We start from the raw sequence: 72,089 nt of genomic DNA, 5'->3' as shown, positions 1-72,089 counted from the left end.
GCTGGATGATTGTGCTGATATTAATGGTACATATGAAACAAATTTAAACTGTGATTGCAAAAGAAACTGTGAAGCTGGGAGCCACATTGCCTCATAATCTACCACTGAGAAAAACAAAAAACAGAATGAGTCTAATACATGGGAAGGTTAATATGAAAACAGCAGGAAATGAGCATCATTCCCAAATTGCAAAACAAGACCAGAACTTAGCCCAAGAATCAGCCAGGGAGATACTTGCTCCCCACGCAGGGAATCAGGGCTGTGTCTTCCAGGTTCCTGAAGTCTGGCAGCCTGGCCACCTCTGGAGTCTGCACGGTGAGCGAGAGGACCGTGTGTGCACATCTTGCGTGGAGAAGCAGCAGTAAAATAAGAAGCAGCAGAAGATCCTGCGTTTCCGTACCCCTTCTCACGTTCCCATCAAGAGACTCATGGCAAGGGCACTCCTTTTGCCGCATTTTCCCCACACGTTGGCACATACTATTTACAGATGACTAAAACCGTGGTGAAGCCTTTCAGAAAATCTGGACACATTGCTGGGATGAAGTTTATGAGTTATTTAACTTAGTGTCTCGATCTGCTGGTCACATCTGGTAGCCTCTTATAAAGCTGAAACCTCATACCCGGAAATAACTTCCTAAATAGGATAATAAGTTCATAATCCTTATAATTTCTGGGGAACAGTGGTACTAGAGAGTGGGACACTGAAAAAATATATATGGTATTAAAAACTAGTTCTTAGTTACTCTTGGATGATAAAGAAAGGAGAGGAAAATTCCCCCCATTTCTAGGTACTTTCATATATATATATAATTCCCACCCACTAAACACTGCACTGCTTCGAAAAATATTTCACACCCTCTTAAAAATGTATAATTTAAGAAGGTAATTATGCTTGCAACAGACGGTCCTTCAGTAATCCAAGAGGCTTCTTCATTTATACATTCTATCTCAAGGCTTTTTAGCATTAGCACACAGTCGTTGCTTCTCGTTGAATTGTATTCAAGGTAGAAATGATCCTGTGAAAAAGATACATGAGTGAGCGCCTACCATCACCTCCTGTAAGCACTAGTGTTATCTAATAGAACCTTTCATATATGCAATAGAAAATAGTTCCACGTTAAAATTAGGTGGTCCATTTAGTGTTTAGAAACCCCGTAGTTCATTGGTTCATCACCTATGTACTGTGCTCCTGTGCGTGCTGGGTACAGTGTTAGGTACTGTGGAATCCAGTGTAAACCAGAGACAGCCCCAGACTCTGGAGCTGAGAATCTATTAGGAAACCTGTGTAGACATCTTGATGTATTTGAACTTTTAAAACAAAACAAAACCTGCAATCTTTTTCTGCTTGAAAAAAAAAAAACCACAACGGATGATTTCTTAACTATCTTTCTTTTGAAACTTACTTCCCTTCTTTTCTGACCAATCAGGTAAGGGATGAAGTCTTCCTTGGATAATTACTTTTCTTCAGTGCTTCAAAGTTATTTGTTTTCTCTCCTTGCTTTCTTATCTTCCAGTTTTTCCCCATTTCTTTTCTTGGAAGAGGCTTTAATATGGTCAGTCTTCCTCATATGAGTACCTTTCCGTGAGAACATCAGGTACACATGGCTTTTGCTTCAGAGATTTAACATGACTTTCTTGATCTCCTCACAAGTGCTCAAACTCATCCTCTGGTAACCCGATACCTTTGCAGAATGAATTGTAACTGGTTGTTTGTAAGTTACATTTAAAAAATTTTTTTTAAGGTTTATTTATTGTTGAGAGAGAGAAAAAGAGAGAGCATGAGTTGGGGAGCGGAGAAGGAGACATTGAGCAGGTTTCAGGCTCTGAGCTGTCAGCACAGAGCCCGACATGGGGCTTGAACTCACAAACTGCAAAATCATGTCCTGAGCTGCAGTCAGACACTTAACCGACTGAGCCACTCAGGTGCCCCGCTTATAAGTTATGTTTTAAACAAATAAACAAACCTGCATTTTCATGCAGCTTTGGGAAACCAGGACAAAATACTCCAGTGAGCCTGTGTTATTCCTTTGAAAAAAGCACATGATTAAAGCGGTACATTTGCGAAATCACCAGTGTGTCTCACCCAGAGCCTATTAGGATGTGAGTGAAATGCAGAAGAGTTAACCCTTCAGTCACCGTGACAGTCACATTCTCATTGGCCTTTTGACATTTCTGTTGGCAAAAATTGGCCAAAGTTGTAATGCATCGTTTGCTTTCAGACTTCCACGTTTGCTCATTTAGCATTTGTTCCTTGAGATGGACAATCCAGAAAAATGTAAGAGCATTGTTTTGGAGGATAGCTAGCAAACTGGACATGCTAAGCCAATTAAAGACATGGCAATGCCAAACATGTTTGAGGTTGCCATGGGCAAGGGTCGTGCAATAGCGAACAACGTCGTGGCCTGCTCTGAAGACCCAGACATCTGTTGTGTTGTTCAAGCCTTTTGTGTTTGTTTGTTTTTTTCTTGTTAAAAAATTGTGATGTGAGAAATTCGTTTTAGGTGATTTTACTATATGCCAATGCTTTGGAACTATAAAGATGTCACTTTTCAACATATTTACCTTTTTTTTTTTTTTTAAACACTCAGTATAAATCAGGAAAGGTTGAACAACAACCTAGCACTAGCACTCAAAATCCCTTTTTCATTGTCTTCTAAGGGATTAGGAGCAACAACAAAAGCTTCTTCTATCACCTGCTAGACTTTAAGCACCTGCTTAACTTCGAATGTGTCCCTGATACTTGGTATATATATTCAACAACTAAAGAAAAATATAATGTGCATCCCAAGTTTGCCTTCCCCATTATGATTTTGCAATTGAACTGTATGACAAGACTAGAGGGTCCTGGCCTATGTTAAGTTCAAATTAATGTAACACAAACCAACAAAAAAGGGAACTATTTCTATGTAAGTAACGCGTTTGATTATAATATCTAGGCTTCAGTTATCCTTCAGATGCACACTTATACCTGTTACCTAATTGTTTATAATAAACAGTACTGTACCTATATGTTTTTGGCTCATTTTTCCCTACAAACATCAGGAAAGGATCACTGTGTGTGGATCCTTAAGATGATCTTAAACCATCTTATTTTGAAAATGAGATGCTTTTAAAATATAACATTTAAAAAAATTTTTTAACGTTTTATTTATTTCTGAGAGAGAGAGAGCGCACGTGAGCAGGGGAGGGTCAGAGAGAGGGAGACACAGAATCAGAAGCAGGCTTCAGGCTCTGAGCTAGCTGTCAGCACAGAGTCTGACGCGGGGCTTGAACCCACGAACCGTGATATCATGACCTGAGCCGAAGTCGGATGCTTAACCAACTGAGTCACCCAGGCGCCCCTACAATACAACATGTTATAAGAGAAATTAGGTAATGGTTTTGAATTAAATATCTTGGGCTAATTGGCATAACATGTAGAATCTTGAAGATCCTTTGTAGTAACTTCAGAGAGGATATGCATAAAAGGTTTCTTTTTTCTGGATCGTGGCAAATTTTAAGTGATATTACAGTATATAGGAAAGAGCTTTATTATAGAACATCTGTTCGTTGATCAAGAGGGTGCTCAAGATGGATAGTGAATAAAAACGAAGATAAAATCCAGGAGGAAATTCTCAACTCCATTTTCTCCCAGTCTGAAAATGGAGGGGAGAAAATATATAAACCTTTCAAGAAAGCTTAGCCTTCTTATTGACTTGATCAAGGTTTTCCTTTTTTAATTTTTTTTTTAGAAATGCCCTCTTTATTCAGAAGAGATATTTGTGGATTTCCAAACTATAAACAAGTGAAAGGAGGACTATTCTGGGTCAGATGTAAGTGGGGCTTATGAGGCCTCCAGTTTAAGCCGTGAGTTTATGGAAAACAGTGATTGTATCTTGTCTGCTTTTGCATCTTCATGTTCTTGACCCTGTCCCTGAATCTGATATTTGGTAGGGACATTTCAAACACTAACTAGTACAGACTTTTTAAATGTATCATGGCATAGACGTATAAGACTGTCTTTAAACATTAGCCCGTCTTAGAGGAAAAATATTTTCATCATCTGAAAGACCTCTACATACTTATTTACCAGATTATTCTAGGTGTCAGCCACCATAGATGTACAGCAGGCACTGTAGACGCAATGACAAACAACACAGTTTCTGCCTTTAAAGGAATTTAGCAATTTGTGGAGGAAGATGAACAAGTACATCAATAAAGGTCAGTGCACTATTCAGTTGTGGCAGGCTCCTGGGGGACCAAGCAGTGACATCTCCATCAGGCCCTAGGTGGGTACCTGGGAAGGCTTCTGGGACAATCCAACTTGCCTGCCTTCCCACCGGTTCTAAGGGAACTGTGCAAGTCATCCGAGACCTTCCCAAGCTGGGTTGGGCGTCTCTTCTCTGTGTAATAGTTACTTATTTTGAGAGAGAGAGAGAGAAAGCGTGCATATGCGCACATGTGCAAGATGGGGAGAGGCAGAGAGAAAGGGGGAGACACAGGATCTGAAACAGGCTCTGTGATGACATCAGCGAGCCCAATGCAGGGTTTGAACTCACGAACCGCAAGATCATGACTTGAGCTGAAGTCGGATGCTTAACCCACCGAGCCACCCAGGCGCTTCTCCACTTCTTTTAAAAAATCAGCAAGTGGGGTGTCTGGGTGGCTCAGTCGGATGAGCATCCGACTTCAGCTCAGGTCACGATCTCACAGTTCATGGGTTCGAGCCCCGCGTCGGGCTGTGTGCTGCCAGCTCAGAGCCTGGAGCCTGCTTCAGATTCTGTGTCTCCCTCTCTCTCTGACCCTCCCCTGCTTGTGCTCTCTGTCTCTCTCTCTCAAATAAGTACATTAAAAAATTTTTTAAAAAATCAGCAAGTATTTCATTCCTCCTCTTCTTTGAAGTATTTGCAAGCCTCCTACTGCGTGTCCAGTGACCGTGTTGCAGCTGGTGAGGATGCGAGAAGCATGCTTATGATTTGGTTTGGAAACAGATACTCAGCCGCAGAGCAGTAGCAAAGAAAAAAAGGTAGTTTCGACAGTTAAACAGTTATAATTGTTTTTATCTCAAGCATTTATTTTTAAAATGTGAGTTTCAGTAAAAATTCAGTAAAGATGGGAAAGAAGCATAAGGAATTCTGATGTTGCAGCCAAGAGTTGCACCTGCTCAACTCTGCCATTGCAGTGCACAGGCGGCTGTAAACAGAATGTCAATGATGCGCGTGGCTAGGCGCCAATAAAACTTTATGGACACTGAAATTTGAACTTCAGTACTTTTCACATGTCATGAAGCTTTTTCCTTTTGATTTTTCAACCATTTAAAAATTTTTTTAATGTTTTTTTATTTATTTCTAGGAGAAAGAGAGAGAGACAGCGTGAGCAGAGGAGGGCGTCACAACTGAAACAGGCTCCAGGCTCTGAGCTGGCAGTCAGCACAGAGCCTGACGCGGGGCTCGAACCCACGAACCGCGAGATCATGACCTAAGCGAAAGTCGGACGCTTAACCGACTAAGCCACCCAGGCGCCCCTGATTTTTCAACCATTTAAAAATGTAAAAACTACTCTTAGCCTGCAGCGGCGGTACGGAAACAGGCTGTGGGGAGGACTTCGCCTGGGGCAGGGTGGCAGTTTGCCCGTTGCTCCTTGGAAGACTGAAAGACCACCCTGAGTGCTGCAGTCACAGCTTTGCTCCCATCCAAATGCAGCCCCATGAGACGCCCCAAACCCGACCACTGGAGCCCCTCACTGAGCTCAGTCAACCCGCAGTGTGTGAGCAGCGACAATAAAAAGGTGGTTGATTTAATCCATTGTGCTTTGGGGTGGCGTGTTGGATAACCAAAGTGGTAGTCACAACCATCGTTCTTTTTTTTTTTTTTTTTAATTTTTTTATGTCTTTATTTTGAGAGATAGAGACAAAAGCGAATGGGGGAGGGTTAGAGAGAGAGGGAGACAGAATCCAAAGCAGGCTCCAGGCTCTGAGCTGGCAGCACAGAGCCTGACACGGGGCTCGAACATCACAGACTGTAGGATCATGACCTGAGCCGAAGTCGGACATTTAACCAACTGAGCCACCCAGGCGCCCCATAACCATCGTTCTTACATTCGCAATGTTGATGAAACTTCGTCCGGGATTCATCAGGAGGCTTCAGGTGAGAGCAGCTCCTCACAAAGTGCGGGCATGCCTGTTTCAAAGCACCTGCAATTTATTATTGAGTAGTTGCTACTCTGGTTCTGATGAGTATCCTGGCTCAAGTTGCTTTGACAGCACATCAGCTATTTAAGAGATCTCTGTTCAAAGTACTTGCTTCGCTCCTAGACTACATGAAAAGACTTGCTATTTTGGTTGCTAGAAATAGAACAACCAATTGCTGCCTCCAATTATTAATAGCAGAGGTGAGCCATGACATTTCCCTGCAAGGGTACAGTGTAGACAGTCAAGCAGCCCTGGCTTCTGAGGACAGTGCTGTTCCTGCCGCTGCTGTGTTGGTGCAGTCACTGTGCTGATCCCAGCGTCTGACCTTCACTTTGCATCTAGGAGAGTTCAGGTAAGGCCTGGTGCTTGGTGGTCGGAAAGCATCCGCCTTCCTCCCCACAATGAGCACCTGAGGGTTTCCCCCATGTGTGTCAGGTTTAAGTTCTCGTACTCATTCAGAAGGGCGATGCCTGGCCTGGGCAGGGGCTGTAGTCGTTTTCCAATTGCAGAGAAAGCTGGAAGTGTTCAAGAAATGAGATGGACTTTATGCTGTATTTACAGGTAGCAAATGTCTGGGACTAGTGAGTCACAGGCAATTTTGATTGTTGCTGGCACAAAAGAGGTAAACGAGAAAAGGAAGAGACATAGGAAACATGGTAACATATCATTCCGACGTAAGGAAGAGAAAAAGGTACCTCAATATGAGAGGAATGCTTGGCTTTTCTCAGGCACATACTTGGATACAGGGGCCCAGGCATTAGCACAAAAGACAGGGTGTCCATGCCATGAAGGCTCCTTTGGAAAGAAAAAGCCAGCTTTACAAGTTTAGTCCAGGAACCTGGAAACAAGGGTTCTCTGAGCGCTGACCTGTGAGAAGCAAACTTGAGTTTTTACAGACAACTTTCGGTGATCTTTTAGAAAGATAGTAATTTCTCTAAAACTCAGCTTCCCTCACTTTCTGAAGGAAATAATGCTATCACAGTTATGCTCACAGTCCCTGCCACAGACAATTTTTTTTAGTGTTTATTTATTTTGACAGAAAGAGAGGAGGGCAGAGAGAGGGAGAGAGAGAATCCCAAGGAGGATCCACGCTGTCAGTGCAGAGCCCAATGCAGGGCTCGATCCCATAAACCGTGAGATCATGACCTCAGCCAAAATCAAGAGTCTAAGCCACGCAGGCACCCCAAACCACTCAGATGATTATTATCAACATGATGGGAGAGTTCAGGTATGAATGTGTATTTTTATATAATTATAATAAATAGTAATACATTTTGTGCAAATGTTTAGTATCAATGTAATATTATTAATATACTCTGCTCTTAGACTTTCAAAGGCAACTTATATAAAATCTTATTAGTGTTGACTTTGGTCTCCAGCTTGAGGACAGTAAATGATATAAGGTGCAACTGTAAGAGAGGAAAATAGAAAATCTCACTAGTCATAACTTCTTTTTTGGTGTTTTTCAACCAGAAAAGTCTGCATGCAATTCTGTGTCATTAGGGTAAACTTATGAAGAGGAAAGATTTGTTTATTTGCTGCAGTATATGATAGCAAAAACTGTTCGTCTCCAATGCTTACAAATGATTATGTGGGCGGGAAGTAATATATGTTAGGATGACAGGGGAAAAAGCCTGTGTCCTGATTAGGAGATGAGATCAACTCATCTAACTGTAAACAGTTCGAAGACCTTCACTGAAATAGTTTAAAAAATTTGTTAACTTTCAACTTAATAAAAACAAAATTTTAATCAGATTTTTATTCTATAATGAGGCAGTTCAACCCATTTAAAATAAATTGCTGTCTGAACATAGACAATGTGTGTGCCATTCAACGGCATCTGTTGCCATGATAATATTCATTTTCAAAGCTAAAGAAAATGAGAAGCTGAAGGAGTCACGACGATTATAGAAGGAATACTAAAATGTCCTTGTCAATTAGTTACACAAAATAAATTAGGACTATTTGGAAAAACTTGTATTAATTATGTTTTCTAATTCTAGAAAAACAAATAGGAAATTATAAATCAACAGTCATTTGACAGATCCCAAATTGGATCTTTTAAACCAACATTGGAGACCTAAAAGCCACAAAACAAATGTCAGACATGTTGAAATATACAAAAAACTAAAAGCTTGTATGGCAAAAATTACCATTAAAGAAGTAAATAAGCATATTTTAGATTTGGGGAAAAATGAATAAAAATGACAAGGTTAATTTTTATAATATTCACCAGAGTTTTACACTGGTGAATTGAGTAGAAAAAAGGAGCCTAATGAAAATTAGACAAAAGATATCACGAGGCAATTCATGGAAAAGCAAGTCTAAATAACCAACAAGCATATATGAAAAAGTACTCAAATTTTCCACTATTCAGGGAAATGCTAATAAATGTAATAATTACCTATACATATATTTTCAGAAAGAGTTTTAAAAGAATAATTTCTTTTTTTTTTAATTTTTAACTTTTTTTTTTTAATGTTTTATTTATTTCTAGGAGAGAGAGAGACAGCGTGAGCAGGGGAGGGTCAGAGAGAGAGGGAGTGACAGACTCTGAAACAGGCTCCAGGCTCTGAGCTGGCAGTCAGCACAGAGCCCGAAGCGGGGCTCGAACCCACGAACCGCGAGATCATGACCTAAGTGAAAGTCAGACACTTAACCGACTAAGCCACCCAGGCACCCCTAAAAGAATAATTTCTGTAGGCAAATACGAGAAGAAAAGAATTTCTCCCTTGTTTCTGGTAGACATTTGCAGTAATAGAGCCTTTGGGGGGGTGATATAATAATATCTAAAGAAAACACCTATCTGTATATATATATCCCTCCGTCTGATGATCCCATTCATGAGAATCTATTCCAAGGCCATTGAGCCACCAGTACGTAAGGATACATGACAGGGTTACAGCATTGTTCATAGTGACAGCAAGTGAACGCCATAGGCAGTGGAATGATTGAATGTGATGATACATTGCTATCATGAGATGCCCTGCAGCTAAAGGAATGAATCAGAGCTAGAGAAGTGACTCAGGGGGACTTCTATCTACACAGTACTGAGCATAAAAAGTAATATACAGATGTGTATAATATGCCCACACTTTAATGTAACTGATGGTTACTGTAGGTGTACAAATGTGTGTTTAAAATGTATAAAACACTGAAAAAAGAAGAATATATGCTAAGCTGGCATAGTTTACGTGGACGTTGGGCAATACATGGAAGACAGAGTGGGGATCCAAGCCATGGAACAAAAGGGAAACCCTAAGCCCCAAATCCTCAGGATACACAATATGACTACCTTGATGTATTTATATAAAATATGTATGTGTGTGCATACAGAAATGTAAAAATTAGCATATACTGAAGTGCCTACCTTGTTTGAAACTAGACACTTAGAAGTGTTAGCTCCTACTTTAGCAACAACATTCTACTGTGGACAGAGCATCATTTTTGAAGACAAGATGTATTTTTTAATTAATTAATTAATGTTTTATTTATTTTTGAGAGAGAGACAGCGTGAACAGGGGAGGGTCAGAGAGAGAGGGAGACACAGAATCCGAAGACAGGCTCCAGGCTCTGAGCTGTCAGCACAGAGCCCGACGTGGGGCTTGAACTCAGGAACTGTGAGATCATGCCCTGAGCCAAAGTTGGATGCTTAACCGACTGAGCCGCCCAGGCGCACCAAGGAGACAAGATTTAAGTTCACATCTTGGCTCTGCATCCAACAGTTAAACTTTTATAAGTCACTTAACTTCTCCTGAGTTCTTTCCACATCCAAAAACAGGGACAGTACTTGCCATGTTTTGAGGTTCCAAAGAATAACACATGGAAGTACTTTCTAAAAGTAATATAATTAGGGTGTACATAATTTGTTTTTTAACAGTTTCTAAAAGTCAAGGGTTACTGTACAAAGGCTCTATTTATTTATGATCGTGCACCCATTGTCAAATGTAAAGTCCGTGTTCCAACAGCACTGGCCTCACCATGATTACATACGTGGCTCACGCTACTTACAATTGCGTTTAGTAAGAAACTTGGAATCAAAAGACCTGGATTTAACTCCTGCAGTTGTGCAATCTTAGGTAAGTGACGACCTCTGCAAGCTTGCTTCCTCGTCTATAAAATAACCGCTGTGAGTACACTGCAGGATTATTGTGTAAGGACCAAGTAAGTAGGCAGAATTGTTTTTGGAACTTAGAAAATGCTAGAGAATTGGTATCATTCTGACATGCAGTCTTCAGGTTATAATCTACTTTCTTCAAGCGCCTCCAGGAGGGAAGTTTAGATCTGGGCCTCAGAATGGATGTTAGGAAACTGCACTGTAAATAAGTGCTATGTATATGGAAATGAAGATTTATTAGTAAAAATGTTCTTCCTATAAACTGAAATAGAAAGCAAAGGAAAAAGCATTTTCATTTCAGTTTGTAGTAAGAAAAACATTTTTGGAATACCTGGGTGGCTTCATCCATTTGAGCGTCCAACTCTTGATTTTGGCTCAGGTCATGCTCTCACAGTGGTGGGATGGAGCCCCACATCAGGCTCTGTGCTGAACATGGAGCCTGCTTAAGATTCTCTTTCTCTCTCTCTCTCTCTCTGTCTCTCTGTCCCTTGCCCTGCTCGCATTCTAAAAAAAAATAAAACATTTTTGAATAGGTCATACATGCACTGGTAAAAATTCAAAGCAGTACAAATGATTGTTTTGATAAACGATGGTCTCCTAACTACTGGGCCTCCCATTCTGCTACTACTCCACACCATAGCGCCCCAGTTTTCCTTGATGGAAGCGACTCCCAGTTTTGTATACAAGCTTGTATGTGTGTATGAATATATCTCTATATCGATATAATTTTTGGTAAGATGTTAGAACACTTTCATATTTGCCTATTCATAATAAAGTCTTTTGACTATAGACCACTTTATAATTAAAAAAAAATAATGTTCATTTGTGAGAGACAGAGAGAGTGCAAGTGGGGGAGGAGCAGAGAGAGAGATACACAGAGTCAAAGCAGATTCAGGCTCTGAGCTGTCAGTACAGAGCCCGACACGGGGCTCAGACTCATAGACTGCGAGATCATGACCTGAGCCCAGGTCGGACACTTAACCAACTGAGCCACTAGATGTCTCTTACAATTTTTGACCAATATTACCTTTGGCCGTTCTTTTGAGGGCCATCTGGTTGGTTGCCTTCTTTTTCTCCACAGTAGTTCGGGTAAACTACTTCTGAAGCAAGACATCTATTTATTTTCCAGTTTTCTTTTTTCTTTTATGATCCCTTTTTGGCAAGTTTTTGCAATACGCTAGAGCTGCTGGTTGATGAGCTGAAGTAAATCACTCTGTTTCTCCCTGGAGTGAGCCCTCCTGGAGGGATATTTGTCATTGAATCCTACAGGCTTGTTTATCCATCCCTCCGAATCACACTCCTCTGGTGGAAGCCTGGGAACCGTCTCAGAGCTGAGGATTTCAAAGAGCTTGCTTTACTGAAACGTGTGTTGTTACTGAGCCTAACAGCATTGGGGCTGTCACTAATCCGTCGTGACGAGTGCTGCTCATTTCCTAGCTTTCATATCTCGTGCTCTCATTCTTCTGACACGGCTCTGCAGCCCCCCAGAAAACCCCGTTCCCTGTTGGCCTCATTTCTCTGCTCAGCCTGAACTCCATCTTGTTACTGAAAGCACTCTCCCCAAAGTCCCTTAACTTCCCTGTCCTCCTCTTCCACTAAATGAATCTGTGATCAAGCCTGTAATACATCTTTTTCCTACTGTGACAGCTGGTTGAGCCCCATGAAAGTGTCACGTCTGCCACGTAACTGCAGAATGCTGTTACAGATCTCTGGTTTCCAGTATTCCAAATCTTTATTCAGTGATCCTTGTACCTAGAGTAGTATTTAGGATATGGTTTGGCTGGATGTAATGGAGACATCATAATAATCATGGCAGGCACAGGATATTCCATTTCTCTTTCACATAGTCATCCAAAAACAAGGGTTTTTATTTTTTCTTATTTAACTATTTATTTATTTATTTATTTTTTTGAGAGAGAGAGAGAGAGAGAGAGAGAGAGACATAGTGTGAGCAGAGAAGGGTCAGAGAAAGACGGAGACACAGAAGCCAAAGCAGGCTCCAGGCTCTGAGCTGTCAGCACAGAGCCCAATGTGGGGCTCGAACCCACGCACTTTGAGATCATGACCTGATGTGAAGTTGGACATTTAACCAACTGAGCCGCCCAGGTTCCCCCCAAAACAAAGGGTTTTAGGCCAGGATGGTGGCTCTGCTCCCCGAGGCCATCTAAGGACACAGGGTCCTTCTGTCCTGTCCCTTCATCCCCAGTAAGTTACCCTCATTTGGCCAACAGGTGACCTGCTGCTTTATCCACATGTAAAGCAGCAAGATGGAGGGGGTAAAGTGGGCTCCCAATTTCTTTTTCAGGGCACTAGCTGGACGTTGCACACATCATTCTGCTACAACTTTATTGGCCGTAACTTACTCACATGGTCACACTCGGCTGCAAGGGCAGCTGATAAAGTCTTAAAAAAAAACGCTTAAAAATTGAAATACAATATACTGAAAAACATAAAAATCATGTGTATATGATGTATGTATATAAAATGTATAGCTTGCTGAACTTTCATTAACAGAACACACAGAACACACTCGCATGCCCGGCGTCTGGGTAGGAAGACTCCCAGAACCCCAGCAGCCTCTTCCTGCCTCCTCCTGGGCTCTGCCCCTCCCAAGGCGACCCACACCTGAATTCTAAGAGCAAGCTTCACCTACGTTCATACTTTATATAAGTGGAATCATCCACACACCATTTATGTCTGGATCCTTTGGCAGGGTATCACGAGAGAATCAGCTATCTTGTGTGGCGATGTTCCCAACGCGAAATTCTATTACTGTGGAAGAAGGGAAAAACATGATCAGGGGATTATTAGCAAGTGACTAGCTATTAGCCATCTCTCATTGACTTCAATGTATCTTCCCAACTTTTCCCTTTGTCCTAAAGTTTTTTATCAACGCCTCCACTCCATCTTAGCAGTTGGCCTCTAACTTTGTTGGAAAACGGAAGCTGGAAGCTGTGAATTCCTTTATGCTATTATTACAATAAATATACTCATTGTGTCTTCTTTCCTCCAGCCTCAAACTAGTACAGCATTACTTCTGCCATATTCTGTTAAAGTGGGTACAGGGTCTGCCCAAATTCAAGGGGGTAGCGAAATAAAATCCAAGTTTTTTAAGAAAATGTTTATTTTGAGAGACAGGGAGTGCACATGCCATGCGTATGTGTACATGCAAGCAGGGTAGCGGTGGGAGCGGGGGAGAGAATCCCAAACAGGCTCCGCACCGTCAAAGCCTGACACGAGGCTTGATCTTAGGAACTATGAAATCATGACCTGAGCCAAAATCAATAGTTGGACACTTAACCAACTGAGCCACCTAGACACTCCTAACACCCAGTTTGTGATGGGCCACATCACATAAGAGCATGTGGGTTGGGAGACGTTGTGGTCATCTCTGGAAAGTACAGCCTGCCATACCTCGCTTCAAAGTATTTGTACAGCTACTTAAAACTATAGTAATCATACACACACTGAAAGATAATAAATTGTTTTACATCACTAAATTTGGAGGTGATCTGTTACGCAGCAGTAACTATACAGCTAGGTGTTATCAGTTACCTCCTCTCAAGAATGCTGTGTAACAAATCACCCCAAAACACTGTGGCTTACAATCAGAAACATTTATTATTGTTCACAACTCTATAGGTCAGCTGGGTGGCTCTGCAGCTCTGGGCTAGGTTCGGCTGATTGGGGTTGGGCAGCTGGCAGGCTGCCTGGGGGGTAGCTAGTCTAGCACAGCCTCACTCACACGCCTGGCTGTTTACTAGTTACTGGTGACTGAGGCGCCTAGGCCACCATGTCTCCTTGCCCAGCAAAGGAGGCTGGGCTTGGCTTATTACCCAGGCAGCTGAATAGGGTTCTAAAAGAACAAGGGCAAGTATTCAAAAATCTTTGGAACTCTACTCAAAGCTGGCATAATATTATTTCTTATGCAGGCTCTTAGCTAGAAAAAGTCATAAAGCCAGTCCTTCAGATTGAAGGGGTTGGTAAACAATGTCAACTTCCTGGTGAGAGCAGCTGCAAAGCCATATTGTAAAAGCTATGAGTCCATGGAGGGATAAACAAATAGTGACACATGCAATAAATCTATCCCCAAATAAGTAAAAATCTTATCGCCTTAGTGATTTATCTGTAAGTATATGTTGAGATAGATACTTATATATACATAAATTCAATCTCTTTTTTATTTTAATTCAGCACTCCTTGGCCGAATACTTTTGCTATTTTTGTATCCTATTTCCTAACCTATTTGAAGGATAAGCTGATTTTTTTTTCACCATAAAAGTTTATTGACATTGTAGGGATCCAGTAAAGCTCCAACACCGTAAGTAAGAGAACTAACCGTTAATAACAAGTGTAAATGAGTTCCTCTGCATCCAGAGTGAAAAAACTGAAGAATAAATGACTCAAACAACTCAAAAGGTCAACAAGTGGGCTTTAATGGATCATTTTGGTAAAATCTGTGTTTTTGCACAGATAAGTAAAAAACACACATAAAAAATAAACAAAAATACTCTTTCTCTTCGTAAATACTTCTTAGAACAGCCGTGACTACGTTTAACTTGATATATATTTCGGGGCTTAAAACCCAAGAAATGATCACATTTTTGCATAAACTTAAGACATAAATTTATTATCTAACGTTGGAAATCCTCTCTTGACATTTGATTTGTTACTCTTATTGGTAGGTTTGCCTTTTAAAAATCTGCCTAGGAGAATATACAAGAAAAAATTTATCTACCCAGTTACCCATCATTCTGTGAACATTACTTTAGGATTAACACGATCTTAAATTAGCTCAGTTTCAGAAAACACTGACAAAATGTTGGGAGTGCTATTTTTACTTTCAGAATCTCTTTTTGAAAAGGAAATGAGTATTAATTTTTTTTTTTGTCCTGACATTGGTGGAATGAGATGCATCTATACTGTTCACATATTCAACACCTAAGTCTGCTTAAGAGATCAACACTAATAGGTAACTGGGAGTGAGAAGCCAACTTGAGGAGGCACTTTCATTCCAGTGTACTTAGATAACCCTTCTCCTAAGTTTCACCAGCACATTTCTGAAAAGAAATGAACATTCTAATTTCACAGACAGTAACAATGATCACTTTCCTTACACATTTAAAATATGCTTACCTCTTTGACAGCTCTAGTCTTAACTGCAAAGAAAAGGTTATTTATTACACGAACTCAATTCTAGGTGCTCTGACTACATTTCATCGTCACAAGTGGTATCACAACTCTCAGTGTTTCTTGAGAGAAGGACATTATGGGTAAGTTAATTATTAGTCAGGAAAGGCCATTCCAGATACTGTAGAACATTTAGCATTCCTGACCCATTCACTAAAAACTAATAGGAGTTTTCAAGGTCTCTGTGACAACCAAAAACATACCCATACATTTCCAGCTGACCCTTGATAAGAATCACTGAGCTAAATGACCAAAGATTAGGATCTATTAACTTTATGACTTCCACAGAAAGTGACTGTTCCATTAACTTCAGTAATGATGACTGAAGAGGAACACTTTGTTTAAAAAAACAACTATAATTAAATGTTATTTTGGAATGATAAGCTGTTTCTTCAAATTCACGGAAATCTGAAAGAATCAGATGCACAAAGTGCAATACTTATTTATCCCCAAACGCACACATACATTTACAGGAAAATGATGGCTTATGTTTCACCGGCATGTTGTACCCCATTTATCTTAGTATAAAAATATGTCCATCTGCTGCAACAAAATAAAAAGCACATAGATCTTGATAGAGTCTTTCACACTGATGTTCCTGGAAACTGCTGCTGTCTTTGCTCCAAAACTTGCTGATTTAATAGTTGTTGCTGTTTCTGTAAAAACTGCACCACTTCTGGACTTCTTAGTAATGACTTAAAAAGAAAAAAATATATTTATTCACATTATTATTATGGGATTGTCTTCACATGCTATAAAATTACTGTTAGGTTCCTACACAAGGCACAACATGCTTATAAAACATGGCTTTGCATTCACTCTTGCATCGGATGCACTGCAATTAAACTGCAAACTAATAATAATAAAATTTGATGTCATACATCAAAATACTAAAATAATGGGTGAAGCCTGGTCTTATTGGTGACTTTGAACACATAGGAAATGCTTTATTGATGTGCCAGCATATATACTGTCTATGAAACATAAGAGCAATAGCCAAGAATAGCACTGGCCTAGGATGATAGCAAGAAAAACGACGACAGATACAGAAAGGAACCACATGTGAAAGTGGCAGATGCCACTGTGGAAATCCACTTAAGGATCCAATTTCTCCCACTAGCCTCTTAAGTCTTTCTGAAGAAATTAAAGCGTGTGTGTGTGTATGTGTATGGATGTGTAGGTATTAATAAAAGTAGTATTAGCACATTACCAAAATTTCAGAAAAGACAGAATATGACTGATCTAAAAAAACAAAAAATACAGTTTTGTACAACTATCATCTTTAAATAGAGTTAACGTCATATAACTATAATAGACTATAGTTAGTATGCTTTTACTATAATAAAATACTTACACAAATTGAGGAGGAAAAAAAAATTTGGTTCCAAAACATTGAAAAAGATAAAAGCAAGTTGGAAATAATATCATTGAATACTGATTTTAAAACTTAACCTTAGAGGGGCACCTGAGTGGCTCAGTCAGTTAAATGTCTGACTTTGGCTCAGGTTATGATTTCGCGGTTCATGGGTTCAAGCCCCATGTCAGGTTCTCTGCTGTCAACACAGAGACCAGTTCAAATCCTCTGTCCCCACCCCAGACCGCTCTCTGTCTCTCTCAAAATAATAAACTTAAAAAAAAAAAAGAAAGAAAAAGAAAACCTTAACATTGGAGCACAGCACATTTTCTAGTTATACGTTTTGTTTAAAACTTATTTGTAGTCAACTATACTTGAATCAAAACATTCATTTGTAAAGATAGTCTAAAATTCTGTTAAGTAAATGTACAATAGTCTACTCAGTTAATTATGAGACTGTTGAACATTTAGGTTGTTTAAACTACAATTTTACCAATTGTGATAATTACATTTCTAGCAAAATTTTTTATGCTTAACTTTATCCGTATGTAGAATTTATTCCCTGCAAATATCTCCACAGTAAGTATGACTATTGAGCTAAAGGAATGACTGTTTTGGAGACTGCTGACACGTAGTGCCAAACTGCTTTCTAGAAGTCTGATCATACCGAAATAGGATACCATCAAAAGAACGAAGTGTCTGTTTCATGGAACCTTCAACATCACTGTGTGTTATCATTTACATAATTTTCATTTGTTGTACTGTTTGTTGTGTGATTTTTACTGACACTGAGTACCTTTTCAAATCATTAAATGGTGGCATTTCTGCTGCTTTCTCCCCTGTTCAGATTTTTTGCAATGTATTAAAGCCCCATTTTTTTCCTCATCAACTTATATGCTTTGTAAACTAAAAATGCCAACCATATTAATCATAGTCTCTTATATTTGTTGCAAAGATTTTTCCTATGTGTTATTTTGAAGTTTGCATTTTTACCACCATTTATGACAACAGTATTCATTTCTTTGTAATTTTGTCTATTTCTTTTAAGCTAGAAAAAGATTTTTGACATAAAGTTTCAATTCCATTTTTTAAAAAATCTTGATTAGGAATTTGACATATAGTGACATGATGAGCTAAAATCTTTTTTGTCCTCAAATCAGTAACCAATTATTTCTGTTTTATTGAATAATCTCGTTTTCTGACTGAATTCTGATGCCTTCTACCACATTTATAATAGAGATCTTTATTAAATGGTAGTCTAATTATACTTCCATACCACTAAAGCATTATTCCATAACTCACAGAATCCAGTACAGAGAAAGTCTGTTTTAAAACCCCATCTTGCTCAGATTTTCAAGGTTTAGTCAATGAAGATATAGGAATAAAGGTGTTTCAGCTCACAGAGTTTTGGGAGAGCATTATGACATTCTAGTATGTAGTGGAAGAACAGTTCAATCCTGAGGACTGTTTAACAATTTTAAAATCACAAAAACTACATAATTCTATTTATAACAACTTTTGATAATAATTGTAAGTACTTTACAAACAGATATTTACCAGTCTTTTTTGATTTAACACTTGTTCTAAAAGAGTAGGTCTTGCAGGACGATCCCCAAAGGTTCCTGTTCTTTGTTTAACAATGGAGAGTATGTTATCTGTACTTTCCTGGGATAAATGATAAAAATGCAAACAGGATTAACAGTTAACATAATAATCCATGACTGTAGGCTTTCAGTGATGTAATCAATGGGTCTCCCCTTCTTTTCCTTCTTACCTAGTCCCTACTAGTTACCTAGTGAAACTTTGGGGAAATCCCTCTTTAAGTCACAGGTAAAGTGTTGGCAGTTAATTTTATAGAACGCCTTTCACTCCCTCACCTTCCACGATTTCCAACTTGGTATTGCTAGTCTCTTGAAGGTCTCAAAATCAATAGTGGGGCAGAGATGGAAGAAGCAAAGTTACTCGTTAGCTATTTTCAATATTACAAAAAAATGCCAAGTGGAAATTAAACACTCTTTTCAGATAAAGCCATCCAGGCCAAAACAAAGTTTGCACGCCTTTGGCTGGAATATGTGAACTCAAAGGCAATTTACATATAGCTAATAAGACACCCTGATAGTTTTTTGCCCATGTAACAACAATTAAATGGGAAATGGAAGGGGCAGTAAAATATTTAAAGAAGCAACTGAAAGACCAGGCTTTCAAACATTGGAAGTCACTAGGAAAAAAGTGACAAACTGGCTTCAAAAAGACTAGAAAGCCCTGGTATAAATAATCTCCTGCTATTGGTATAGCCAGAATAGTTAAGTCCTAAGATGAAAACAACAGTCTGAGACAAACTTTAAAAATCAGCAGCACTAACTACCAAATATGCATCCTTGCAGAATCTTAAATACTCAGTATTTTCCTGGCATAACTAAATATTGTTGTAGTTAACTAAGATATTCTGGCTCTTAGAAAACCTGATACAATACTGACCGCATCCAAAAATTCTAACTAGGCAAACAGAGAACAACAAATGTTTTGCCATTAAGCCACACCATACTGTAAATTTACTCTCCTCTCTTTGCTCTTCAGTTAGGTGGTTACTGAGGCTGTTTTCTTCTCCTGACATTCTCTTTCCCTTCTGTCTCTAGGTTCTCTGTTAGAATATCCACTTTCTCTCTTTCATGATGGTAAGTTTATCAACTGGATGTGGCAAAAGTGTTCTATCCCCAAACTTTTTAGGCCAAAAAAATGTAAAAAAGAAAAACAAAAAAACCCTCAAAACAAATAAAAAACACTCTAAAAAGAACATTCGGATGCCAGAGAAAACAAAAATAACTTCTTCCTCCCTCTCTCCCCACAGGATTAGCTACCTGTGGCTCTATTTCATTTTTGTGTGCACAAGGAACAGAATAATGAAATTGACTTGATGGTGTTACTCTTACAACCCCAGAAGCACTATGTAGATTCACAATGTTAATGTCACAAAAACACAGAAACCTGTAATAGAAATAACTGAGTCAGCTAGTCCAAACTTCTACAATGTAGGGATTCCCTTTTCAAAAATTTTCAACACCTTTTGCCCTAAGGAGTTTACCAACTTTTGAGGCATCCCATTTAGTTTTAGATAACTCCAACATCTATGTAGCTTTTATTTAGGTCGAGCTGAAATATACATCTCTTGTGCTTTTCACCTAAGCTTCCTAGTTACTTAGAACTATGCAAAATAAACCTACTGCTTCTTCTAAATGATAGCTATTTAGATATTTAAAGATAATGATCAAACCAGTAAGTCAATTATTTTATACCTAGTTCCTTTTATGTGTCTCTCATATAGCACATTTTTAGATGAATGGACTAAAATATTATATACTTTTGTTCCTTATTTAATCTGATTTATGTAAATGATATTAAAAACCTTAATTTCTAATTTGGTTTTCACACTACAGAAGACTCCTAACACTGCCCATCAGTCCTACTATAATGATCTCCTAAAGTCTCTAAATCTATAGGCCTTGACTTTAAACCATTCCATTAGATGGGGTGCTTGGGTGGCTCAGTCTGTTAAGCGTCCGATTTTGGCTCAGGTCGCGATTTCACGGTTTGTGGGTTCGAGCCCCGCGTCGGGCTCTGTGCTGACTGCCAGCTCAGAGCTTTGAGCCTGTTTCAGATTCTGTGTCTCCCTCTCTCTGACTCTCCCCTGCTCACACTGTCTCTCTCTCTCTCTCAGAAGTAAGTAAAACATTTAAAAAAATTTAAAAAATAAAAATTAAACCATCCCATTAGAGTAGAGCTCCTGTTATTTCCTAATTAGAAGCTTCATTTGAAGACTCCAAACCTAAATCCCATAACCTGGCATTCAATACCATACATAAACTGGCTTCCAATTCTCTTTCCAAATTTATTTTTCATGAATTTTCCACATACACATTCCACTTTAGCTAGAGTGGTCCCGTTTCTTCCCAAAAATGTCTTATGTATTCCCACACCCCTCCCTTTTTCTTTAAACGAAGATGAGCTTTCCTTTCTTTTAGTTACCAAAATTCGAGGGAAGGAGTATAATGTAAGGATACACTATGTGAGTGAAGGATCTAGAATCAGACTGCTTGGGATTGAGTATTTGCTGGCTGTAAGACCTAGACCAAGTTACTTAACCTCTCTGTGCCTTAGTTTCCATGCATGTAAAATATAGCACCTATCTAGCATTGCTAAAGGGTGTGATACTCCATGTAGAGCTTCACACAGTGCCTGGCATATAAGACTCCAAGATGATTAAGCATAAACTATTAGTCACCCTTTCTGCCTTATGCTGAGTTAGATTTTCTGCGCAAAGCCTTTCTAGAGTATCTCAGTCTATAATGATCTATCCTCCTTTCCACTACTAAAGAGGTACTAGTTGGCCCTTATATCCTGATGGTCAATGTTAGTTTTCTTTACACTCAGTCCAACAAAGATGAAGACTTACAACTCTTGAAGTCTCCTCAGAACTGGTAAAGTGTCCCATAATATAAGACAAATGATATAGCAGGGTATTGATAGTTGCTTATACCAATTACTTCTCTTTCCTAAAAAATCATGCAAATTATTTTATAATAGGAAAATTATTAAGATTCTTTTTGTGGGAGGTAGAGGAGGAGACTTAATTCAGTATCTATTTGCCTTTTATACATTTTCCTCAAACTGTAGATGTAAAAGCTGGACAGTTACAAGAAAAAAGTAGCTATAGGTAAAATACTTTTTTCTTGAAAAGACGTATATTCTCTCTGTCAAGAATTCTTCAGTGAATTTGAAACACAGGAGTAACTTTGGAACATATAGGGGGCAAAAAAAATTACCCTTACTTTTCATTCTATAATAAGTGAAATGCTTATTTCCATAATTCCTTGTAATCTAAGATTTGGTAAAATACATTTTTTTTAGGGATGTGGATACAGGTCCAGGTCCACAGGGGTCCTGAACTCTATAATGTGTATGCAAATCAAATACCTATATGTATATATTTTTTTCTGGAAAAAGGGTTCATTAGATTTTATCAAATTCTCAAATGAATCCTTTTACCCTAAACAGATTAAGACTCAGTAAGATAAAAGGGAAAGAGAAGTCACTAAGGCCCTAATCAGTGTAAATTAAGTGTGACATGCTGAGGACTAGAGATTTTAAAAATACTTAGAACATTACATTTGTAAATAATTCCAGAGTCTAAAATTTTAGCAATGAGGTGGTTGTTCAAGTCCAGCATAAACTAAGAAATGTAAAGACTTTTAGAATACATCCTAGGGGGGGCGCCTGGGTGGCTTAGTCGGTTAAGCGTCCGACTTTCGCTTGGGTCATGATCTCACGGTTCATGGCTTCGAGCCCCACGTCCGGCTCTGTGCTGACTGCCAGCTCAGAGCCTGGAGCCTGTTTCAGTGTCTGTGACTCCCTCTCTCTCTGACCCTCCCCTGCTCACGCTGTCTCTCTCTCTCTCTCTCTCCTAGAAATAAATAAAAAACATTAAAAAAAAAAAAAAGAATACATCCTAGGGCTGCTTTCAGTTTACATTTTTTTCTGGATCATTTTTAACAGAATTCAACTTTTCAATGTACCGAGGGACCATACCTTTTATATTAAAAGGAGGAAGACACACAGGATGAAATATCTGCTTATCTGTAACAACTTCCACGTATAGCATTAACAAATGACAGTAATGGTGGCTAAGGTTTATTGACTTTATCTGCTAGACACTGTGTGAACACTCCATATGGACTATTTCACACAGTCACTGCAACACTACGAACCGGGTACCACTTTAATATCCACTTTATAGATGAAGAAGCTGACGCTTCTAAGAGTTTAATAACCTGTTCAAGGCCACACAGCCAGCAAATGATGATGGAATGGAGATCTGCAGCCCAAAGTCCAACACCAGAGTACTGGCTTTAACCTTCAATACAATTCAAATCAAAAACTCCGAAAATCTTGTGAGACTTACATGCCATTATTATTCCATTGTCTTTTCTAGGGGCATTAAGAAAAGGGATAGATAGAACAGGGTACTAAGCACAAGGGTACTGAGAACAGGGTTAAGTACAGGGTACTAAGCACAGGGGTACTGATGGTAGGTCTGTTAAGTGTAAGGCTGAGAAGAGAGTTACTGAGAACAGAGTACAAAGAATGATTAACAGAGACGGGACACTAAGAACAGAGTACTAAGCAAAGGGGTACTGAGAGCAGGGTACTAAACAGGGATACTGTAACAGGACGCTGTGAATAGACAGGGTAACGGAATCAGGAAGACACTGCCCTCTCTAAAGTACAATTTCATCTAGTTTCCGAAGTCTCTTTGCCTGCTCCTTTAGCGATGAACCAGATCACGCACTCACCACCTGCCCTTCCAGCCCGTATCCCAGAGCTGTCAGATACCAGATGTGCGGATGTGTCACTAAATTTCCCCTGACATGTATTCATCTCTCACAGGCTGCAACGGGACGGCTGAGGCTCTGCACACGCGTGTATCAACTTTAACTTGGGACAAGCACTCCCTAAGTCTCTGCCCCAAGTCCAGCCACGGCGGCCTGGCCCAGGTGAGAGTGGAGAGTCTCGGAAGCCCCCCCCGCGCCCCGAGACCCCGGCTGAGGTCCGATACCTCCAGTCTGACGTTCCCCGCGCTGCCAGGCTGGGCGGCCCCGCTGCAGTTCAGGGCCTGGTCACTTTTCTTCTTTTTGTACTTGTCCTTGTACATCTTGTTGCGGTGTTTCTTGCACATCCAAGGCTTGCGCTGCTTGGCCACCTGGCTCGTGGTCTCGCTGCAGCCCTCGAAGGTGCAGGTCTTGCTCATGCTGCCCCCGCCGCTGCCCCGTCTCCGGGCCCCCCCGCCGCCGCCCTCGCCCCCCGAGGGCGTCTCCTCGTCCTCCAGATCCTCCAAACTAGCCGTGCTCTCGCCTCCCCCCGGGGCGTCCGAAGTGTCCAGCAGGTCGGCTTCGTCCTCCCCCGCCTCCTCCTCGCCGGCCCCCGCCACTTCGCACAGGTACCTGACGGACCTGTCCGTCCCGGCGCCGTCCCCCAGGGCCGCAGCCGGCCTGAGCACGCCCTCCGCCGCCGCCTCGTCCTGCCCTCCGCAGGGGTGCATCACCAGCAGGGTGAACTGCGAGGCCGGCGCCGCTACGGGGGCTGCAGCCATGGCCTGGCCCAGAGCAGGCGCGGGGGCGCCGGGGAGGCGCGCGCCGCTGGCAGCGCCCGGCCCCGCACCCTCGACGACGCCCTGCACCTCCGTGCTGCTGACACCTCGCGGGGGTCCACGACCCCAGCCTTTCAGCACCTGCGGGGCACAGCGGCACTTCGCAACCCGCAGACCCCGGACCCGGGACGGGAAAGGCCTCCGGCTCGGCGAGGGGGCCCTGACTGCGCCTGCGCGGCCGCATCTCGCGCGTGAGCGTTTCTACGCCTGGTGCCTTTCTGGGAACCTCGCCTCTCGGAGGGGCGGGGCTGAGCGGCCCGCGAAGGAAGCGACTGCGCAAGTGCGGCCCCGGCGCTGGCGGGGGGGCGGGGCCTTGCGTTTCGCTGCGCCTGCGCCGCCGCTGCTGTGGAGGCTCTGTGTGCAGCCGAAGCCTCTGCGCGCTCGGTAAGGCGGCGCTTTTTTGCTGAAACCTACTGTGTCTACAAAGTTTCAAAACATTTTTTGACTGGAACTCCACAGTGTAAATTAAGATTGTTCCCAGGCGATTTTATGGCTTACGGCGTTCGTACGCTAATTATCGTATGATTTTATCCCAAACTGCCTTGAAATGGGAGATGTGAAGCGGGCGTGTGGTGATGTCACAGCCTGGCACCACTGGTTGGCAGTCAGGGAGGGCAGAGGCGGCCTGTTTGAAAATAATATAGTGGAGAAGGAGTGGGCCAGACTTGGGGCCAAAGCTGTGTTGCGAGCTACGTGATTTGTTCTGATACATTTTTTTTCCTCTCTTGGAAGCTTAACTTGATTTTTAATATTTGTCCTTTGCCATGACCTCTAAGATGAGTCTCTAATAACGTTTTCATTAAATACAGTGAGAATGTGTAAAAAGCAACACTGAATGACAAACGTTAAAAAAAATAAATGATCTCATATTTTTACATTAAAAAATAAATGATCTATTATTTTTACGTTAAAAAAAATAAATGATCTATTATTTTTACCAGCTGTTGCACAAGTGCTTGTCGCTAAATCTTAATTTGGCCATATCTCAGGAGGGAATCGACCCTGTCGTGTTCTGAACGAAAGTGTCCGGTAGCAGTTCTCTTTCCATTTATGCCTTCCTCCTTGCCTGGTTGGGTTTTGCATTCCACCTGTTGGGAAGGAGAGCAAGGACTATCCAACAAATGATAAATCCACTCACATTAAGGTGTGTGGGTGTTGATGTGTTAGTAGATCACCAGCTCTGTACGTTTCAAAGGGAGGTACAAAGAGAAGGTTTGGAATTAGATAGACCTGGGTGGCACTGTCCTGTGTGACCAGGCCTGGTTAGTAACAGCCTCTCGGAGCTTCAGCTTTCTCATTAGTAAAAGGGGCGGTCCATTTATTCCATTTATTTATTGTGTGCTAGACTAGGTTGATGAGACCCGTTGTTAAAATATCAGCTATTTAATGAGCTGGAAGTTAAACACTGTTATTATTAAAAATCAAATTACACAAACTTCCGTTTAAATTATTTTAAAAACAAAAGTTAAAAACTCAAAACTCATCACTTCCTAATCGTTTTACAGTGTTTTACTATTAGCAGGGCTTATAAGATTATTTATGTCTATCGTATCTGTATGTGGCAGTGCTAGTTAGTGGCGTGATACTGCACTCTCTTCTCAACCCTGCATTCAGTGATGTCACATTGGTGGCTTGAAACCAACCATGGTGAGAATATTTACACTATGGGAATTGTCAAATGATACAGAGCAGAGCTTGACTCACTGATGATTGTCTTCAGATTTAAAGTGATAGTAAAAATGTTAATAAAGATTAAACTTAAAATGTTTGATGGCTGTGGCCGTCACATAGTCAATAGCCTCCCAAAATTGAGGGAATATTCTTTCAGATTTGAAAATGATCATGATTTCAGCAAAGAAGTTGCTTACATCATTGAAGAATAAGAGAAGTTCTGGCATACATCTTCATTGTTTCACTTGTGTCTTACTCATTAATAGAAACAAAAATATCAGCCAACATTCATATCAGAACTACACTCTGTTATGAATGTGAGCAACTTCTTCGCTGAATTGGATGAAAATCAAGAATTTATTTATAGTTTGAATTTGTGACACTGATGTTGGTGAAATAATTATAAAAACTGATAGTGGATTTTGCAAGAAATAGCAAGTCACACTGAAGTGTGGGTGTATGAAATTACAATAAATAGTCTTGTGATTTTTATTATTTGTAAGTCATGTGCTCAACATTTTTTCTACCAGTTAACTGGTTTTTAAAATTTTACCAGCATATCACTGGGGGCAGTGCTGTTTAAACCCTAGTACAAATTCTTGTTATGCTATTCAGTAAATGACAGCAGGTATATTTTTTTTAAATTGAGATATAATTTGTATGCTATAAAACCCACCCATGGTATGTATACAACTTAATGATATAGGCCAGCAGGGGCCAATAGAGTCTTGTACTATTCCTGTAATTGTCCCTTCTCAGTGTATTTTAATTCTGACTTAGGCTTCTTCCTTTGCTCAAGAAAATGATATATAGTTAATTTTTATGTAATTATTAATTCAAATAAAATTATTTTAAACCTAGAACCAGAGTTCCACACCTGTTTTCCTCTATTTCAAGCTCTAGAGATTAGTTTGCCTTCTCTATAGTTAATTTTTTTCTTCCTTTCTTGCTGTTAGACAACTGTTTTATGCTTCCTTGAGAAGTAACATATGCTCTGCGTGAGGAAAGGAGCCCTTCTGGTTTCCTTTTATCAGTCTTCTTGAGTGTTCTTTCAAACTATGAAACTTGGTGTTAACAAAGTACCAATTTTACCAGAACAGAATTTTACCATTGTGATTACAGCATAGTAGAGTTGTCTTAAAACTAATTATAACCCTCATTTTTATCTAGGAATACTTGTACGAAAATACATCTTTAGGTCTTGGATTTTATTTTATTATTTCAGAAGAAAATAAAGTATTCTATATATCATGTTTGTGATACTGATTGAATATTATCATTACTGCAAAATGATAACTTTAAACTTTTTTCACTTCCTCTATATTTATGAGTTGGCATTTTTACTGTAAGGAAGAGCTGTCCCTTTTAGTTTATATATTTACTTATTTATTGTTTATATACTATCAGTATGGACTCGTGAGTTTCTGTTTTATGTAATGGATTGTGGTTTCTTACTTAACCTCATCAGTGTTGCTACTCAGATTGTCTGGATTTGCCTGGACCTTCTAGATTTGGCTGGTAGTAGTCCTTCGAGCTGGCTCCTGTATCCTTTTGAGCACTCCCTCGGTTTCTGGCATAAGAAGATATTCCAGACTTGTCTTGTATCTTTCTAGCTCCAGTCCATTTCTCCTTTCTCCTAGGGTCTCTGGTTCCTTTCCATGGAGGATAATACCTAGAAACTCAGATCTGGGTGCTAGATGTGCTCATTGCTACTAGGCACTTTTAGCAGATAAAAGGAAAAAGTCCAGCTATGTGTGTATCTATAAATGTATATATCTGTATCTCATCATGAATTCATACTGATTACTCCTGTCCTGATCCTACCCCCCAGTAGCATTCCTTGACCTCTCATTCCACATTAGAATCTTCTTTCTTCCCAGTGAGAATTCTGGTTCTAACATGAGAAATTTATTCATGGCAGTCTATATTACATCTTATATTTTATATCAATATTTTATTTAAAAATTTTTAAATGTTTATTATTTATTTTAAGAGGAAGCTAGAGAGAGGGAGGGAGAGAATCTCAAGCAGTCTCCATGCTCAGCCCGGAACTGACACGGAGCTCGATCCCACCACTGTGAGATTACTACCTGAGCCAATATCAAAAGTTGGCTACTGAGTCAGCTCAGCCATCCAGGCTCCCCTTAATCAGTTTTTTAAAATTATTTTTTACTTCCAGAAAAGGAAAAGCCATATTAAAAAAATAAAAATGAACACAGACTTCATTTTTGAGCTCTTATTTGTATTTCTTGTTTCCATAGAAATATATATGTTATCTATAGATAAATGCATGACTGTAGCAAAAACCAGACTATGCTGACTTTCAGATATATTGTTGACATTTTGTTAAGGAGAGCCGAGAGATAACCTCCTTTGAAAGAGGGCTTCACAGAGTTGCTAGGTACATGATACTTTAATATTTATGTTATCACTATAAGAATAGAGGACTTTTAGGGAAAGGAATATTCCTGGGTATTAGTGACAGACGTTTTGACTTTAGTCACAGGTTAAGTGCCTGTGTATTTGATCTTTCATGTCCCAAATCATCCTTGAATTTAGCCTAACACAGATGTCACAAAATGTATTGACAAAATGTTAATAAAATACAGAAAAGTGGAGAAATATCTATAAGATGACCTCCTCTGTTCTTTTACAGGGAGAGTTTTCTATCCCTATGTAATATGTATTCATAACACTCATGTTATCTAATACCCACGCTACCAATCTGAGTCCCCATTTGAACATAAGTGGGGAAATATTTTTAAAACCATTTCTAAGTAATTCAGATGAGTTTGGTTCCAGGCAAGTAATATGATTGGAAGAATGATGAGAAGCAGGATTTGATCTATATGAAGATCTATATGATCTATATTTATATTTGATCTATATGAAGAGTGGCAACTGGATCCATCTGCTATGTCAGTGAAAGTCTGGGTTCCATTGAGAAACAGGTTATCATATCATCCTTCTTGAGCTATGTGTGGAGACAGGGAGGACATGAGAAATTCCAGGAGGCTTCATGATTTAGTTTAAGTTATACAACTAAATTGTTTTTCTAATTAGTATTTTTTGTTTTAAGATTAACTGAAATAAGGCATTGTACCCCACCAATTTATAGCAACATTACTTTTTCCAGAGATGAGAGATCTTCAGAAATGTGGGTAGGTTACTTAATCGAAGATCCATTCTACTAGATAATTATTAGACAAAACAAACAAACAAACAAACAACATTCTAATGGCAGATTAAAGAGGCTAACTCTGGTAGCACAATGAATGAAGTAATGTTTGTTCTGAGACACTTCAGTCTGATGACCTTAAGCTCTATTTTGGCATCGCTCTTAGCATGACAGCTTCATGAGGGGAGTCAGATTATTTTGTTTTGTTGTATATTATTTTATTTTGTTTTATTTTATTTAAGTTTATTTATTCTGAGAGAGAGATGTATGAGCAGGGAGGGGCAGAGAGAGAGAAAGAGAATCCTAAGCAGACTCCATGCTGTCAGCCTAGAGCCCAATGTGGGGCTCAATCCCATGAACCATAAGACCATGACTGAGCTGAAATCAAGAGTTGGATGCTTAACCAACTGAGCTACCCAAGCACCCCAGAGATGATTTTAAAGGACACATGATATAGAGTAGGGAACTGAGGAAAGACACACAATCATATGATACATAAAACCTGCATTTGGGGGCCTCTGGGTAGCTCAGTTGGTTAAGCATCCAAGTCTTGATTTTGGCTCAGGTCATGATCTCATAATAGGTGAGATCGAGCCCCACCTCAGGCTCTTTGCTGACAGTGTGGAGTCCACTTGGGATTCTCTCTCTTCCTCTCTGTCTCTGCCCCTCCCCTGCTCACACTTTCTTTCTCTTTCTCTCTCTCAGAATAAATAAAAACTTAAAATACACACACATACACGCAGGGGCACCTGGGTGGCTCAGTTGGTTAAGCAGCCAACTTTGGCTCAGGTCATGATCTCATCATTCATGGGTTTGAGCCCCATGTTGGGCTCTGTGCTGACAGCTACCTTCCTCCATCATGGGCAGGAGACTGGCTGGCTCCTGTGGCTCCCACCTTTTCACTGGAATGTGAAAATGGCCTCAGCCATTTTTAAGGAAGATTCAAGCAACAATCCCTGTTATCCCCTGAACTCTAGTGTATTTGTGTGCAGTTTCTCTGAAGTGTTCTTTCTGTGCTCAACACATTTATCTTAAAAGATACAAGAAGGAAAACACACAGTTCATCTGTACTCCCTTCAAAAAAAAGTCTTCAATATTTTTCATTCTTGTCACATTCTCAACTTGTCTTATATTTAGAGGGCGAGGGGTTACAGTGGGGAATGGATTTCAGGTTATGGAGCCAGTTTGGAACCACACTGGTGTCCTGGCACCTATGTGTGGGCACTTATCACCTGTTTTTCTCATCTTTGGGGGTTCACTGGGAACTGTAAGATAGCAGGAAGGGAAGTAGTTATAATTCAGAAGTTGTAGCTGTGCCACTTAAATTGCCCATATATTTTTTTTCTTGGTGTACTGTTATTTTCTTATTCATCCCTGCCATTTTTCGTTCAGGTGGGCTCTAATGCTGTCACTCCTCCATCAACCCAGTCTGTGTACCATTCACCACCACCAAGCCCACACTCCCTTCGGTTGGCGTTACTCTCACTGTTATCACCAAATATGTGCAGACAACTTTGTATGATTTGCACTAGAGGAGGGAGGTAATAGTTTGAGGCAATACTGAATTTGAATATAATAAAAATATCATAAAAATAATTTAGGCTTCTCATTGCCACCAGAGTCCTATCTTCCTGAGCCTAGAAACCATACCACAAGAACACTAATTTCTCCATTTGTTATATATTAGAGGACTTTAGGAAAAAGACCTTCCTCCCTGAGGAAGAAGATACTACCTTTTAGGAAGATCTGCTGTGACACAAAAGCAGCAGGCAATGACTACAATGATTCCAAGAGGAAAGCTTAGAATATGAAGCTAGATTGTAGACACAGCTAGAACAAATTAAACTGGGAATAGGGACCTTCTGACTGAAAATAATGGACTCCATATGGAGGTCACATGGCCAAGGAAAAGTTTGAAATGTAATATTCCAAAGGCTCCCAGGAAGTCTGGGCACTAGAGGATAATCTTGTATAGATGAAGGTGATTAAAGATCAATTACAGAAATATGTCAGAGCGCTGAAAACAAACAAATGGTGACTTGGAAAATATGTAACACACATAATTGTTACTCTGGAAGATCGGGCTTGACTGAATGGAATCAAGCTATTGAGAAAAATAGCTTTCTGGAGAGTGCATTGAAGAGGAGAGGCTTCTGGAATCCATCTAATATATAAAAGGAATTGGTCCTGCAGCACCCAAGCCAAAACACTGACTTCATGTCACCCATGGACCTGATTCTAATCTAAGTGCAATTCTGATGTTCCTGTGAGGTATGGGAAACTCCTTTCTCCTGTGGATCAGAGGGCCTGCCTTCAAAATTACAGGGGACTTGCTGTGAAAAGTAGGGCCCTAGAAACCAATCTTGCATTCTTTAGAAAATTATATGGGGTCAGTCTTCAAGCCAAGCAAATGTCACAGCCTCCTGGAGAGGGAGCAAGGACAGGTGACAGACAAAAGCTAGGCAGTACTAGTCTGGTTTTGGATGACAAATGGTTGGTAAGTACCTACTTGGGATTCTCTCACTCTCTCTCTGCCCCTCTCCTTCACTTGCACCCCCCTTAAAAAAAGGAAAGAAAAAGAAAGAAAGGAAAAATGAGTTGGCAGAGTAGGCATATTGGTGACTGTTCATTTGTACAAAAAGCTGTAAAACTCAATTTCAAATATTTAGCTGAATATTTGCCCACATTTTAAATTTATGTTTGACATTTGAAATAAGATCCAAATAAGGAAATTTGTACATTTACTTAGAATCACTACGATTCTACAGCTACAAATGCAGACTAATCCAGTTGTGTTATTTTGATGACTCAAATACATTGCTTCCATTGAGGGCCTGACTTTCTGAAACGGGAACAACTTGGTAAAGTTCTGAACAGACACCAGGTACATTATTTCCTCAATTTATATGATAGTTATTTTCCTATGATCTCAGTATATAACAGCATACAATCATAGTTTTGGTGATCTATAAGCCAGAGTTTGACTCTCAACTCAGGTAGTTCTAAATATGTTTTTCACCTACATGAAAGTGAAATGGAAGACTCAAAAAGTGGACATGATACCTTTTCTTTTTCTTTCTTTATTCTTTTTTTTTTTTTTTTAATAGAGGCCTGTCTGCATGTTGAAAGGTGTTTAGCATCCCTGGCCCAGTCCACTGTATGTTTATAGTGCTCTTCCAGCCCCCAGTCTTTCAATAACCAAAAATGCCCCTTATATTTTCAAAATGCCTCCTAGGGGGCTATATCACAACTTTTGAGAACCGCTGGCTTAAAATGTAAGGTGGCAAATATTTAAGAAAAATAAAATGTTGTAGGTGGTATGAATACATGAGTATTTCTATCTTAATGAGTCAAGAAGAGCTTCATAGAAGTGTTACTTAAATTGAATCTTGCAAAATCCACACAGGCTAGGATGAATGGGACTATCAGACAGAAGGACCATGTGATGAAGTTAATAATGCTCAGAGGCCTGCAAATAGTTTGGTACAACTAGAGCCCAGGATGCAGGGTTGGGATCTATCAAGAAACAATTCTGGAAAGCACATAGAAACCAGGTATCGGAACGGCTTGCCTTCCAAGCTAATTAGTGTGTATGTGTGTGTGTGTGTGTGTGTGTGTGTGTGTGTGTGTGTAGTTTGAAGTAAGGACTAACACTATTAGATTTTCTTCTTAGAAATAAATGGATCAGAGGGATATAGTTTGGGAGGCAAGAAAATCAATTGCTTTTATCATAGGCTCTCTATTAGCAATTTTGAGTCTACCTTTTAAGCAGTGCCTGGGTGGCTCAGTTGGTTAAGCATCTGATTCTTGATTTCAGCTCAGGTCGTAATCTCATAGTCCTAAAATTGAGCTCCGTGTTGGGCTCTGTGCTGAGTGTGGAGCCTGCTTGGGTTCTCTCTCTGGAGCCTCTCTCTCTCTCTCTCTCTGCTCCTTCTGTGTGTTTCCCCCCACCCGTGAAAAATAAATTTTAAAAATTAAGAAATAAAAATAAATAATTGAAAAAATGGAAACTACCTTTTAATAGTTTCCTGTACGCTAGCTCTCTCAAGAGTGTTCTTTTTGGGGTGCTTTTTTTTTCTCTTTCAGGTTGTGTATTAGTCTGCTAGAGCTGCCATAACAAAATATCACAGGTTGGTTGGTTTTACAAGAAAAGTTAATTTTTTAAAGTTTTAGAGACTGAGAAGTCCAATGTCAAGATGCCACCGAGGCAGATTTCATTCTAAGGCCTTTTCTCTTGGCTTGTAGGCCGCCATCATCTTGCCCTTTGTTCACATAGGCTATTGTTTGTGCACACGCTGAGAGAGAGAACAGGAGGCCGTGAGTTCTCAGGTGTCTCTTCTCACTGGGTCCTCACATGGCCTTCTCTCTGTGCCCATCTGCCTGGTATCGCTTCCTCTTCTTATAAGGACACTAGTCCTGTTGGATCAGTGACCTCTCTTATAACCTCTTTGAACCTTAATGATCTCTTTAAAGACTTTTTCTCTCCGTATAGTCACATCGAAGGTTTGGGCTTTAACATTTACATTTTAGGGGGACACGGTTCTTTCCATTACAGACTTTCTAGGATAATTTTGAAACTTTGGGATTCATTGTTTTTGATCTACTAATAACTAAACATTCTCCTTATATCTGGTATCTTCTTTAATACCAGTTAGACCTTATTGCATTTTCCTTTCTCTTTTATATCTGAAGGCTATTGAAATCTCCTTTTCAGTTTAATTTCTCTTTAATATGTTATGTAAGAATCAACCTTACTCTAAGGTAGTATTTTCTCTCGAGCTTAACCTGTCTTTTCCTTTTCTTTGTTTAAGATTTTTTATGTTTATTTATTATTGAGAAAGAGTGAGGGAGAGCAAGTAGGGAAGGGGCAGAGAGAGAGGGAGACACAGAATCCAAAGCAGGCTCCAGGCTCCAGGCTCCAAGCTGCCAGCTCACAGCCCAACGCAGAGCTTGAACGTACAAACCACAATCGTGACCTGAGCTGAAGTCAGACACTTAACCAATTGAGCCGCCAAGGTGTTCCGCTTCCTTTTCTTTATTTTAATTTCTCCTCTCCTTTCTTGTGGTATTTGAGCAATTGTATTCCCTAGAGACAGTATTAAAACTATCAGCATTTTTATTTTCTTTGGGTCAGCTATAATTTCGTAAATTTTTCCTCTAATGTAATCTAAGAAGAGGGCATATTTTTCAATAATGATGCCCATTTGTTTCAATTGTTTTATTAATAAAATTTATCACCCTTCTTATGTTTGAGTCTATGATGTTAGTGTGCAGTCTAAAGCCTGGATTTAAACTCATGGAATTAACAAATTTGGGGCCAACTTGAGTTAGCATAGTTGGGGTGACTCAAGTCTATTGACAAGCCACCTGAATTTAAGATTAATCTCTCTAAAGTATCCCCCTTTGCTCTGAATGTATCATAGAATTTGGTAAGTAAGATCTGGTCCTACCTATTTGAGCCTGACATTAACAATTTGAAGCTGGGATCTCATCTTCCATTGCTTTGTGAAACACATGGAACTTGACTATCTTTGCTAACTTGGGTGGAAAACTATAGTAGAAGCAGAGAAGTAATGCAGCTGGGCCTCTGCCTCTTTCAAGGAAAGACTTTCCTGGGACTCTAAAGGTTCTCTTCTGGTAATAAATAATATCTCCTCTGGTTTTGCTTTTTTGATTTATACCCTGACTGATACAGGAGATATAATAACTCTAATATGCTTTTAAAAAAGCAATCAATTTGGAAAAATGGTTCATTATAGTCCAAGAAAATTCTAAATTGATTCTAAATATCCAAAGTAGACATGCCTTGTTCAGAAAAAATGAAAAACTTAAGAATATTTGTGAAATCCTGCAAATATCCAACCAGGGAGGAGGAAAAGCAGCTTTCCATAAAAGAGACCAAAATTAAGTTGTTTTCTTCAGACTTCTTTGCAATACTGAGTTCCTAAGATAATGGAAAATTTGTAAGTATTTTAAGAGGAGGAAATGTAATTAAGAATTTCATTTTCAGCCTCAGTATCTTGTTGTGCAAAAGCAAAGACCTAGAAAATAAACCGCTTGCAGATACCTTACTGAGTGGGGGGATTCAGAATTAAGAACTGAAGAGCAGAAAAACCTAACTAAGGAAGTTCAGAGACTTAGGCGTAAATTACTGTGAACATAATCACAAAATTCTGTATAAAACAAAGCTATTGAAAATAGGGAAACCCAGAGTTATGAGACTCAATCACTAACCGTTTGAAACCTGGCAAGTAGGGGAAGAAAGGAATGGAAGTAAAGGCAGATCAAATTCAGCTTCTTGTACCAGGCAGGATAAAAATTCCAGCATCTACGCTGAGGCCTGAAAGAACAGTAGGAGTTGGCCAGGAGAATGGTGGCTTCTCTGGTGACAGCAGCAGAAGCCCATTCTGGCTGAGATTACAGAAAGCAGTATGGGAAGGATGTTGGGATTTCACAGAAGCAGTCAAAGGGCAGGAGTGCCAGATTCAGAAAGAGAAACACACAACACTCTCCGCACCCGCACTCACCTGCTGTGACCAGAACCCCCACAAGCAGTTGTGTATGCCAGACTCAGGTTGTAATAAAGCCCTCGGAGCCTTGAAAGAATCATTTTATTTCTCCTCTAACAAGTGTTCTCTTGGAAGGAGTAGGAGGCATTAACAATCAAGGCAGGAATTGTCAGGTGCTAGAAGCATCTCTACCTCTCAAAAAAATTGATTGCCTATTGCAAGTTCCTGATTTTTAAAACCATTTCATATTGGAACATCTAGATGCCTTAAATTATTGTGACAATTTGCTTCCTGTAGTGCAAACCCATAATTTTATTGAGTATGACTGACCCACAGAAAGCTGTATACATTTAATACATACAACGTGATGAGTTTGGACATAAGTATACACCCTTGAAACCATCTCCTTAACCTATGCCTTAAACATCAATCACTTCCATGCTATTTACTATTAGTATGTTTCATATGTGTATATATGAACACTTAAGATCAACCCTCTTAGCAAATTTTTATGTATACAATACAGTGTTGTTAACTAGAGGCACTGTGTTGTATGGTAGATCTCTAGGACTCACTTATCTTGTATAACTGTAATTTTGTACCATGTGAGTAATACCTCCCTAAGTCTCTCCCCTCCCTTAACCTATGGCAGCCACCATTCTATTCTCTGCTTCTGAGTTTGACAATTTCATATATTCCTTCCGAGGTAATTTTTCAAGTTAAAATATGTAACTATAAAGATTTGCAGATCATTAGTCAAGTGCTATGCTAACGCTGTAATATCAAAATACTGTGTTGCATTATTTAAAACATTCAAACTAAATACTTTAAAAGGGAGTAAAAAAAAATGGAAGTGGCCACTGTGGAAAACAGGTTGGTGGTTCCTCATACCCAGAAGGTTGCTGTGACAATTGAGTGAATTGATAAAAGTATAATGGATATAATAATACATACTTATGAAGCAAACACTCAATACATGTGAGCAATCATTTAAATTTAAATAAATGCAAATCCTATGTAAGTTGCTTTAAGAGTAATGTCTGTGTATGCTGTTATCTGTGCACTTTATTTTTCCTTCATCCTTTACCATCCTATATTAATGATTTCATACATAAAGGTGTTTTTAAAGACATTTACATTTTCTGACAGGTTTTTTTTTTGGGGGGGGTGTCTGTGTTTTTACACTCAAGATTCACAAGTATGAATAAGGAGTGCTCTAAGCAATTCAGATAAAATGCCTTTCTTGGACTGGAATAGGTATTCCTTTGCGATTTTTTTAATGAGGTTGGCTTTTACTCACAAGTGTGAAAACTTGATGCAATTCAAAAATTATTCATGTATTCAGATTTTTAGAGTTGGAAGGGACTTTACAATGGTATGAGGGGTTTTAGGATAGCAACACATGAAAAAATTCAGCTCTCACAATGACATTTATATGGTTACCATCAAAAGTTCTTTGAGGCTAAGGATATATGAGTTTCTTATCTCTATGGGAAATTTTCTATTTATTTTATGATTCAAAAAATAAAGTTGTTTGGCTCTTGCCTGATTTAGGCCCTTTACTAGGAAAAAAGAATAAGTATTTGTGACTTGTGATTTCAGCTTGCTAAATACTGCTGAGCAGACTGCTGGCCTACTTTACCTGAGAAGAAATTCTGAGACTCTTTATATGGAGCCATGGTTTTAAGTCTTTCTATATCTGTTATAAGTAGTAAAAGCATAAGGAAAGTATCAGCTTTAATATGTGTAGGGAGTGTTCTGTCTTCTGTGAATATCCAAACAATTTAAATAGACCTTTATTCCTCTATTTACCATATTCTACTGTAAGGGTATTATAATTTCAAAAGCACTTTAACACATGTCTTTTAATTGTCATAAAATCCTTCTGAACTACATATTATTATCTCCATTGGATAAATGAGAAAATTGAAGTAATCAGGTTAGGTATCTTGTCTCAAACCGTAAAATTACTAAATGGAATAGGTAGGGCTCACACCCAGCCTTTCTTACTCCATCTCCAAGGCTCTGTTTCCCCATTGCCTCTCATCTGTCTTTGTCCCTTTACGTTAAGGACATTTTGATATGTTCCCTTCAGCATTGAGCTCAGCGCACTGCCCAGACAAAAAATACCCAATGGATCTGAAAGTATGCGTGAAGGAAGGGGGATGGTGGATGACTGTTAAGGACTCTGGAAGAAAGGGGCTTGATGAGAAGAAGAACATGGGACTCTTAAGAGTAGTGAGAACTCTTTCTTGAACCTTGTTTCACTAACATATGAAAAATTTGGAATGAAGGAACAAAGCTTGTACCTCCTCCTCTGATGACATCTCCCCATGTAGAGCATCCCGTCAGGAATCCACTGACCTCCCCCTCTCCGTCTCCACCCCTGTCAACTACTGTTCCTTGGCTTCTGGGCATCAAGATGAGATGGATACCTGATATAACTTCTATGGATTTCAAAGAAGCCATGTTGGCAAATGAAAATCAGTTTTATGAAAAAGTGTCATGATAGTGATTCAAGGAGGAAAAAAGTAACTCTGAGGGAATAGAAAGGATGTACAAGTGCTGAGATGAACTTTGGGTCTCTATGTATACTATTCTTGACTTAACTATTGTAGGGACAAAACTCTCAATTGCTAAACCTCACTTCTAACCATTTTCTCTCAGGGTTAGAAGCCAGGCATCTAGGAGCGGCACACCATCCCTCCCACCCCATTCAAATCCAGTAATCATGAGGGATGTCAGGTCCACTTGGACACCCAAACAGCCTGCATTGAGAGGTTGAAGCCAGCCAGTTCCATCCCCGCTTCCTGTCAAGTTCTTCCACATCTCATCCCCGTCACTATCCGCTCTTGTATACGTACCCACCGCTCTTCAGCTCAGCACCATATCCCCTGGACTCTCACACTTTAATGGATCACAGTCTTTTAACTTGGTGCTGGGGAATCATGTTCTGTTACAAGGAAGACTCTCTGTTTCTTTGACATCTTCATAGAACATTCTTCTCACCATATCTTGTTCAGCTCCAGTGGGAGGACTTATTCTCCCACACCCAAGAAATTTCAGGCTTGCTGCTAGTGGTGGAGGGTAGGATTGTCCGGCACTAACTGGGCTCCCCATTTACTGATTCCCATTATTTTACCTCTCCTCTCATGTCACTGCCTGTCCTCTTTCTACACTTAGGCAAAGTGACCACACTACTCCCTGTCCCTTCCTCTTTATTCTTTTAGTAGGTGGGCCAGTTATCTGCAATATCCACTGGAGACTGCAATTTGTTCATCCACTCCCAGCTACACAAACAGACATCTTAGGATATTTCAACAACGCATGTGGTTGGTTGTTCTGTGATCTTAACTGTTGATTGTATTTTCTTTCCATTCTGGTGCCCTGCTCCTTACGCACCTCCCTCCCCACTAGATTTTATCATCATTTTAATTTTCCATTTTAAATTTCTTAAACTCTTAACATTCTGGACACTGAATTTGCCCTCAGTAAGTTTCTCAACAACTTCTTAATTACTGAATTCAAAGGATTCTTTTCAGCGCAGAGCAGTCCTTTATGCTGACTGTGATTTTCTTCTTCTCAAAACTCCCTTTTTCCTTATACTACTTAGTTGCTTTTTTTGTCTGTCTCTTTGGCCTCACTATATCATTTCTGCTATGGGCCCTTCCATGATATTCCCTGTCTTACACTGTGACCTTCCTCTCTTCTCACATCGTGTACTCTCTGGGTGCTCTCCTTCACTCTTTTTTTTTTTTTTAATTTTTAATTTTATTTATTTTTGAGAGAGAGAGATAGAGACAGCATGAGCAGGGGAGGATCAGAGAGAGAGGGAGGCACAGAATCTGAAACCGGCTCCAGGCTCTGAGCTGTCAGCACAGAGCCCGATGCGGGGCTCGAACCCACGAACCGTGAGACCTTGACCTGAGCCGAAGTCGGACGCTCAACCGACTAAGCCACCCAGGCGCCCCTCTCCTTCACTCTTATAGGTCTAGTAGACACATGGGTCCTGGTGACTCCTAAATATCTCCAGCTCAGGTAGACCTTTCCTTTAGATATCAGACTCACACACCCCACTGTCAGATCTGCGTCTTTCCATGGATATCTTACAGCCCCTCATCTTAAGCATATCCCATGCTAAATTATTCCTTTTCCCTTCCCAGACTTACTTCTCCTTGGCTATTTTGAGTCTCAGTTGTCAGCATATACCCAGTCTGTGGAACTGAAAACCTGGAAATTGTTCTTTTCCGTTCCCTTTCCTTCCCCTTCCCATAAAAAATGAGTCATAAAGTTACCCTGTTTTCATCCTCATATTTTTCTGTTTTTTTTTCTTTTCTTCAGTTCTCCTCCATTTCATCAGTTCTCTACACTGTTTCCCCCAACTCCTCTGCCCTCCAAACCCCAGCCTAAGTTTACTCCCTGTACTTTTCCTTCTTTCCCAACCCTTTGTTCAGTCTTAGTTCAATCGCCACCTTCTGTAGACGTGTCCTGCATTGTCTAGGAAAGAGAGCTGAGCTCTTGTTCAGGACCTAGCCCATTACTTCATCACCACTGTTTCCAGAGACCAGGATCAGTCCTTGGATGTTTCATTTCATCTTGTTCATTCCCACTAAGTTCAGGAATCTTACTAAGGGAGGGGTCTAGCTTCTTTTAAAGTTTATTTATTTATTTTGAAAGAGAGAGCGCGCACGCAAGAGAGAGCAAGAGAGAGCGCATGCAAGTGGAGAGAGGCAGAGAGAGAGGGAGAGAGAATACCATTCAGGCTCTTCACTGTCATGAACTGTGAGATCATGACCTGAGCCAAAATCAGGAATGGGACGCTTAGCCAACCTAGCTACCCAAGCACCCCTCGTGCTTCATCATAGCTTTTTATGATGAAATGTTATATAGTTTTTATATCATAGGTTTGATATTTTACCCAAGTATTTACATTTTTCATATTATAACACTTGTATGTTTTATAGTAAATAATAAATACTATAGTGAATAAACAAAAAATAAGTACATTAATTGAGAAATAGTTAATTTAACAATATATATTTAGCTTTTTATTCAAATACTAACATAGAAACTCAACATATAAAACCAAGAAACAAGCAGCCATCCTGGGTAAAAACCCCAACATTCAGTTTCCCCACCTCCATTGGTTCCCAAAGAGGTGCTCAGAGGGCAGCTTTAAAGCTGACCTAGTGGAAAGAGAGCTAAGACAGAGAGCAAGAGTTTTAGTCTTATCTCTGAAACTTAACTCCATGTCTTCTGTTGCCTGACCTATGAAGTATAAACGACACTGCTTTGCCAACCTGCTTTTGGGGCCTTGGAAGAATTTAAAAAGCATATTTGAATAAATATTTTATAAAGAAAAATAACTAAGTAAATGTAATGCTCTAAAAATAACGCTTTATTAAGAAGGTGAAATTATATGGCAGGGGAAGGATTCATGGCGATGAAAACATTAGAAACTGTCTTAGAAACATAGAAACCCTCCCTCTGTCTCCCACACCCTTACCCCCTTTGAGTTTGATGGGCATCTTCTGCTTCTAGGCTACACTCTCATCATAACACCCTGTGTAATACCCATTATGGGTACCGTCTCTTACTCCTAGGAACTATCCAGTCCTGTCATAGAGCAATTTTAATATGCCGTACATGTTATGCTAGGAAAACAACTAACATAGTATAGAAATATGTAAAACAATAAGCATTTAAACAGTTTTTCTGCTAAACTTTAATTCCCCAGAAAATACCATAGCCCAGGTAATTTATCACCTAGGGTTTTTAAAAAAATTTTTCTCTATTAGGTCATAGCATATTTTGCACTTGATTCTGTTGAAAGGTATATGACTTAATCTCTGATTTTGACTTAGAAACATAAATCTTTACAGTTTTAACAAACAGCATTAATTTTTTAAAGATAAAGGATGGACCAGTATTAAGCATGATGTCTTTTCCTTCTGTGTGTGTGTGTGTGTGTGTGTGTGTGTGTGTGTGTGTGTGTGTGAAGAAGACTCCATATGAAAGTGAGGATCAGGTTTAGACTTGCCATAGCCCTTTCATTCATTTACTATAGAGCTGCACACGTACCCAATCCTGGAAAGGAAATTTGCAGGTAACACATAAGTCTGTGATTCTCATGCATTCTCCCAGCCCCCCTTCCCCCCTTAGAGGAACAACCCAAGGCTCTGTGGTCCTCAGGGAAGCATCACATGGAAGTTGGCAATGGAAGCCATGTACGAATGGCTTGGAAGTTGGCAATGGAAGCATGTAGTGGATATATATATAGCATTTTATTGGGACTGGGAATGTGGTATGGAAGATACTTTTTTTTTTTTTGAGAGAGAGAGAGATCACCAAGGAAGGGGAGAGGGACAGGGAGAGAGAAAGAATCTTAAGCAGGTTCCATGCTCAGACTGTGTCACCAAGTCTGACACAGTGCTCAATCTCACAACTGTGAGATCATGTGACCTGAACCAAAATCAAGAATTGGATGCTGAACCAACTGAGCCACCCAGGTGCCCATGGAGGATACATTTCTTAGGAATTCTTTGACAAAATGAGAAATTCGTACATTTTCACTCTTGAATGTCTTTAATAACCACCACAATGGAAAAAATGGCACAACACAGACATTCCACTACATTGCAGTGGGTCCAGTGTGCTTGGTGACTGGCTATAAAGAAAATAAACATTAATATCCCATTTGACCCATTATGTTTCAAATTGGTTATGAGTCCTAACCCCCACTCTGAGTCTATGAATATGTGAGTAAAAACTCGAGAATTGATCTCAGCATTCTGTTGCTTTAAAAAATGAATATAGCATATACATATTGTTGATTATCTTTTTACCCCGAAGGGTAGTCTTACCTGCTTTTCAGTGCCAGTCAGTAAATGGGGTATGCTTGAAGTTATGTTTTTCAGGGTGTGATCTCATCAGGTAATGTACTATTTGGTCTCTCCTGACCTCAGTGCAGGAGAAAATGGATCATTATTTTGTGAAAGAAATGTACGGGGGTATAAGGCTGTATTCTCTTTTACTTCAGTGTCTGCCCAGAGCTTGCTTTGTGATTATACTTAAAATATTATAGCAAGGACTAAGACCTGGACTTTTGGCCTCTTTAGTGGTCATTCTATGCCTCACTACGCTTTATACTCTGTTCTCTCTCTGTTCAGTGTGATAATATAAAGTCTGCTCTCTAGCAGTAGCATAATAAAGGAGTTCTCTCAATCACAGCCTTCAGAATTTAAAGAAATATAGTTCTGTGTGAAAGAGGGTGAAGTCTCTATTTTATGATGGCTGTTTTTCCTTCCTACACTAGATCTTACTGAGAAAAAGATGCACAATCTATATAACATATCTGGCTAATTTCTAAAGCAGTTGTTGCCAAATTACATTTCCGCTTAACTCCTAATCCTACAACTACATGGCTGCTTGTGACTTGGTAGAATTCTCAACAATGGTACAAGTTCTAGGAATGGAATAAGGGAACAGTCTGTTTTGAAATGTAAAATTTATACCTTCTTTGGAGCATATCCAGGGAAGAGATAAAGACAAGAGAATTTTTAGTTCTTAATCATAATGAATTCTATTGTAGTATAGTTCCTTGGAATCTGGAATCCACACTTCCATTTGTGCTTAAGAGGAAGTATAATCAGGTGCTTGTAAATCTGTATTAGATGTGACAATTAGCTTAAACTTTTTTGTTAGCAAGAGCAGAGGGGGTGTGATGCAGTATAAAGAACAATGTGCCAAAGTTACAGACTCAAGTCTGATCTTCCTATAAAGATTGGGCAAGTCACTTAAAATCAGTCAATTGATCAATTGACTGATTGATTCATTCAGATATCTATTTAGCACCAGCCTTGTGCTATGACATGGAGTCTTTATCTGCAAGATAGGGACGTTAATTTGAGATTAAAATGAGGTAAATACATGTGACAACACTGTTTAGAATAGAATGCCATTTATTTTGAATCACGCAGTAAAAATGAAATTGAAAGAAGTAAGAATACTTTTTAAAAGAAGTAATTGGATACTCTAATGTGGTATCATAAAATACCTCATATTATTTATAAAAGATTAAAATAGAATAGCTTTTAAAAAAAAACCCTTAATTTTTGAGAAGATAGGTCTTTCCTTGGAAGTTAGACATACTCCTAGGGCAAGTCACATTGATGCTACTGGGTGATATTCTCTGAAGTTACAGTGGCTCAGCTTTTGCTTCAGGAATAAATATGCAGTCATGACTCATCTTGACTAACATAGGAAACTTGTCTATCCCTAGAATCCTAATTTGACTAAGGGGATAACTATGTGGGTTCAGAATCTTTGAAAATTTACTTCAAGGGTTTTAATTGAAGCTCGTAAGATTATATAGAGGTAACAGCAATGACTTTTAGTGGAAAAATTCCAATAGTCTGTCATTCTCTGCTACTGTTAAACTGGGTTTGGCCTCATGTCAGATTCCAAAATGAGACGGAGCTGTACAGTGACTTGAACATAGACAGGTTGATGTGCACACCAATGATTCCTTGTTGGATAGTGTTTTTTGTTATAGAGAAAATAAAAATCTGTTTAAAATAACTACTGTTCTGGGTGGCACAATTGGTTAAGTGTTTGCCTTCAACTCAGGTTATGATCTCTCAGTTAGTGAGTTCGAGCCCCACATCGGACTCTGTGCTTATATCCCAGAGCCTGGAGCCTGCTTCAAATTCTATGTCTCCCTCTCTCTCTGCCCCCACCCCCTTTCTCTTTCTCTCTTTCAAAAAAAAAACATATAAAAGTAAAATAAAATGAAATTAAAAATTAATAAATTAAATAAATTAATAAATTAAATAAATTAATTAATTAATAAATTAAATAACTACTGTTCTGGGGCACCCGGGTGGCTCAGTCAGTTGACTGTCCGACTCTTGATATTTTGGCTCAGGTCATGGTCCCAGAATCATGGGATTGAGGCCTAAGTTGGACTCCGTGCTCAGCATGAGCCTGCTTATGATTCTCTCTCTCCCCCGCCTTTCCCTCTGACTCGTGCACATGCTCTCTCCATCTCTCTCAAAAAAATAAAAGAAAGTATAATAAAATAAAATAACAGTTGTTCTGACCTCCCATAATTCTGAAAAAAAGGCTTCAGAACAGAGATTGAAATTACCCAAAAAATACCCCAGCCCCAGCACCCTTACCTGAGACACCATAATGTAAGGACAAGCCTGTAGGAAGCAGGGCTGGCCCCCGCATCCATTTTCCTTCAAGGAGAGTCCCATGTGGTCTTGCTCAAAGGAAGAAGCAGTCCAGGCAGAAGGAAAGGTCTGGCTTGCTTTGAGGAGAAAATCAGTGCTCAGGTTGCTTGCCTTTGCTGTCCCACCGTAGCAAGCCAAGTCACAGGAATAGATTATAAAATGTCCTGTGTCATCTATTTCCTTTTCTTCTTCACAGCAGCCCCATGTTGTAGATCAGGTGGATTTTATTAATCTTTCTTTTACAGAAGAATAAATTGAACATCTGGTTAAGTAGCTGCTAAACATTACACAGTTAATAAATGGCAGGACTCTTTAACAGATGGTGCTGGGAGAACTGGACAGCAACATGCAGAAGAATGAAACTAGATCATTTGCTCACACCTTGCACAAAAATCAACTCAAAATGGATAAAGGACTTGAATGTGACGCCGGAAACCATCAAAACCCTAGAAGAGAAAGCAGGAAACAACCTCCTTGACCTCAACCACAGCAATTTCTTACTTGACACACCCCCAAAAGCAAGGGAATCAAGAGCAAAAATGAACTCTTGGGACCTCATCAAGATAAAAAGCTTCTGTACGGCAAAGGAAACAATCAATAAAACTAATAGGCAGCTGATGGAGTGGGAAAAGATAGTTGCAAATGACATATCAGATAAAGGGTTAATATCCAAAATCTATAAGGAACTCACCAAACTCCACACCTGGAAAACAAATAATCCAGTGAAGAGATGGGGGAGAAGACATGAACAGGCACTTCTCCAAAGAGGACATCCAGATGGTCAACAGACACATGAAGCAATGCTCAGCATCCCTCCTCATCAGGGAAATACCACACTGAGATACCACCTCACGCCAGTCAGAGTGGCTAAAATAAACAAATCAGGAGACTACAGATGCTGTAAGGATGTGGAGAAACGGGCACCCTCCTACACTGTTGGTGGGAATGTAAACTGGTGCAGCTGCTCTGGAAAACAGTATGGAGGTTCCTCAAAAAATTAACAATAGAACTCCCCTATGACCCAGCATTAGCACTGCTAGGAAATTACCCAAGGGATACAGGAATGCTGATGCATAAGGCACATGTACCCCAATGTTCATAGCAGCACTCTCAATAGCCAAAACATGGAAAGAACATAAGTGTCCTTCAACTGACAAATGGATCAAGAAGATGTGGTTTATCTATACGATGGAATACTACATGGCAATGAGAAAGAATGAACTGTGGCCATGTGTAGCAACGTGGATGGACCTCGACGGTGTTATGCTGAGCGAAATAAGTCAGGCAGAGAAGGACAGATACCATATGATTGCACGTATAGGTGGATTAAGAGGAACTTACCGGAGGACTGTGAGGGAGAAGAAGGGGGAAAATAGTGGGGGAGAGGGAGGGAGACAAACCATGAGAGACTCTTGAATGCTGAGAACAAACTGAGGGCTGATGGGGATGGGGGGAGGGATAGGGAGGTGATGGGCATGGAGGAGGGCACTTGTTGGGATGAGCACTGGGTGTTATATGGAAACCAACTTGACAATAAACTATTAATGAAAAAATAAGTGGCAGGAGAAGGGCTTGCAGTCAGGACTTCTGAACTCTCAATTCTGCAGTCACTTGGCTGCCCTACTCCCTCTCATTCAGCACAATCATGTGTTGGAAGTAAAACAAGGAAGTAACCCCTTCAGGGAGTATCTCAGAGATGTTTGACATAGAGGCAGGGGCTTTGAGAGGAGGGGAGGTAAATGATCACAAACTAATTTGCCACTACGGAGAATTAGTTACCAATGATGGGTGATTTGCACATCTTGATAGCGATGGATTGGAATGGTACAGACACACCTCTGGAATAATCTGTACTCCTTCTGTCATAGCCTTTCTTCTGTAAAGAGTTTGGTATCACTTTGAATCTAATCAGAGCTATACTAAGGATCCTTTTTGAGAAAAGGAGGTCAGCCTAGACATCTTTATATTCAAAAGGAGTGACAAGATACCAAAGACTTGGAACTGAACAGATTAGCCACGTGAGCATTCTTTATAAAGATTAAAGCAGAAAAATGTCCTCCTCCTCATGCTGCAGCATTTTGGAGTATGGGAAGATGCTTGTCAATGTTTCTAATCTCTGTGGTGGGAGGTACAAAATCAATGTACAAATAGACAGCCAGAAATTCTGAATAGGATAGAACAAAAGAATGCATTATAATGAACATGTTGAGGGGAAGATGTGTGAGGTAACATCATACATCTATTTTTTATATCAAATTTTGACAGTCTTTATTATGTGTGCTTGTATTTTCTGTTCCTGTAGCTGAGAAGTTGGCAGAATCTGTTTTGTCTTAAAAAAATATAACATGTGCAGTCACAACTTTCCATTTAATGTGTTGTGCTAAACATCTAAGGGACAGACTCAGATACAACTCACGGTGTTCAAATTAATACCAAATTTTCTCACTTATTAAGACCTCTAAATCTGTGACTCATTCATTTCTCAGATTTCTCATGTTGAGGAATAACTTTATTAGGTAGCTAAAGGTCTAGAAATTTTCAGTCCAAGTTTGATACTGAAGGTTTTTAAAAATCATACTAGGAATTGATCACATTTTTTCCCCTTCAAATTTAAATTTCAGTGCTTTTCCCCAATAGCTGACCTTGACCCAAGAAGGAGCACTTCTTGCAACAAGATTACTTATTAGGAGTAGTAATTTGCTTTGGGACACAACAATGGCCTTGAGGGCCCAATCCCTGCCTCTTATTGCATCTTTGTGTTTCATACTTGGCCAGGCCTGCCCCTTGTATACAGCAGGCAAATATTGTAAGCATTGGACATGGATGAGGTCATCATTTCTTCCAACCTTTTCATTTTGAGGAAATAAGTCCCCAAAAGGTGCCTTCACTTATGAAGAAGGAATTCAGTGAAAAACTAAATCTTAAATCTAGGACTGTCATTCCAGGACCTCCAGTCTAGTGCCCTGTTCACTAGTATGAGAAATACCTGTTGGCTCAATAAAGCACTAAAACAGCCTTCGCAAAGGTCATAAATGACCTTCTAAATGCTGAACTCATTAAAAAGGTTTTTAAGTTTATTTATTTATTTTGAGAGAGACAGAGATAGCACAAGGGGGGAGAGGAAGAGAGAGAGAGAGAGAGAGAGAGAGAATCTCAAGCAGGCACCGCTCCACCAGCTCAGAGCCTGATGTGGGGCTTGCATCCACCAAGCCTTTAGATCATGACCTGAGCGAAAACCAAGAGTTGGATGTTTGACTGAGTACCCAAGCATCCCACCAAACGCATTTATTTTTTCCATTTCTAATATGTCTCGGTCTGTATCCTTGGAAAATAGAGAAAAGAGATATCTTGGGGAACAGCCACCTCAACTTCCTAATTTCTTTTATAGAAACTTAAAAAAAAATTTTTAGGGGCGCCTGGGTGGCTCAGTCGGTTAAGCGTCCAACTTCCGCTTAGGTCATGATATCACGGTTCGTGGGTTCGAGCCCCACGTCGGGCTCTGTGCTGACGACCAGCTTAGAGCCTGGAGCCTGTTTCCAATTCTGTGTCTCCCTCTCTCTCTCTGACCCTCCCCTGCTCATGCTGTCTCTCTCTCTCTCTCCTAGAAATAAATAAATAAAACATAAAAAAAAATTTTATTTTAAAAATTTATTTAAATTTTTTTTTTAATGTTTTATTTATTTCTGAGAGAGACAAGGTGAGCAGGGGAGGGTCAGAGAGAGAGGGAGACACAGAATCCGAAGCAGACTCCAGGCTCTGAGCTGGCTGTCAGCACAGAACCCGAAGCGGAGCTCGAACCCACGAACCGTGAGATCATGACCTGAGCTGAAGTCAGAGGTGTAACTGACTGAGCCACACAGGTGCCCCTCAACTTCCTAATTTCTGATCACTAAAGTTATTTGTTCCATCCTTGCCTGCCTTCTCTTGAGCCAGTGTCTCTATCTTTTTACCTGGGCTCAATCTCATCCTCTTCAGCTTCTTCAGGAACTTTCTCTGTCAAATGTATGCCTTCATCTGCAGTTACAAATCTCTCTCTCTCTCTCTTATTTATAAATTTTTTAATGTTTTATTTATTTCTGAGAGAGAGAGATAGCGTGAACAGGGGAGGGTCAGAGAGAGTAGGGAGACACAGGGTCTGAAACAGTCTCCAGGCTCTGAGCTGGCTGTCAGCACAGAGCCCGACGCGAGTCTCGAACCCACCAACCTTGAGATCATGACCTGAGCTGAAGTCGTATGCTTAACCAACTGAGCATCCAGGCACCCCTCTTTTTTTTTTTTATATATATAGTTTATTGTCAAATTGGTTTCCATATAACACCCAGTGCTCATCCCAACAAGTGCCCTCCTCCATACCCATCACCCATTTTCCCCTCTCCCCCCCATCAACCCTCTGTTTGTTCTCAGTATTTAAGAGTCTCTCATGGTTTGCCTCCCTGCCTCTCCTCAACTATGTTTTCCCCTTCTCTTCCCCCATGGTTCTCTGTTAAGTTTACTCCTGTTCCACATATGAGTGAAAATATATGGTATCTGTCTTTCTCTATTTGACTTATTTCACTTAGCATAATTACCTTCAAGGTCCATCCATGTTGCTACAAATGGCCAGATTTCATTCTTTTTCTTGACCTTAAAGAAAAGTTCTCCATTGTTCTCCATTGAGGACAATATTAGTTGTGGGTTTTTTGTATATGACCTTTATTATGTTGAGGTATATTCCCTCTATCCCTGCTTTGTGGAGGTTTTTATCATGAGTGGATGTTGTACCTTGTCAAATGCTTTTTTCTACACCAATTGAAAGGAAAATGTGGTTCTTACCCTTTCTTTTTAAGGTGGTGTAACATGTTGACTGATTGACAAATATTGAACCACACTTGCAGTCCAAGAATAAATCCCACTTGACTGTGGTGAATGATTCTTTTAATATACTGTTGGATTTGATTTGCTAGTATTTTATTGAGAATTTTTGCATCCATGTTCATTAGGAATATTGGCCTGTAGTTCTCTTTTTAGTGGAGTCTTTATCAGGTTTTCATATCAGGGTGATGCAGATCTCACACAATGAATTTGTTTGGCTTGCAATTCCTAACCAAGACTTTTATTTTATTTTTAAAGCGAATTTTTTTTTTTTTATTTTGAGAGAGAAAGAGAGCACAATCAGGGGAGAGACAGAAAGATGGGGAGAAAGAGAATCCTAAGCAGACTCTGCACTGTCAGTGCAGAGCCCAACATGGAGCTCGAACTCATAAACTGTGAGATCATGACGTGAGCTAATACCAAGAGTCATACACTCACTCAACCAAACCCATCCAGGTGCCTCACCTAACCAAGACTTTTAAAATGATAATGTCTTCAAATTCTTGGCCACCATGAATTTGTTCCACAGGGCACATCATCAGATTCACTCTGCAAGGAGCTTCACACTGAAGCTGTTCATGGCCAAAGGAGACTAGAGAAATCTGACCCCTCAAGAATCTACCAGTCAAAACAACAACAAAATAATCTACTCGCCTGAAGCTTGTGGGGATCAATTTCCTGCAGCAGACCTACAGCCCATTTAAAGCATGTAAGTATCAAGGGCATGCTGATTGGGAAGCTCTGTCTATACCATTTCCTCTAGGCCTTATTCCTTTTCAGCATACCTGAGGGACTCACAATGGCATATTTTTGAAAACTCCTGGGTATTCTGTTACATTCCCCATAGAGACATTCTCCACACTTCCCTCTACTTAAGAATGGGTATTCTAGGGGTGCCTGGGTGGCTTAGTTGGTTAAGCGTCTAACTCTTGATTTTGGCTCAGGTTATGATCTCATGATTCGTGGGATCAAACCCTGCATCTGAGCTGTTAGCTCAGAGCCTGCTTGGGATTCTCTCTCTCCCTCTCTGCTCCTCCTCCACTCATGCTTTCCCTCCCTTCCTCCCTCCCTCTCTAAATAAGCAAGCAAACAAACAAACAAACTTAAAAAATATCGCAAAGAATGGATATTCTATAGCCATCTCTTATAAATTTTGCACAGTCTCTTGGCTGTAACAATCATACCTATGGATGATACTCACACCTACCTCTATGTTCAGCCTCAACCTCTCTCGGGGCCATTCTATATTTCCTGCTTCCTGAATTTCATCATCATATACGCATCTTGTTATCATTTTACAGTTGGTGTATTTCAAACTGAACTCATCCACCTTTCCTAAATCTATTCTTCTTCCTGTGTTCTTTATCTCTGTTTTAACTACTACCATCTCTCCTGACACATATTCTGGCCTTGTCTTTGACTCGTCTCTTTTCCAGCTGATTATTTGCCAAATCTAGTCAAGTTCATCTCACGGTGAGCTCTTGGCACCTGTCCTGTCCTCTTCATCTGTAATGTTATATCTAGTATGTTGCAGTGAAACCATAGTTGTTGAAGAGATTTTTCCTATTGCCAGTAAGGGTTAGTGGGTCCCCCCCCCCATTTCTACAAGTGTAACTTCCAAGAATAGCCCTCTGCCCTTTTTGGGGCACTTGTGATTTGCTACCTCGTACTCTTGTTACTTGTGAACCTGTTTTGTTGCCCTTCCTAATCTGTAATTTCTTTGAGGGAAAACTACAGCACAGTTTTCTGTGCTTGCTGCAACAAATTGTCAGAAAGTTGGTGGCTTAAAACAACAGAAAGTTATTCTCTGACAGTTCTAGAGGCTCAAAGTCTGAAATCAAAATGTTAACAAGACCACGTTCGCTCTGGCAGCTTTCGGGAAGAATCCTCCCCTGGCTCTCCTGACTTCTGGTGGCAGCTGGCATTCCTTGGCTCATGGCTGCCTCACTCCAGGCCCTGCTCCATCTTCGTATTACTTTCTCTTCCCTGTGTCTGTCTGTCATCCCTTTCTTATAAGGGTACATGTGGTGGCATTTAGTGCCCACCCAGATAATCCAGTGTAGCTTCCTCATCTTGGCGATATTAATCTCATCAACAAAGACCCTCTTCCCAAATAAGGTAACATTCAGAGGTTCTAAGAATTAGGACATGGACATTTTTTGGAAAGCCATATTCCAATCTACCACAACATCTTTGAGTAAGTGGTCTTAAGAGCCACGAGTAATATTTTCAACTTGAAATATTTTGGTTTACCTCAGGATTGGTAAAATAGAAAGAGAGGACTAGTGTTCAATCAATGTGTACAAACCAAAGATGATACCTAATTCAATGTTCTGGTCAATAGCTAGCATAGAGATATGGTATTGGACAGACCAGCCAGGCACTACCGACATGTTCAGAGCAGAATCAAACCAGCACTGCCTCTGTCAGTGCAGGGGGCTGCATTATCCCAGGATCAGGACATGCTCATCCCATAACTCCAGGGGCCATCTTTATAAGTTACAATGAAAAACAATTCCTGACACATTAAGCACTAATCAGTTCTACCATTTTTGCAGAAAAGTGTTCTGATTTTGCTTCATTTTGTTTTTAAACATTTTTTAAAGTTTATTTTTTTTAATGTTTATTTTTGAGAGAGAGAGAGAGAGAGACAGAAAGCAAGTGGGGGAGGGACAGAGAGAGAGGGAGATACAGAATCCAAAGCAGGCTCCAGGCTCTGGACTGTCAGTACAGAGCCTGATGCAGGGCTCCAACCCACAGACCTCAGTGCAAGATCATGACCTGAGCCAAAGTTGGACCCCCAACCGACTAAGGCTCCCAGGTACCCCAAAAGCTTATTTATTAATTTTGAAAGAGAGAGAGAGAGAGCATGAGTGGGAGAGGGGCAGAGAGAGAGAGGGAGAGAGAGAATCCCAAGCAGTCTCTGTGCTGTCACTTCAGAGCCTGACGTGGGGCTCAATCCCACGAACCATGAGATCATAATGTGAGATGAAATCAAGAGTCAGATGCTCAACTGACTGAGCCACCCAGGCACTCCTGCTTTTAAACATTTTTTAATCTTGTCATTGTAAAAAAATATTGTGTTTTTTTTCAATTCACCACATATTTATGGAGTACTTAGCACTATGGTAGATTAAATGGGGAGATAGATTAAATGTATATGTATAATTTAAACTAATTCTGTCACTAAGCAAAACTATGATGTAGATGAAGTCTCTAGGGGTACAATCATATTTCCAAAACAATTTGACCTTTTAGGGATCTAGTGCTTCATATATTTGTGAGTGTATTTATATATAAAGGGGTGCCAAACATAACATTAATATAAAGCGTTATACTGCAGAGGCCAAACCCAACAGACTTCTCCAAGAAGACAGGCCTTTATTATCTTATATTCTAGCTCTCAGTTTTTCAGGCTTTCGGAATAGGTGTAAGCGGTATTATTTTTGAGAAAGGAAGCACGCCATACAGGTGGTCGCACTGAATAGATGGCTGTGTTCTCCATGCATGGCTTGCAGTGCTGATTCTGATGATCATAATCTATATAAACAATAAGTTAGTACGTGTCTTAAATTGGACTTCAGGACTGTACTAAACTGAAGGGGAAAACAAAACCAACTAGATGAGGAAGCAAAAAATAAATCTCCTAGTTTATGAGTTCAGAAAATTATTGCAGTTCTTTTTTCTTCCCTCTGACTAATTGGAAGTTTGAGCACACAGCCTTCCCGTTGTACTTGAGCAGAGAAGCAGGAAAATCCATTAGCAGTTCCGTAGAGCTGCTGGAGGCCCTGTCAGACTGCGGCTCTGGGCTGCAGCGACGGCGCGCGTTAGGATTTGGAGGCTCCATGCGAGCATGTGGTCGTGGACTTTGTCAATGTCAGGTCATCTGCATAAGACAGTATCCTAGTGTCTACCTCCCGGACCCACTCGAGCCTGTTTGTCCTGCTTCATAAGGCATGAATGTACCACTCTACATATGGGGCTGATATTTATTTGGAATCATTAATTTCTCCTTTCCCTTAAAAAAATATTTCTATAATACTGAAAAAAGAAAGCAGCTTCTTGCTAATTAGAGTCCTCAAATGTCAAGAAGGGAATCTGGTAGTAATAGAAAAATAGAATCCTAGATGAATGATTCACCAGTGGATGGAAGAATATATGTGTGTAGATTTTATGCTGCAGGATGTTTATATGTCCAATATGGTCAAAAATAAAAGTGAAATTTTCTCTTTACCATAAATGGTAGGGTTTTGGCCAGTTCCGTAGTGATTTAAATAGGCTGCACAATGTGTCACATGGAAAACCAAGAGTTTAGTATAAAGCAGGGTGTTTTTTAACAGTTTGTTGACATTAAACCCCTCCCTTCCCCATCCCCATCACTTCTGTTAGGTGAGAACTCTTCATTCATCCATCCATTTCAACAAACATTTAAACAGTACCTATTACGATGGAGGAGTGTGAAAGAAGTGATCACTCACTAGAGCTGTGACACGGTCGAGGTACAGGCATGGAGGAATCCAGACCAGACTGGGTGGAGTGACGTCAGCCAGGCCAGGGCGCCAGGGAGGAGCCGTTCCCTGGCTGGCAGCTCTTGCAGCCTGTGGAATGACCGTGCACAAAAGCCCAGGGACAGCAGGGCACCTTCTAAGGGCTTATTGACTGGGGCAAGTTAAGGGACAAAGCTGTAGATTCAGGTAGGGGTCAGATTTACAAGCCAAAATCAGGATTTTTGTTATATTCTTAAAATAATCTGAAGTATTTAAAACTGCTGACAGATTTTAAATAGGGAAGTGACATGAGAATTGATTTCCACTCAGAAACTAGAGCTAAGCATAGCTTAAGATGCCTTTTCTGACACAGGTTAAGAGAAAAAGACATTATTCTCCCCAAGATGCTTTGAGGGAGTAAAAAAAAGGTGCCAAAAAAAGTTTGGAAAACAGTTCATATTAGATCCCTTTTTTTGGAGATGCTTTATTCATATTTGCATATTAAGGGAGTGTGAAAAGCTGGTAGCAAACAAATCATTCTAATTTTCTTTAAGCCAGGGTCTTTCAAACTTTTTGATTAATTACAGATTTTGTTTCTCTTATAGCATTTACTGACATTCTTTGTAATTCCCAAGGGGTAGAATTTGGAAACAATTGGCCAGTATAAGAGACTCTGCTGTGTAGAAAGAGAATCACAACCACCTACCCCAGGTAGGGAAAATGTCAGCCAGATGTTGGGAGAAGGTACTTCATTTTATATGGAGTGTGCTGTAAGGCCTTCATTTCATTGGAAACAAATTTCATTTTCACTCACACCACAGAAGAAGAGGGGAATAGCACTGTCTTCCTTCCTGGTACCTGAACTCTATCCTTATATTCATGACTGAATTAGAAAATCCTACGGTCGGGGTTGGGTAATGACTGGTGATAAATCTCAGCATTAGCTCTTCTAAAACCGAAGAGATGGCAAGGCAGAGGACAGAGAGTGCTTTTCTATCATATACACTGACCAGTGCTTTCTAACTAGATCATCTCTTTTTATAATTTATTTAAAAGCAGGGATGCCTGGGTGGTTCAGGCGATTAGACATCCTATTTGGGCCCAGGTCATGATCTTGCGGTTCGTGGATTCAAGCTCCGCATTGGGGTCTGTGCTGACCACTCAGAGCCTGGAGCCTGCTTCAGATTCTATGTCTCCCTCTCCCGCTACCCCTCTACCCCTCACACTCTGTCTGTCTGTCTGTCGCTCTGTCTCAAAAATAAATAAATATTTTTAAAAAGTTTAAAGAAAATAGAATGTTCCTATTTTCTTTGGAATCTAAATATTGTCTGTATTTTACAATTGTTTTTCTTTCCCCTGATGTGGTTTTTAATAAGAATGGAAACTGTTTTTTTTCAGTAAAGTAGAAATTGTTAAGTCCTTTTAGTAAGCCTTGGAATGTAACTACAATCGGTTACCCAAAAAGTATGTAGTTGGAAAAATAAATCCTAATTACTTTTGACTTGAGTGGTACATCTCTTTTAAACTCAGTAATATGGTACACATCTGGTGTAGGAAAAACATTTAGCATTGTAGTCATTTCTTTGATGTTGAAGGCTAGTACTGAGAAGGACTCCAGAGAACATTCCTTAGTTCAGAGCAAATGAAGGGAGTTGTAAAAGTAATGCTAAATCTTCACATCTAGTTAGGATGGCTCTTTCTGGCCCTCTCCTCTTCTCCCTTGTTTGTTCAAAGTCTGCTCCCATTTCTGTTGACATTTTGCTCTCTCCGTTTATTCTTGGTGGTTGAAGAAAGCTTCATGCTCATCCTTCCTTGTCTCATTTCCTCCCTCAGCTGTTAGGGAATAGCTAGAGAAGAGCGTGATGTAGCAACATAAAGGGACAGTCTTCACTCTGCTCCTGTAGGCTGAAGCATAGGTTTCAGGGCAAGTGAAAACACTAGTCTATGTTGAAACTCTGCCACTAGCTAATCATGTGCCAGTCATGTCACCCTACTGAGATGAGGTTTCCATTCTGTAACTAACCAATTTGGGGGAACTGTGTTTGGCAATTTTCCTTTGAAATACATTTAATGAATGCCTAACTTTGTACTTTTATGTATCCATTTAACAAATATTGACGAAATACCTATTATGTGCTAGCATTGTTGGGAGAATATAGAAATGAGCAAAATGATATGGTTCCTGCCTTCATAGAATTATGTACTTTCTAATGAGGAGATTTAAAAATAATGGTAAAATAGGTAAAATAGTGTTCTTCCATCCCATTCTCCTATTATATTTTATTTTTCCCTTTGCTTCTAAATTTTGTATCCTAGCCAGCAGAGCTGCCAACATCCATTTTGTTTGTAAAATAAAATGCATTAATATTAATATCAGAAGTTACTGTCAGAATATATATATTTTTTAAGGAAAAAAAATTCCTATAACTTCTCTATCTGGAGATTCACATGCTTACTTTAAATGTGAAATGACATTTTTTTGGTTTTTCAGTGTTTAAACGCTGGCATACCATAGAGTCTAACAGAAGCCTTTTGAAGTTTCCTTTTCTTTGCAGATTTATCATTACACATATTAAATGTTATCTGTCTTCTAGGTGATCTTTAATAAAGGAGACTCTTGTCTTTGACATTTGCCCTAGGCATAGAATGATATTTTAAGTTGAAAGCATTGCAGCATTTTAAACTTTATTATCTTTTAGAAGAATTACCCTATATTGTATGTATCAATGTTAGTAATATTTAATTCCAAAGATTTCAATTAAAATAAGGTCCCAAACATAAACTTCAGGAGAAGAAAAATGAGCAAAGTTTGCTTATTTTAATTCATCATAATTAGGCTCTGGATCATGGCTCAGCAAACTTGAAGACACTTATTATGCTGAGACTGACTGTCATTTGGGAGTAGTGTTAGGCATGTGGGTAGACTTTCCTTTTCTTTTATACATGATATCAAAGGGAGGCTTTTGTTTGAATGCAGCTCCTTTTGCATGCTTAGGAAAGGTGGTATGGATTTTCCTACTGATTTCACTGAGGACTTATCAGTTATCAGAAGTTCAACTTAGCATTTGAAAACTTGGCAGCTGTTGTGAAGTGGAAAACGCTATGGGGTCAGAATTTGGGAAGATGGAGAAGGGCAGGTTAGATGTTGAGAAAAGTCTCCATATTCTACAAGAACACGTTGCTGGTATCTCCCGGTGTGCCCAATATCTGTATCCTTCAAAGACATACACAGGAAATAATGTCTCCAGGTCATAATTCCAAGATAGATGTCCTTTCCTCCCTCCTTTCTTCCTTACCGAAGCATTAATTGAATATGTGCATTTGTGCTGAGGATGAAGAATGCTCCATCATCTACCCTTATCTCTGCCATTCAGATGTATATACACTTTAGTCATGTGTTCCTTTTATTATTATTTTTATTGTGGTAAAATAGACATAACATAAAAGTTAACCATTTTAATGTACACAGTTCAGTGACATTAAGTGCATCTACACTGTTGTACAGCTGTCTCCAAAACTTTTCATCTTCCCAAACTGAAGCTCCGTACCCGTTCAGCAATCACCATTCTACTTTCTGTTTCTATGAATTTGACTAATCTAGGTGCTTCAAATAAGAGGAATGATATAATATTTGTCCTTCTGCACCTGGATTATCTCACACTTCACGTAATGTTATTTATTTATTTATTTATAATTTACATCCAAGTTAGTCAGCATATAGTTCAATAATGTTTTCAGGAGTAGATTCTAGTGATCCATTCCCTATGTACACACCTAGTCCTCATCCTAACAAGTGTCCTCAATGCCCCTCACCCATTTAAGCCATCACCCCCACCCACAACCCCTCCAACAACCCTCAGTTTGTTCTCTGTATTAAAAAGTCTCTTATGTTTTGTCCTCTCCCTGATTTTATATTATTTGTGCTTCCCTTCCCTTATGTTCATCTGTTCTGTATCTTAAATTCCACATATGAGTGAAGTCATATGATATTTGTCTTTCTCTGACTGACTTATTTTGCCTAGCATAATACACTCTAGTTCCATCCACGTTCTTGCAAAAGGCAAGATTTCATTCTTTTTGACTGCTGAGTAATACTCCATTGTGTGTGTGTGTGTGTGTGTGTACACACACATGGATATATATATACATATATATGTATATATATATATGATGCACCACATCTTTATCCATTCATCTATTGATACACACACACACACACACACATATATATATAAAATACACCACACACACACACACACATATTATATAAGATACACCACATCTTATTTATCCATTCATCTATTGATGGACATTTGGGCTCTTTCCATATTTTGGTTATTGTCAATAGTGCTGCTATAAACATTGGGGTGCATGTGCCCCTTTGAAACAGCACACCTGTATCCTTTGGATATATATCTAGTAGTGCAGTTGCTGAGTTGTAGAGTACTTCTATTTTTAACTTTTTGAGGAACCTCCATACTGTTTTCCAGAGTGGCTGCAGCATTTTGCATTTCCACCAGCAGTGCAAAAGATACTGTCTTTCTCTGCATCCTTGCTAATATGTTGTTGCCTGAGTTGTTAATTTTAGCCATTCTACCTGGTGTGAGGTGGTATCTCATTGTGGTTTTGATTTGTGTTTCCCTGACGATGAGGGATGTTGAGCATTTTTTCATGTGTCTGTTACCCATCTGGATGTCTTCTTTGGAGAATTGTCTATTCATGTCTTTTGCCCATTTCTTCACTGGGTTATTTCTTTTTTGGGTGTTGAGTTTGATAAGTTCTTTATAGATTTTGGTTACTAACCCTTTATCTGATATGTCATTTGCAAATATCTTCTCCCATTCCATTGGTTGCCTTTTAGTTTTGCTGATTGTTTCCTTTGCCGTGCAGAAAGAAGCTTTTAATCTTGATGAGATCCCAACAGTGCATTTTTGCTTTTGTTTCCCTTGCCTCCAAAGACGTGTTGAGTAAGAAGTTGCTGCAGTCAAGGTCTAAGAAATTTTTGCCTGCTTTCTTCTCTGGCTTCCTATATTATGTTTAGGTCTTCCATCCACTTTGAGTTTATTTTTGTGTATGGTGTAAGAAAGCGGTCCAGGTTCATTTTTCTGCATGTTGCTGTCCAGTATTCCCAACACCATTTGCTGAAGAGACTACCTATTCATAGGAGACCATAATGCTATGAAACTTAAAATCAACCACAAGAAAAAATTTGGTAAGACAGCAAATACTTGGAAACTAATCCTCCTAAAGAACGAATGGGCTAGCCAAGAAATTAAAGAGGAAATGGAAAAGTACATGGAAGCCAATGAAAATGATAACACCACAGCCCAAAACCTGCGGGATGAAGCAAAGGTGGCCATAAGAAGGAAGTATATAGCAATCCAGGTCTTCCTAAAGAAGGAAGAAAAGTCTCAGGTATACAACCTAACCTTACACTTAAAGAGCTGGAAAAAGAACAGCAAATAAAACCCAAACCCAGCAGAAGAGGGGAAATAATAAAGATTAGAGCAGAAGTCAATGGTATTGAAATAATTAAAAAAAAAATAGAGCAGATCAATGAAACCAGGAGCTGGTTCTTTGAAAGAATCAACAAAATTGATTAACCCCTAGCCAGTTCGATCAAAAAGAAAAAAGAAAGGACCCAAAAAAATCAAATCAAGAATGAAAGAGGAGAGATCACAACACTGCAGAAATACAAACAATAATAAGAAAACAGTATGAGCAATTATATGTCAATAAATTGGGCAGTCTGGAAGAAATGTGCAAATTCACAGAAGCATATAAACTACCAAAACTGACACAAGAAGAAAGAGAAAATTTGAACAGACCCATAATATTAAAGAAATTGAATTAGTAATCAAAAATCTCCCAAAGAACAGGAGCCCAGGGCCAGGTGACTTTCCAGGGGAATTCCATATAATGTCTTTAAGGTTCATTCAAATTATACCTTGTTCAGAATTTCCTTCCTTTTTAAGGTTGAACAATGTTCCATTGTGTGCATGTATATAAAATATATACAAAAATATAACTATATAACAATTATATTATTACTAATGTTATATATTAGTAATATAAATATAATAACAAATGAATATAAATAATTGGCTATCATAAATAATGCTGACATGAATACATCAGTCCACGCTGACATGAATATGATGACTGTTATTAAAAACAAAAACAAACCCAGAAAATAACAGGTGTTGCTGAGGATGTGCAGAACTAGAACTCAAACACTGCTAATGGGAATGGATCAAGGTGCAGCCATAGTGGAAAACAGGATGGCAGTTCCTTAGAAAATTAAATACAGGTTCAGCATATGAAAAATCCCTCACAAAAATACATACATATATATATATATGAATTGAAGATGTGCCTTGTTGATTGTGCCTGCTAGATCATGATGCCGTTTTTTCAGTTCTATTCACCAATTACGCAAAGATTTTAGTTGCAAATCCCCCACTCAGATGTCCAACTTCCATGATATCCATCAGTCGTTTATGCAAACTCATCAAAGGTCCAGCAATTTTATATACTTTTATAAGTGGGTATAGATTCACTGAAATTCCACGTGTGGATGATTTGAAAACAGGTTTGAAAAAAGTATTGTCAACTCTTAAAATGTGAGCACATGAGAGAGTTGTGACAGGTGGCATACATAGTTGTCAGTTGTATGATCATATACTAATGGAAATAATTTCAAACATTCATTGTTCAAAATACTCTCCTCTGAGCAATTTTTTTAAGAAGCAGTTGTTTTCTCCTTATCAAAATCAAAATTATCAAAATGGGAGCTTTATCTTGAAGGTGGTGATAAAGGTTATTTATATCTTTGAAAATATCTTCCAGGGACGCCTGGGTGGCTTAGTCGGTTAAGCGTCCGACTTTCGCTTAGGTCATGATCTTGCGGTTCGTGGGTTCGAGCCCCGCGTCGGGCTTTGTGCTGACTGCCAGCTCGGAGCCTGGAGCCTGTTTCAGTCTGTGACTCCCTCTCTCTCTGACCCTCCCCTGCTCACGCTGTCTCTCTCTCTCTCTCCTGGAAATAAATAAAACATTAAAAAAAAAAATAAAATACAAAACAAAACAGAAATAGACTCATAAATACAGAGAACAAACTAGTGGTTTCCAGGGAAGGGGTTGGGAGATGGGCCAAATAGGTAAATGGAATTAAGAGGTTCNGGAGCCTGGAGCCTGTTTCAGTCTGTGACTCCCTCTCTCTCTGACCCTCCCCTGCTCACGCTGTCTCTCTCTCTCTTTCCTAGAAATAAATTTAAAAAAAAAAAATTAAAAAAAAAAAAAAAGAAAATATCTTCCAAACAGACTATCCTAACAGTCATTGTCATCCCAGGAAAAAAAGTCAGCAAATTTGGAGCATGGTGTTTTATATAATAAAGATGTATAATACCCTTATATTCAACAAAGCTTTTATGTATTTTGCCACAAATAGGAAAAAAAACCCAAAACCTTGTGTCCTTCAAAAGAGTGCCATGGTTATTCCTCATGTCATTACAAAGTATTGTACAGAGTTTTTATTTTAAAGATCTTGTCTTCATGGAAAGGAACTACATTTTTTACATCTACATTTTGACATTTGGCATACTCCTGGCTTCAACTGCTTTCCTGTAACATCTTGATTATGAGTGATATGGTGCAGGATTTCATATGTGGAAATGCTTCTATGACTTTATCCCATATTTTTATGCCATTTTAAGTAGCCATTCAATGAAGCAAATTTTTTCACAAATAATTGTTTTTATTAAAGAAGTTACCATTGAGAATATATCTTCTTGGTATATGTTTTCCTTTAGTTCATAAGAAAAGGAGTTATTTTTGTCTTTCTTTTTTGAAACAGATTAGTAACATCAAAAGTTGGTTTTTTAGCAATAGCTCTACTTTTTTCTATCTATACAGAAAACCTGTATTATTATATACTTATTTTAATATTTATTTCTTTACATCTTCAGACATTCAGCAGTGTTGGCTGAGAATTTTTCAATTACATTTACTGATAAAGGAATGCATTTCAGCTTGTCTCCATAGTGATTTTCTTGTATTTCAAGTATTTTTTTTTTTACCATAAGAGGAAGAATAAGTACTTATCTATTCATGCATGACTTTTCTTTTCTTTCTTTCTTTTTTTTTAAATATTTCATTATTAAGCAAGGAGACTCAAAAGAGACTTCTAAACATTTTAATTGTAGTGAAGTTTTGTGAAGTACTGGATTGATTGTTGTCTGACTTCGCCCATGGTATGTGAGGAATTCACCAGAGGGAGTGGGTGGGGGAGCATTCTCCAGGCAGAGTAAAGAGCAGATGCAGACATATGATGCTGTGAAAAAGGTGGGCAGCTTGGAAACTTGTGAATAGCTCTGCTTGATCACCAAAAGAAGAACGTAGGGGACCATAGGCGATGAGATAGAAAATGACAGCAGAAGCCGGATCTGAGGTTTTCTTTACGGGGAGTGAGCAGTGAAATGAAACTTAGCCCAGGTTCTTTATCAAACAGAACCTGAGGTAAGTATTAAATGCTAATGCTTTCCTGGAAAGGTAATGTGAAGGCAGTAAGACAGGAAAAGTGCAATAAGTCAGGGAAGGATGGGAGGTAACACAAGGTCTTCATTATGAAGCTGGTCACCACTTCACAAAGAAACAGAGCCAGTTGCTCAGCCACTTGAAACAGCTCCAAAGAGGCTCTACCAAAAAGGTGTGCCTCAGAGCATTACATCAGAGGGTGTATGGGAAGAGAATCCATCTGATAGCATCTTCCCTTCTCTTGTCTCCCATTGAACAGAGCTCACTGATGAGGTATCAACTCCCTTCTACTTTTGAACTGCATCACCTTCTAGAGAACCAGATTTATACCTTGCAGTGTGGTGCTTCATCTGAGTCTGGGATTGGTCGTTGTGGCAGTGGTTGAGGCAGAACAAATAGCTAAGGGTTGATTGACAGGTGAGGCTGAGGGAATCTGTGGCAGTACATAAGGTGTACCCAATACAAATGGCCTCTTATGCTCCTCAGATATGCTCGTGACCTTCCATTGTATATGGCTTCTGTGATATAATATTGGGCTTCTGTTGTTACGAGAACAGACTGCTTTTAGTACTCCCCCCCAGAGAGGAGGAACAAGTCAGTCAGTCACAGAATTCCCCTCAGGAAGGAGACTTGTGATTTTCAGAAAAGAGGCAAGTGAGTTAGTGAAATAAGCTACAATCTCTGTGCTGAGGCTGGTCCTGAGGCTTTAATTGATATTTATCATCTCTCTCCTCTCACACATTTTATATACTTCCCTCATCCTGGGCCAGCTTTTGTTGGTCTATATTGCTTTCTTGGTGAGGTGACCTAGAACTTCAAGTGGGCTCACCCTTTGCTTGCCCTGTACTCTTTAGGTCATGACTGCTGTGTTTTTCCATTAACCATTACCAGTGGGCATGTGAATACTGAGAGATACCCAGTGGATCCCCTGGGTTTCAGACACTATCCCCTTTGGAGCCATTGTGTGGTGGTAACACTAGCTCTTTTAATTAATTCATTAAGAGAGTAAACCATTTCTTTACCTGTTGGACTATTGGCAAAATATTGTCATTAAAGCTCAAAATGGGACTCTTATATACAGTAGCAGACGTGTCTCTTCTCTGGGAACTAGGGTCTCTAATTGGGAAGGACCTTAGATTTCAATGAGTAGAAGCACAAATATAATCAATAGACCCCTGTGTTTAATGATGAGGGAATAACTTGTATGTATCTTGCTTCCTGGACCCATATACTCTTACTGTTAGGAGCATAGTACTATATATCACTTGTCGATTTGGTCCATATCTCACTTCTTGGAAGACAGCACTCAAACCCCACAAGATATTGGATTCATAGTTGAGCTTTCAACAGGGTATCTGTCATTCTGTTGGTCTGGTGGAGTACATAGTATTATCATTGAGTCCCCTGGTAACAAGTCCACTTTTGTACCTCTTTTGCTGTAGAAAAAATCCCACATTGGAACTAACATTGTGTAGAAAACATGTCGAAGGATAAAGCATTCTGCAAGCCCTTTGATAGTGGTGTTGATAGAGGCTTTGCAGGTAGGAAAGGCAGCCCTCTATCCAGAGTATGTATCAATTTTGTATGGGTTAATAATTACTGCCCCCCCCAGCATGGAAAAATTGACTTGCCACTAGATAGGTTGTTGGGTGACATCTAAAGGGATGGTGACACATTGAGGGCACATCTTTAGTCTCTGATATTGGCACATTGGACACTCATAAGTGGCTGTAGCTAGACTGGTGATGATGACAAGAAGCCATTGTTCTTAGGCCCGTGCATAGTCTTCATCCTTGTTACCCTGTCTACTCTGTAGCTTATTGCACAAGCATTGGGCTGGTCAAGGAGACTATCCAGGGTCATCCTGTCAGACTGTCTTTCAGAGTCACCCACATTTGGGGCTATAATGTGGTAACATCATTTCTAGCTACACCAACACACACTATGAGCCAGTCTTATGCTTTCTTTCTCTGAGAAATTTCTGGGTCATCTCAGAAATTGATGGGTTGAAAGAGAGGCACTGATGTAGTAGGAGTAGATGGCATGTAGTCTGGACCAGCAGTTGACAGTGATTTTACTCATAATTTTGGACCTGCTCCAGCCCCATCACAAATGTGCCACTTTGTGCATATAGTAGATTGCTGCTGTGTCTGTCCAGCAGTATGATTTGGTGGATCTAAGAACATGCTAAGTGTACAGAGGTCACACTTCCTCTGTCTGGTCCAGTGATTGATCATAGCAGATTGATCATAGCATAGTAAGGCAAGTCTATTCCTAGGAGACAGGGACTCCTCTAAGAGGAGGTTTTAGCTTGTGGATGTCCCAGCATTCCTCCCAAAATTTCCTTGGAACTACACTGGAGTCTAAGATGCTTCTTTCTAACCTTCCTTCCTTCTTTCTCTCCTTCCGTCAGGATCAGATCTGTAACATGTTTAATTGAATCTTGGTATTTGCTTCTTAGGGAACCAGAATTAGCATGTGGTGCTTCATCTGAGCCCGGGAGTGGTGGAGGGGAGCTAGAAGTTCTTGGGCTCAGGCAGAAGATTGCTGTAGGCAGGCATTTGAGATGTGTGAAGTAACTGTAGTTAGAGCACAGCAAGTGACAGAGTCCTGTAAGACAGGGAGGCTGAAAGATCTGAGGGGGTGCATAAGATATGTTCAATGTAGAGGGTTTTCAACAACAGAGTGAGGTTTATACTGTTAGGCAGATCACTTTGGCAGTGAATTGAATGGACTAGAAAGGAGCAAATATAACAGCAGGGAGATTGGTTAGGAGACAATGTTATAGGCAAGGGATGAGGAGTGTGTGAACTACAGTAGTGACATTGAGAAGGAAGATAACGGGATAGGTAAGACATTGAGAATGGTGAGAAGGTGTTAGGGAAAACTAACAAGACAGTGATATTGAGGTCGAAGAGGAAAGAGAAGAGACAAAGCTGATTCTTTGGCTACTGGTTGAAGAGCTGAGAGGATAAAGAATATAGTAGGAAAGAACTTTTCTTCTTTCAAAATAAAACCTTTCTGGTTACATTGAGTTGAGGTGTCTGTTTAACATCCATACGAGCTGTGGGATGTATAGATTTGTAGCTCAGGAGCTGAGGAGAGAGCTTGCACAGCAGATGCAGATGTTGGAATTCTTAGTGTTAAGAATCCTGTGAACAAGGATGAAATTTCGCAGGCAGAATGTGAAGAGAAGGGGCCTCATGATGCAAGTCTGGGGCTCATCAATGTTTAGTGGGAGGATTGCTGATGGTGATCCAAAGTAAGAGTATAACTGAGATGTGGAAGAAAAACTGGAGTCCTAGACACCCAGTGTGTAAAGAAAAGGGGTCATCAATAGTGTTGGGTGCACTGGAGTGTCAGACAAAGTAAGAACTGAAAAATAGACACCTTGTTGTTATTAGAGATGTTAACAAAATTTCTTTCTTTGTTTTTAAGTTTATTTATTTATTTTAAGAGAGAGAGAGTGAGTTTCCATGAGTAGGGAAGGGGCAGAGAGAGAGAGAGAGAGAATCCCAAGCAAGTTCTATGCTCTCATTGCATCATTGCTGGGCTTGATCTTATGAACTTCGAGATTATGACTTGACCCAAGATCAAGAGTTGGACACTTAACTGAGCCACCGAGGCACCCCAGCAATATTTCTAATCCAGAGAGGAGCCAGATGACAATCGGGTCTGAAAATCAAAGGGAAGTATAAAACCAAAGATGGAGAAACACACTATTCTTTCAGTGAGTCAGGTGTGAAGTAGATTGGCAGAAATCAAAGAGGACTTTCTTTGTTTTCTCTCAATCTCAATTTATTTTTTTTTAAGATGACAGAGACATGTGCGCGTTTCTAGGCTAATGGGAAAGAGCCAGCAGGAAGGGAGAGGTGGAGATTCTGGGAGAGAGAAGAGAGTGAGATAAGGTAAGGCTCAGATCATAGTAGTTTCTGTTTTATGACGGTCTCTAGATGAAGGAAGAGAGAGAGAAAAAAGAATTTCTTCTGAACGAGCTTCTTGATATAAAGAAGCCCATACATTAATGTCAGGTACCAGTCTTCAGTTCCCAGAGGATCCTTTGCCTCTCTGGGGAACATGGCAATGGCTGACTGACATGGAATACTCATAGCCTCTGCTGAGCACAAATGAACTAATCAGGTCAAATCTGCATAACTCATCCATAAAAATTCCCCTACTAATCCAGCCCTATTTCCATCCACATCTCACTGCAAGCGTCTCAAACAATGGGACATTTTATTAATCAGAGAAAAAGTTTATCTAAAAACTCACCGTAAGGAAAGCTTTAGTCTAATCTCTCCTGTGTCACATTTCATTATGACAGATGTGTCTCACTGTGGGTTCTTATTTACATAGCATGCAGACATATTGTCATTACAGATAATTAGTCTCGAAAGCATTAGCTTTTAAAATAATCAAGTTTTAAATTTCCCATTTATCCATCAGCATGTTAAGGAAGAATATGGCCCCCCACCCCCATTAGGTTCTATGCCTGCTTGTATTTCAGCTCAAGAAATTTGTCCTTGTGTTTTTTCCAGTGGAGGAGAAGCACTGAGAGGTTTAGATGAAGCTATTGTTCTGGCATTCTAAAACCGCTGACATTCTTTTCTGTGCAAATCATTGAATCACCAAATTGGATGAAAGGTCCCTGAAATATCAGGAAACAGATTTTCTGTGGAGTCTATGAATACAACTATTAATGAAATGAATTTTAAAGTCACAGGAAAATATCTTGGACCTTTTTTTTTTTTTAGCTTGGCTGTTTCTTTTCACTGAGAAGTATTTTAAAACTAAGTTACTGCAAAGGCACCTGGGTGGTGTAGCCGTTTGAGTCTCTAGCTCTTGATCTCAGCTCAGGTCCTAATATCTCAGGGTTGTGAGTTCAAGCCCTGCATTGGGCTCCACACTGGTTGTGAAGCCTACTTTAAAAAAAAAAAAAAAGTTACTGCATTTTGACAAAGATATGATACATGGGTACCATTTTGTAAACGAACACATTGTGATATGAAAATGAAATAATATCAACTTGTCTTGAATGTTTTCTAAGAGATTTTACTTCATAAATAAACACTAGAAGGGTCTCAGCCATTCCATTTTACAGTATATTTTTTGGTGGTGCTCTTTTGGTTAAGCTTTAAGGTACTGCAATAATTGTAAAATGCTCTACTCTTTTAGTGCAAAGTTCTTTCCTAACTTGGGGATTAGAAGTGTGTGTGCAGGTCACTAAGTATTTGTTGTATAAGTTGTTGAATTAAATTTCTGCAGATGGTGGTCATTTACAGATATCCCTACTCAGAAATTGTTTTCCTATAAAAACACTAAGTATATTAATATGTGGAGATCTATGTTGAAAACTATAGGAAAGCAAAAATGAAAATGTTTAAAACATATGTTATTGGAGTTGTAGAAGGAGAAAATACTTGGTGAGATAATTTCCCAGAATTATCGAAATGCGTGAATCTTTAGATGCAGGAAGTAAAAATTCCCAGGCATAATAAATAAAATAAATCTGCATCTAGACATATCATAATGTCTTAAAGATCTTAAAAGTAGGAAGAGATCAGATTGCCTATACACAAATTACTCTTAGGTTCTCGACTTCTAATGAGCTCCCACTGTTTCAGGCTTCTGATTCAGTCAGCCTGGGATGGGATCTGAGATCCACATTTCTAACAAGCTCCATAGACCATACTTTTGGGGGGCACTAGTAATTAGTGTAAGGGCTGGCTTTTCAATACCAACAATGGAGAGAGGCCCTAAGATGGAGATTTTCAAAATGCTGAAAATTTCAAAATGCTAAAAGAAAAGAACTGTTTATATGGGAATACATTCCTAGTTAAAATTTAATATTCCTAGTTAAATCATTCAAGCATAAGGGTGAAATAAAGACATTTTCAGCTAACAAATACTGAGAGTGTATTACCAGTAGAAACTCTTCAAAGGAGCTTCTAAAGGACTCACTTGAAGAAGAAAAAAGGAAGACACGTGTGCAACACAAGAAAGAATGATGAGGAAATTTAAAATATGGATAAATCTAAAATGTTCCATGACATTTTTAAGCTGTTCATAAATGTTTTTATTAAAGGTTACCCAGTGAATGAAAACTACCTAAAAAGCATCTACCAAAAACTTTAGCAAATATCATCCTTACTGGTACATCATTAGAAACATCATCTCCTTTAGAATCGGCGTGACAGAAGGATGCCTGCTACATCATTTCAGCATTGAATTGGAGGTCCCAGTTGTAAGATAAGAAAAAATGTATAAAAGATATAAAAATAAGAAAGAATAAGGTTGTAATTACTCATAGATAATGCTTGTCTACATTAAAAAAGAGAAAATAAAGGCACATAAGTCAGCAGAAGCTATTGTTATGCCCTATGTTTCTGCTGGGAAATGGAGGAAGATGCTCCCTGCTTTTCAGTACATATTTGGTAAACCTAACTCTGGGATACCTTGTTTTGTTACTGTTTTCCAAACACTGAATTATCGTCTCTTGACATACAGGTTTCAATAAAGCTTTGTAAAGATAATGGGAAAAAATTAATATGGGACATCAAGCAAGTTTACTAGATACACATTCTATAAAAAATAAATTTTAAGACATATGGTTAAATATAATATGCCATTTAAAATAGCAAAAAATTATAAAGAATTAGAAGTAAATCCAAGAAAACATGACAGTGATCTTAGAATGTTCACATTAAGTCATAATATCCTTGCTTATGTTAAGACTTACATAATTCATAATTGTGTAATTATCTCCTAATTGTTTGCTTTGTTCAAGACTGGTAGCTTATCCAAATAAAACTTTCTTCACGTCAGGAATTGTGCTTTCTAGTTGTCATACTATTCTATTCTGTTACGTGCAATGCTAAGAGATTTTAAAAAATGGATTACTATTATGAGAAGTTTCAAGTATGTTCATCTAATTGAGTTTGGCATATATGGGGAAAATAATGGAACAAAAAGAAACAGTCCAGGGTTTTTGGCACAGTCTTTCTATTATACAAAAACCATTTGGAAAGGTACTTCTTTATAGCCCTCAAAGCTATCTGGGCAAAAAAGATTAATACAAAGATAGTGGTTATCATAGAGTGTGCAAGCACCAAGCACATTGAACACTCATACAAACATGTAGCCAAATGCTGCTTGGTGCCACTCTGGAGTGCACAACACCCCCAGCTCTCCCATGCATGACCCTTCAGAATAGGCTCTTCTGATTATCTCTAGATTTTTCATATGGTCTGAAGCTTATGAGGATTGGCGTAATACTTTAGCTTCTTCATTAAATAGAATTTGGGGAATATAGGTTACATGAAAAATGAAGCTCCTTAAACTAATACTGGGCAATTTGTGGTTTTGCTTTTTACTTATTTTTTTCTAAGCTGTTCTCCAGTCATCTCAAATAGAGCTTAAATTTTATGAAGGTGACAAGTGAGATAAATTAATCACTTCAGTTTGGTGTGAATGTCTTGAATTGTAATTGGAACTGTAAACATTTTTGATCTAGAAAAAAGAAGTGAGATTTACTTTCATCTTTTTGTCCTCTCCTGTTCATTTCCATATTTTGAGATTTTCTTAGAGAAAAAATTCATGTGTTCATGTGCTTTGGGGTTCTCTCCCAGACCTGCAACATTCAATGCTTCTCATCTTTTGTTGGGGATGAACTAACAGCCACCATGACGTTGAACATATTTGGCTGTCACACCACAAGAGGAGAGAAAGGGCATCTCTGAGGTTCGATCTGTCTGCAGCCCTCAATTAGAAGAGGCCATCCTGGAGGGCTGCAGCAGCCCCTTGGTGGCCAGCAGCCCCTTGCCAGCCATGGAGGTTAAGAGGTAGATGGGTTTTAAGGAGCAGCCACTGTGAAACTGGTTGTGACCTTTCCTGGCTGGGATTCTCCCAGGAAGAGGCCATTGTTGGGAGGGAACAGAGGGGCTTGGCCTCTTACCCCTGATCAACACATCTTTGCTCTTTTCTTTTTTTCATCTTTCTCAACCTCTGCTGCAGCATGAACTTTGAATGGCATTTCATTCCTATTTCTGTTACAGAACCAAAATAACATAGCTTACATTTTGTTTACTCAAAATCAGAGGTTATTTGGAAAGCAAATAGCTTGAATAGCCTCCTGGGTAATTTGAATAAAACTTAGTGCCTGAGAGATTCTGTTAAATGGAAATAGAAAATTGTTATTCACTCCTGATCAGTTTCCATTTTCATTTTTTTCATTTTCACTTTAATTACTGAGCCTCCTTTCTCTGAAATCAACTCCCTAAAACAGACCTTAATTATCCATGTTTAACTGTAGGAAGATTTATTATTCCGAGAACAGCTAGCAATTCAAAATAGATGCTATTTTGTTCATATTTTAAAGGATTAGTCAGAAATATTTCTTCTAATGGGTATATTTTGTACAAAAGGCCACTAGACCAAAAGGTAAACAGCTGAAAAAATAAAGATTTAAAATAAACTTATAACAGAGGAAGATGACTAAATCTTTTGAACTCTTTAGTGGCATAATCCCTGTGGAGTAAATGAATTAAATTAACATAATTTAAATAGAACCAATCTTTGCATTCATACAGCATCTTATTTTTTCTAAGATCTCTTTTTGCCTTGTATCTTAAATAAACGATTCCTCTAAAAGAAGTACTCCTGAGCCTCTCTAGTCTTTTAGGAATCCATCTAACCCTCTTTACGTGCTTCCCTAGAAGTAATTTTTTTGTAAAATGAGACTTTTTTTTATCTTAAATTGCAGAACTGTATCTACCTTGAGGTGTAAAAACATCATTTCCTCTTTGGTTCTCTGTAGCCTCGTGTATAAAGTTTGCCAAAGAAGTTTTAGGATATTAAAATTCCTGAAAGCCTTTAAACGTAAAAGAGACATTTTGTCTCTTAATTATGGTTTTAATATGGTTCTGCTGGAAGGAAAATGTAAGAGATAGACATAAAGGTATGTTTGGAAGAGATGATGAAGAATAGTTGTAGGGATATTGTTTCAGGTGTTCGTGGTATCTGTAGGTGGGCACATGCCATAGACTGACAGAAATCAGAACCAGAATGTGTTAGAGAGGTCAAGGCTTATGAGTAGGGCTAGTCCATGCAGGAATGGTGATTAAAGTTGTGAAAGTGAAATATATAATAAACGAGAAGAGAATCAAGGGCATATCTAGGACGAAGGAGGAGGAAAGGGAGGAACCCATGTGAGAGTCTGAAAGGGTATGCTTTGAAGGGTAGCCAAGGAGTTATGTCCCAAAAAACTAGGAGGAGAGGATTTCAAGATGTTGAATGGAAACTGAAAATAAAGAACTGTGTTTGGTATCTTGATTTTTTGTTGTTGTTGTCAGATAACCTTTAGGAAACTGGGGTAATAGTGAAGAAGATGAAGAAGGAAGCTAAAAGGGGCAGTGAAGAAATGCCATGTAACAAAATGGAGGCCATAGTAATATATCGCTCACTAGTTTTGTTGGGTGTGGAAGGTTAGAACTATGATATCAGCTAGAAGGGCACTAAAGTCTAGTGATTTAGGGTACAGGCATCTGTGCATGTTTGTGGCTAGACTGGAAGATCCCAACAAAGAAGGAAAGGATA

At 39.4% G+C, this 72,089-nt stretch overlaps 2 protein-coding genes across 5 annotated transcripts in view; one reads left to right on the top strand and one right to left on the bottom strand.

Annotated features, from left to right (window-relative positions):
- SMAD9 (SMAD family member 9) overlaps positions 1-1,790 on the top strand; it is a 78,937-nt gene extending 77,147 nt beyond the window's left edge. For all 4 annotated transcript variants that reach the window (XM_039253655.1, XM_039253651.1, XM_039253653.1 and 1 more), the window contains one exon: positions 1-1,790. This exon is cut by the window's left edge and continues 730 nt beyond it. The gene's annotated coding sequence lies outside the window, so the exon portion shown is untranslated.
- A 12,908-nt stretch (positions 1,791-14,698) lies between these two features.
- LOC120246209 (regulatory factor X associated protein) lies at positions 14,699-53,323 on the bottom strand. Its single transcript, XM_039253635.1, has 4 exons — positions 53,195-53,323; positions 23,441-24,232; positions 18,388-18,495; positions 14,699-16,171 (listed from the first exon to the last, which is right to left on the bottom strand). The coding sequence occupies exons 1-4, from the start codon at positions 53,321-53,323 to the stop codon at positions 16,061-16,063; spliced, it is 1,140 nt and encodes a 379-aa protein (XP_039109566.1). The 3' UTR covers positions 14,699-16,060.
- Positions 53,324-72,089: the final 18,766 nt, after the last annotated feature.

This window comes from Hyaena hyaena, unplaced genomic scaffold (assembly GCF_003009895.1).
Source record: "Hyaena hyaena isolate Hyena2069 unplaced genomic scaffold, ASM300989v1 scaffold_457, whole genome shotgun sequence".
In the NCBI taxonomy this organism is placed as follows: domain Eukaryota; kingdom Metazoa; phylum Chordata; class Mammalia; order Carnivora; family Hyaenidae; genus Hyaena; species Hyaena hyaena.
Note: the sequence above shows the minus strand (reverse complement) of the source record. Positions and strands in the feature narration are given on the sequence as shown.

Coding starts and splice junctions, on each gene's coding strand:
- LOC120246209 (XM_039253635.1), bottom strand. CDS start 53,323: ATGGAGCCTCCAAATCCTAACGCGCGCCGTCGCTGCAGCCCAGAGCCG. Junction 24,233..53,194: donor TCAAGTACAACGGGAAGGCT/GTGTGCTCAAAC, acceptor CACCAGGCGTAG/AAACGCTCACGCGCGAGATG. Junction 16,172..18,387: donor TGTTAAATCAAAAAAGACTG/GTAAATATCTGT, acceptor TTTCTTTTTAAG/TCATTACTAAGAAGTCCAGA.